The 72,089-nt window shown below is 42.4% G+C and overlaps 2 protein-coding genes across 2 annotated transcripts; one reads left to right on the forward strand and one right to left on the reverse strand.

The window, feature by feature from the left end:
* Positions 1-24,745: 24,745 nt before the first annotated feature.
* On the reverse strand, positions 24,746-27,188 carry LOC147849454 (ferric reduction oxidase 6-like). Its single transcript, XM_087337521.1, has 4 exons — positions 27,173-27,188; positions 26,786-27,047; positions 25,804-26,633; positions 24,746-25,245 (listed from the first exon to the last, which is right to left on the reverse strand). Exons 1-4 carry the CDS (start codon positions 27,186-27,188, stop codon positions 25,037-25,039), a joined length of 1,317 nt encoding a protein of 438 aa, XP_087193647.1. The 3' UTR covers positions 24,746-25,036.
* A 16,652-nt stretch (positions 27,189-43,840) lies between these two features.
* LOC147849455 (ferric reduction oxidase 7, chloroplastic-like) lies at positions 43,841-48,330 on the forward strand. Its single transcript, XM_087337523.1, has 8 exons — positions 43,841-43,954; positions 44,088-44,324; positions 44,502-44,838; positions 45,063-45,297; positions 45,503-45,845; positions 45,996-46,257; positions 46,410-47,239; positions 47,798-48,330. Exons 1-8 carry the CDS (start codon positions 43,951-43,953, stop codon positions 48,004-48,006), a joined length of 2,457 nt encoding a protein of 818 aa, XP_087193649.1. The 5' UTR covers positions 43,841-43,950; the 3' UTR covers positions 48,007-48,330.
* Positions 48,331-72,089: the final 23,759 nt, after the last annotated feature.

The raw sequence follows: 72,089 nt of genomic DNA on the forward strand, positions 1-72,089 counted from the left end.
CCCCAAGCACAAACTGGGCAACCCCTTCACAAAGGGCGCTCCCTTCCTTTTATAGAACAAGGAGAGGAATGCGTAACAATGTGGGATAAATCCCATATTACATAGGATCGTCTGTCCCAAATTAACTATTGTCCGGCACCATGATGGCACCCCTGACATTTACACGATTTGTGGAAGGGTGAGTGCACATGCTCCACCCCGCCGATTCTTCCGATTTCTCAATGTGGCCCGAAATCTTCACGACACTGGGAGGAGCTGTTAGCGGTGCGGATCCGACAGCTCGAGCGAAGACCGGAGGATGTGGAACAAGCCACGGAAAAGTTGCGGGTCGCGAGGGTAAAGAACAAGGGACGATTCGATCGGACTCACCGACTAAGGCCGAAGAAAATCGAGGAAGGAGATTGGGTTCTGGTATATGACAGCAGCCTCGACAACTAGCACAAGGCGATGCGGAAGTTCGCAAGGAGGTGATTTGGGCCTTACGTGGTGACAAGTGCCAACGACAACAAGACCTACCATCTCACGGAGCTTGACGGGACGAGGATGGCAGTACCGATGGCCGGAAAAAGGATCAAAGCGTTCAAAAACCAGCAAGAGGATGAACCGGACCCAGACGACTTGGATAGCGAGGACGACCGGTTCGGAGCGAATGGCGATCCGGATGACGAAGGGTAAGCGCGGGCCGGTCTTCTCCGGCACGAGTCTATTTTGGCGCCTACCGGTGGATGCGCAGTTAGGTGGGGGCGGATGTCGTGGAGAAAACCGTCCCTAGGCGGAATCGGAGAATGATGTGCGCGAACCGGCCCTTACACACGGGCACAAGTTTTGTTGTAATGTACATATTTAGGTACAAGTCGGCCGATGTGAATACCTTAGGTCGCACGGATTTGATAGGTAGGAAATCGAGGCATATCTCGTTCCGAAAGGACAGAGAATAAAGATGATGTAACAAGTTGTAACGGCCTCCCTCCTTGGGCTATAAAAGAGAGGGAGAGGAATCGTAAAAGGGATCGCTTTTGTGGAGGATGAAGTGTTGTCAGACTGGGACCGAGCTCTTCTCCTTTTTCATCAGAATATATATATACATATACGCATTTGTCTCGTTTCCGTTGTTTCATTCAGTTGCAGTTTCTGTGTATCTGTGTGTGTGTGTGGAAGCATGGCCATTGTCTTTCTTGCTCCTACTCCTGATCGGTTATTCCTCGGTCCAAGACCCCGTGGTCCCACCTCGTTCTATACGCACGCGCATAACAACGCGACAATGAGACACGGGATCTCGTCCCCCACTCACCGCACAAGAAGGCAATCGGCTGTCAAGGTGAATTATAATGTCGATGGATCCATAAACCGCTACAAAGCTTGACTCGTAGCGAAAGGATACGCGTAGACACATGGAGTCGACTACGAAAAGACATTTGCCCCGGTAGCAAAGATGACAACTGTGCGGACCGTGATCGCACTCGCAACAACGAAAAGGTGGCATCTCCACCAAATGGACGTAAAGAACAACTTTCTTCAAGGAGAATTAGAAGAGGTGTATATGGTATGGCCTTCAACAAGAATTGTGTGCTTGGTATTCAAAGATAACACAATATCTTCATGAAATCGGCTTTCGAATGTTGAAATCCGACAACTCCCTCTACATACGAAACGAATCTAGAACCCCGATTTCATCATCCTTATAAGGGGACGATCTGGTTATTGAAGTTGAGCATTTAGTCAACATCAACAAGATAAAGTCCCTCCTCTCCAACAAATTCGAAATGACGGACATGAAGGAGCTCCATTACTTCCTTCGCATCGAGGAAATTCGAACTCCATCCGATATTATGATCTCTCAACAGCACTACATCCTCAACTTGTTATACAATTTCGGGATGGCTGAGTGTAAATATGTTGCAACCACTCTCGATCGAAGACTCAAACTGGATGCCGACTCCGGCACAGAAGAGTGCGAGCCGACTCAATATCAACAACTAATCGGGATTCTCATCTATCTCACAATCACGCCACCCAACCTCAACTATCCGGTCGGATTCCTTAGCTAATTCATGCAAACTCCACGAGATATCCATTTTGATTACGCTAAGCAGGTATTACGATACGTGAGTGGCACAATGGATTGTGACATTCTCTACAAATCGGCCACACCAATTCGATTTGAAGGGTTCACGAATGCCGACTGGGCTAGCTACAAAGTTGATCGACTATCAACCTCTGCTTTTTTCTTCTCCCTCAGCAATAGAGCGATTTCGTGGAGTAGCAAGAAGCAACCGACCATCGCTCTTTCGAGTACGAAGGCCGAATATAGGGGCGCAACCATGGCTACATGTGGAGCCGTATGGCTCAAAAGGATTTTGAAGGATCTGGGTGTTCCTAACAATCGGCAACGGTTCGATTCGGTTTGAGAGGGTCCAAACCGAACCATAAAAAAATGTTGAAACCTGAACCAAACGAAACCGAACCGCGAAACCTTTAAAGCGAACCGTTAAACCATTTTCAAACCATTAAACCTTTAAACCGTAAAAACCGCGGTTTCGTGGTTCGGTTTCGATTTTCAACATAGGTCAAATTTATTTTATTTTATTTTTAAATGTATAATATTTCATTATTTAGATTTTTTTTAATTTTTAAGATGTTCCTAAAATGTGAGAATAAGAGTAAAAATGATAAGATTGTTTAAAAACAATTTTAAAAAATTTTTAGATTTTTTTTCAAAATTTAAAAATTTTAAAAAAAAAAAATTAAAAATCGTTAAACCGTTTAAACTGCGGTTTTTGACTGCTAAAACCAAACCGGAACCGAACCGAACCGTTTAAAAAAACCTAAACCTGAACCGAAATGTTGAAACTGTTAAGTCGTTAAACCGCAGTTTCACGGTTCGGTTCGGTTCAAACCGAACCGTTGCCGATTGTTAGGTGTTCCCATCAAGGATCCGACTCCCCTTTACTGCAAAAACATGAGCAATATTTATCTGCCTTGGAACCCGGGGTTCCACGCACGCGCGAAGCATATTGAAGTGCACTATCACTTCATTCGAGAGCGCGTTCAGGCCGGAGATGTCGACCTTCAACACATCAACACTTTTTAAATCTTCAGACAGCCGACATCTTCACCAAGGCCCTAGGAGACAACAAGCTTCTGCAATTCATGTCGGACCTTAGATTGACGATCCCTGACTTGCCAAGCTTGAGGGGAAGTACAAGACCGTCCGAACGAGTACCAACCGAAGCGGACATCAAACAAGAGAGAACTAGATTCTGTTTGAATCGGGTACAAGCTGAAGCGGACATCAACTGAATGGAACCGACCCGAGTTGAGCTTGAGGGGGTGTGTTGAGAATCAAGCTCAACCTAGTCTAGTGTGTGAACACACATTTGAGAATCTATGACCACTCAAAGGTCAAGAGTCACACCACTCTTTACATATTAACTATGTGTCATAGAATCATATTCTAACTGACGAGTTCCATATTCCCCATGACTATAAGTATTCACATTCCTCAAGGTTCTAGAGACAGAGTGGACGTTGTAGTGAGTTAATGAAGAGAGAGGGTGACCTTATATAAAGCACCCTCCTCCTACTTCATACTAAGTCGGTTGTGACTCCTTGTAATGCTACATTTTGCAATTCATATTCTCCTTGTGAATATACATCTTCTTCTTCTTCTCCTCAAGGTATTGTTGAACTGCATTCCTCCTTGTTTTGTGTTTTGATCTTTCTCTATCCACGGCTTCGACCTTTGTCCTCTTTGGGTGAACCTTTTGTTCTTGTATGCTACCATTGCCACACTTGGAGTTGAATTTGAAGACCTTTGTGAACGCATTGTTTCCTCCTATCTAATGTTTGCAAGAAGATCAATTAACGTTGGACAATTTATAGAGTTTTGGGTGGTTCTAAAAGTAGACCACAAGTGAGGAAGGGCACCAAGAAGGAGAATCCTTTGTGATTTATCATGGATTTCTAATCCAGAATTTAACACATCATCTAATTTCTTTTGCCATATTAATAGAAATTCACCAACTGGTTGTTCGTCATTCATTTTGTAATTAACAAGCACTTGAAGTGTATGCATCGTTTTTCGGCTCGTAGATAGTTTGTAAGTGCTTCCACATTTCATGGGTCATCTCCATTTTTCGCAATGTTTCTCCGGTGCCATCACTTACGTGCATTAGAATTTCCATTCTTGCACACAAGTATTTTTCTTCATATTCTTCAAGTTCTTCGCCTTTTTCAGGTTTTGTCGACGATCCTGAAATTATGTCCCATACTTTATTATATTTAAAAAGTAATTCTAATCTTGCCTTCCATATTCGATAATTTGTGTCCGATAATTTCTCGATCGTGAATTTTCGCATGTTGGGTTGCGACGGTGACATGGATTGTGCCATTATTGCAGAGGGTTGTCCGGATCAACGCACGGCAAACACAAAATTGTCTTTCATTACTTGACGATCTTAGACACTATGAATATGATTATTTTTCGTATAGGCATGAAAGTTAAATTATGATGGGGGCATGTGTTTTGTGATTTAAGAAAGGCATAGACTATAGGTTATAGATAATTTGGCTCTGATACCATGTTGGGATGTTGGGAAAGAAGAGAAAGAGAGATATAAAGAAGAGAGAGAGAGAGAGAGAGAGAGAGAGAGAGAGATGAGGGAAATTGTAAATCGTTTATTATATTAAAACGCCCTAATAGTTACAACGTTGGTGGTGCCTTTATATAGACCACCACCAATACACTTACGGTTTCCTTCTCATGAAGGAAACCGTATTCATAAGAAGTACTAACTATTAATATATATTAATATATTAATTTTTGCTTAATATTTTCCGCATCCACAACTCAATATGTTACAACATTCCACTACTTTCCACCATAGCTCCCTTCACTTTACATGTCAATTCCACAACCATACCCTAACCTAATGTTCTTCTGCATAGACATACGAGAAAATATGCTTGAGTTCATCTCCTATTCTGCACCTAATGACCACACAAGCACCTGATTACCATACAATTGAACATCTATTACACTACAAGGGATTGTAATAAGGCTAATCAATAGTTACTATAGTTGCCCTATAGTTGGTCCTTGTGTTAAGAACTATAGATATACGTATACGGTATACCCTGTAGAATGTTTACAACTAAAGTACATTAGTATATACTTATTTTACAAAACTCTAAGGTGTAGGGAGCTTCCATGTCCTAATCATGTAAGAATTTATGGTTAATGCATAACCACAATTGATTGGACAAAGAGGATAAAAGCATAATCATTGTAAGATTACATTATCATCTCTGTTTTTTGTGAAAACACAAAAAGGAAACTACAAAGAACTCAAGACCAAGAGACCGTGAGGATCCATATGCGCTCATTTATTATTGACTAAGAGACCATGAGGATTTACATGGACTCATTTGATTGTGCCACAAAGTAGTCTTCGAAGAGACCCTGTACCAGAGCATGGTTATTTGACATTGTGGTCCCTTTTGCCCTAATGTATGGTGTAACCATATGGTCCTAAAGCCTCCCCATGCACACTAGCTATCCAAGTTGAATTGGTAGCACAACCTCCCATGGTGGAGTGTCTATGACTGGTCATATTTGTAAATAGTCCATAGTATGTGATGGAGAGATATAGAAAAAGATAGAGAAAAGAAGAGGAAGAGAAAGGAATACTTTAATACACTATTAGGAAAACAATACCATCTTCTTAGACTCCAAAAGTAACAACCCCAAAGAACTACCTTAATCTCAATGACACTAATTCATAATACTCTTCATTCTTCTCTCTTTCTTCAACTAAGACTCCTATCACTTCTTCTAGGCTTCGTATACTTCCTCCCCCTTATAGATATTCAATTCCCCCTCCTCCCAAATTACTAAGAATAGTTTCGTATTTATAAGTTTTTAGGTGCTTTTTTCTTTTCTTCTCTTTTTACATATCCTCGAGTTTATGTGAGGTGTTTTATTATATCACTATGTTTGCTTTGTCATCCCAAATTTTAATACAAGAAAGCTCTCTTTGTCAGCTTTCTTACGAATCACACTTTGATACAATGCTCTGCTATGATCATATTCGACCATCCTTTCCAGACATTTTCGACCAAGCCCAATCCTTGCACGAATTTCTCTCACAACCACAATGTGCACTCTTGATTGTAACATTCATTGGTAGAGTTCTTGAACATCAAGAGTTGCTACTCACTTTCACACGTATAACGTGAAATGTAATATTTTTGGTCTCATAGGTCATACTTGACCTCCAAAGACGATAATAAAAACTCTCTCTCTCTACCTTGAGAGAGCCTTAGTACGAAACTCACTCACATCCTTCATCCGCAACAGTTAACAGTTTCCCATATACGAAACACTCCAATCAAGGTAGATTAGGATCTATGCCACAAAATAGATGGTATGATGAGGATTGTAGGAACTTACATAGACAACTTACAATATTGCAACTAAGTGGTAGTAGTACTGCAATACAAGCTCGCAAAGAAATGCACAAGATGACACATCGTAGAATGGGAGGCATCCCAATATTGGGAACTCTACCATATGCTCATGAGTAGTGATTGCAGCACTGCATGGAAGAGATTACGAGAACCAAGACCACAAACACCCATCGAAGATCCTGAAACCTGGCACACATACAAAGAGACTTTACCAAATCCCAAACCAACCATCCATTCCAATGCCTTCTACACCCTGACCTACCGTGGGGACACTTTTCACGACCTCTAGGGTCGCGAAGGTCATAAAGAAATTACAACATAGGAAGTCCATGGACCACACAGGATTACGAGCAGAACACATCATATATGTGAGAGAGTGCCTAGCTCCCTTGCTAACTCTAATTTTCAATCATGCCCTCGCAGAGGATTTTCCACCACAATGGGCTATGAACACAATGGCCCCCATACATAAAGGGGGTGATGCCATGGACCCAAATACATGTAGGAGCATTATGATAGGTCATACCCTTGTTAAATTATATGGTGCAGTAATGGAGGCAGAGCTTAGTCATTATATGGACACCCTAAATCTTCGCGCACCTGAACAGGTTGGCTTTAGACGAGCCTTCTCCACTATTGATCATATCTTCACACTTAGATGCTTAATTGACCAAACTAAGGCTCGCAAGAAGAAATTATATTGCTGTTTTGTGGACTTCCGCAAAGCCTTTGACACGGTCACTACAGAGCGTTTATTTGATAGGCATAAAAGCTTGAGGATACCAGATGACATGGCTTGGGCCATCTACGCACTATATGAACAAGTGTCCGGTTGTGTTTGATGCCCAAGTGGCTTATCCAATTGTTTCACTAGTACTATTGGTGTAAAACAAGGTTGCCCCCTATCTCTGACTCTTTTTGGGATCTACATTGATGAGTATACAGATTTTATTGCTCGTAAGGGAGGCAATGGAGTAGTCCTTGGCGATACGCAAGTTCGTATCTTGCTCTATGTAGACGACATAGTTTTGCTCTCTGAATCCGAATACGACCTACAAAGGCACCTTAATGCGTTAGATGACTTTTGTGCACAACGAGGATTGGCAATGAATCTAGGGAAAACTAAAGTCTTTATCTTCCACATATCGGCCCAAGTTAGAGCTAAGTGTCACCTAACTATCTCCCATAGCCCAATGGAGGTGGTTGGATCATATGTCTATCTCAGGTAAATTTTCGATGACACAAGCAGCGGAGGATAGACTTACGAGAGGACATGCATCCCTCTCACTCCTCAAGAGACAATGCCTTCAAGCCTACTTTCAAGAGCCATGGACTAAAGGGTGGCTCTTTGACTCATTAGTGACTCCCTCCCACATGTATGCATCAGTGGTTTGGGCTCCAGGACTACCATCCTTCATGTGGACGCAATTAGAGGGACCATTGGTGATAATGTTATCACGCCAACTCCGAAACAAATCGACAGTACCACATGATATTATTAGGGCTGAGTTCACTTTACCCCCAATGCTAGTACATGCACTTTTTCAACTTGTAGTCTTTATCCATAGGATACATAGCCAACCACATGATAGAATATCCCATGAAGTCTTTAAGGCCTCTCGATGACTGTATGAGTTCGGTTATACTAGCTCATGGTATGACATAATGGTGAGTTTGCTTCTTGCGAATGGTCTAGACATTAATAACCTCCCTCCCCTTACCTACAACCACGCGATTGATAACACTTTAATCTATCATGAGGACCACAATAAAGTAATACACTAAGAAATATGGAAAATTTACACTCAGTATAAATGGATCACCCCACTAGAGCAACTCCCATCTAAAATGTTGTACTATAAGGAACACTTCATGCACTTCTCTAAATTAGGTTTTATTACCCGGCCAAAATATCTAGATGTATTCTTACCACATGCACTAAGGGTTGCCATTGGACAACTAAGAATATTATCTCACCAACTTGAGATTGAGAATGGTCATACTAATGAAGTCCCTAAGGAGGAAACGATATGTAGGTTATGCCAAATCGAGATAGAGGATGAGTACCATTTTACATGCAAGTGTCCCACCTACGCTGAGATAAGGGGAAAATACCAAGACATACTTGGTTCCACTCCCACCCTCCCCAAACTATTAGATACTCTAGATATAAAGAAATTAGGCATATACATCCTAGAGCTAAAATAACACAGAGAGAATAACTTACAAAATGCTGACAATAATGTTGCTAATGCTCATCAACATGTAAGAAATGAAGTTTTTCAGGAACAGGGGGAGACAACGAATGTTGATACACCTCCACCACTCGGCATTTTCCTCGATGGAGCAAAAAACCAAAGAAGAACCAAACGCCCTTGGATGTCGGGTTTCAAAGCATCTCGACGTGGTGTAGAAGCAGTAAAGAAAATAAGGGAACGTGAGCTACACAGCCTACAAGCCATGGCTGGGGCACTCTATACACTGAGACCATGGGTCACACCCACACCAAAACCCTTTGACCTCCCACTTCTTTTCGAGAGGTTTGGGTGGAAATGAAATTAGGCTTAGTGCAAAGTCGCTTCCTTTTATCGAGTATACCATGTTCTGTACACTACTAGAACTCTTTTAGTTTAAGTTCAATTAATTTTTTACTTTATTTTATTTTAGTTCTGATGATTGGGATAAATACCCATTTTGTTGTAAACCAACTGTCTCATGGGCCAATTTTGGCCTTTAGAAGACTTTAATATATCTTTCTTTCTTCCTTTTCTCTCTCTCTCTCTCTCTCCCCGTGACTTTGTTGCAGGCCCTGCCCCAACATCTTCATTGCATCTGCTACAACTTGCCCAAATATTCTAGCTCGTTGCATTTGCATTGTATGTAAATCAATGTTGCTACAGTCTACATTGATAAGTCGTCAATTCTTTGTAGCTTTGGCTCTACAATTCTTGTCGAATTTAGGTAATCAATAGCACCCTAAAGGTATGCATGCGATGCAATGCAAATATTGCAACCATACTTATGTTGGTGGCCCATAAAGGATTAGAGTCCACTTATTGGGATTGAGAGGACAAGGTGCAGAGAAATGTAAATATGCAAGTAATGATGTAAAACAACAAATCAAGAGATTAATGGGATTTGCAAGTGAGGAAGTTGTTTCAAATGTTGATGCACCTATTCCAAATGAAAATCAAAGTATTACTTCTACATCTATTTCTAAAAATGAAATGCATAATGTATCTCAGCCTCAAGCATATAGTGAAACAAGGAAAAAAGTAAAATTGGATGCAAGTGGTTCCTTATAGATGTCATGGAATATGCAATTAAGGAAAAATGTGGAAGAGGCTCTTGCAAGGTTCTTTTATGCTGAAGATATTCCACATGGAAAAGTAGAAATTTCATTTTCCCACGATGTGCTTAAGGCTGTTGTACAAGTTGACCCTTCTTTTAAACCACCTTTTGCATATCAATTACGCAATAAGTATTTGAATGCAGAAATTGAAAATGTCAAATTTGATTTATCACAAAGTTTTCTTTTTGGAAAAAAAGAAATAAACCAATTATTAACGTTATGGCATCATCTATGTATGGCTCAATATTTTTGAAATCAGTGGACACAAGTGGTCATGTTAAGATAGGAGAATACATTTTTAACATTTTAAATGATGCTATTCTCGAAGTTGGACCATTGAACGTAGTGCAAGTTTGTATGGATAACGCTACTAATTGTGTGGTGGCAGGGGAGATGATAAAAAAAGAATGGCTATCAATTTTCTATATTGGATGCACATGACATTGTGTAGATTTTTTTTTGAAGATATAGCCAAATTGGCTTGGATTGATAACATTTTGTAATCAGCTATGAAGTTTACTATTTTCATAACTAGAAAACAAAATGTTTTGGCAATCTTTTGAAGGTTTAGTGAGAAAGAATTGCTTAAACCTTCTAATACAAGGTTTGCATATAGTTTTATTATTCTTTCGAATTTGATAGATGAGAGAGTATATGGTGGTTTGAGAAGAATGATATTCAGTGAATAATGGGCAAATGGAAGGGATCTAAAACAAAGAAGGTTGAGGAGATAGTTACAATTATTTTGATGCTAGATTTTGCTTAGATGGGAAGATGATGGTCACATTATGCAGACCAAATTTGAAATTACTTCGTTTAGCAGATAGGGAGGGTGATACAATTGGATTGATTTATGATCTTACGTAACAAATGATGGAGCTGCTTGTGAACCCAAGAAGTTTGGACAAGGAGCTTAAGAATCTTGGCTCGGTACGGGGTTGATGTTCATGTATCAAGCACACAAACTATTTGGTTGGCTAGTGTTAGAGTTAGATCCTAATGTAAGCATGAGGTAAGGAAAAAATATATAGAAAAATAAGAGAGGAGAGAGAAAGATGGGTGCCAATCCACCCGACCACCCCCGAGCGAAGGGATTGAGACGGACTTGAGCCTTGATCAACGTCCCATACCACTGTTGTGGCGTCGAGACAAGTATGTCGACGTTATCAAGTGCTAGAGTAGACATGCTTTGTAGATTCTCTCTTCTCCGCTTTCTACTTGTGCCTTCGACATCCTTAACCATCTATAAAGAGTACTTCCTAGTAAATGCATCGTTGGAAATGATACCAATGAATCAGAATAGACTTTACTTGATTGCCTTCATCATCCTTAATAATTTTAGTGATTTTGGCAATCCGGAAGGGATGGCCCAACTTATCACCCCCAGCTAATGTTGCAACCAACATACCAACTTATAGCTCATGTAGATTGCCTTGCCACCTTGCCTATGCAACATGCGATAGTCTTGGTCCTGCGTAAATATCTCTTTGTCGTGGGCAAACTATATTATTCAATTCAAGACTATCTAGTGGTTGTAAAGGAGTTGTGCTCGCCATTTATGGGCCACCAACCACCCATTCGAATTGATTTTGTTGTGGCCAGTACCCTGCAAAGTGGTTATCTAAAATTGTATGTTGATGATTAAAGAAGACATCCCACCAATCCACATCATCATCACTAGCGTACTTTTTGGTTCGCTCAATATTTTTCTGTTTTTCCTCAAGGCACTGCATCCAATATATCTTTTGCTCTTCAATTGAACTACCAACAGCCAATCTTTTATGGTCTTCATAGGGCATTTTCTCAACACCATAGATTATTGCATCTGGGAAATGCAATAAGAGCCTGCATCCGTCTTGTGGCTCCCATTGTAAACTAGATGAGTATTGTTTGGCATACCACATGGTTTGGTTGTGACTGACCACACTTTTTTGGATGAGGAAGACGCGGTTAAAACTTAAATTATTAAGCGGAGCAAGAACCCTACATCCAGTCCCATCACCATCCAAACAAAAGCATTTGAAAAATCATATACTTCATCTAAATGTTGCACATCTGGGTTGGGGGTATAAGCTTCAACGATCAACCTTGATAGCATAGGAAGTGTGAAAGCATCACACCTCGCTAATTTCTTGGAGAACCTACTAAACAGTTGATCTATGTGATCATGTGTATGACCAACTAGCAAGAAGTTGACCTTAATTTTTTTGAAAATATCATTGTCAACTAACACGCTCAAATAACCAAACACAGTTGGCTTCTTGTTTTCTCTCGTCCTGTTGTCAAGTTGCACGTATAGTACTGGTGGGAGTAAACCTTGCCAAGTCTGGAGAACTCTTTGCATGACTGCCACTATAAGATTAGGGTCATTGTGGATATTTGGATAAGTTAGGAACACTTGAGGCCTCATTGTTTGACAATACAGAAGACATCCTACTAAGTGCATCTACACTAGGCATTCATTCATCTCCAACATCCTTGGGCAACCTTCGAAAATGTGGCAAACAAGTTTTCTTCTGATCTATCCCATCTATAATCAAGCACATATATCTTTCTGGCGATTGATGCGCTTTTTGACAATAGTGCATAGCTTTAGATCTTTCCAACGCCAGGCTTTCTTGATGTTCTCTCAATAAATTCTTATATTTTGTTATTTCTTCATCTATTATCCCACTCTTTGCCATACTTTTTAAACTCGTGCATATAGAACAAACACCCATCCGCACCTTGCTAGGTATGACCACATTGTTAAACTTCGATCTCCATAAACGATTAAAATGTCGATATTGTACGTAAGGTACACTTTCCAATAACATGTCATCCTTATACCTCACGACGAGTGAAGTTATCTAACAAAGGTAACCTTCCAGTGGTGGGCATAACATCACATTGTTTCGAAAAATATATCTCCATCCATCTAACGGCATGCCGCCCAATTAGACCCTTACATGTAGATTTTGTATTGTTGAAAGATACCCACCACGCCTTAAATAATCGATGTTGAATTCTTTGTAGCCTCACCCGATGCTATAGACAAATTTAAAAGCAACTCGACAACTCTTCATAGTAAATGAAAGGTAATATTCCACCTGCTAAGAACATGGGACTGCCAGATGGTCCTTAACAAGTTCCATATTGGCAATCAAGAATGTATCTTGTTCATCGCCATTGAGAGACAAATACTTTTGTCACAACCCCTGCAAGTTTGCCTTTCCAAATTTTGATAGACAAGCTCCCACAACATACCTTGCATATATCAATTGCAATTTGGCGATCCGAACATAGAAAATTATATCGTTTAACACTCACTTGTCGAGGAACTCTTCGAAAATTTAGAGGCTTGTTGACATAGTCGTCGTCAACATTCGATAAACTAGACTCGTCATGATTTGTATCTACTTTAATATTTCTTATTTTACCTAAGTTAAAAGGCTCTACCGAAAAAAGTGACGTCGAACTTTGCTCTCGATCGTCGTTCGACTTTACATAGCACCGTTTATTATTAACATGTTTATATTACTCAATTGAGAATAACGAGTTATGAGACAATTTAAAAGGCTCAATAGAAAACAGAGAATTTTTACTCGAGTTTGAGGACATTTTGAGTAAGGCTAACTAAGATCATGGGATTCCAAAATAGGCTCAAGTTTAGTTCTATAATAAGCACCATGTCTAAAGACATTTTTTTAAAAAACAAATGTAAATTTTATTTAGAAATAAATAAAAAATAAAAAATAAAAAATAAAATTATATAAGGGAAAGTCATCTTCATTGTCATTATCGCGTTCAAGCAACAGAAGAGCACAAGAGCAAAGAGCAACCAAGACTTCCAGTTTTCGCCTCCCTGGTCAAGTCGACACCAATGTCAGTAACATGAACAAGGGAAAGACGATTGCTAGGTATGTTTTCCGAACTCTATTTTTAGATTCTTCAAAGATTCCCAAAAGATTCCTTTTTGTGTTTGTTGATTTCTGCGTCTTGAATTCAATGCTTTCAATCAAGTTCTCATAATTTCAACAAGAACTCGATGCAATACATCGAGTTCTCGTTGAAAGGGGGGAGAACTCGATGCACTGCATCGAGTTTATATTGCAAAGGGGGACTTTCAACGAGAACGTGATGCACTTGTTGAAAGGGAGGAGAACTCGATGATGTGCATTGAGTTCCCGTCGAAAGGGTTTTGCTTTCCACGGGAACTCGATGCAATGTAGCAAGTTCCTGTTGAAAGAGTGTTTCTTTCAATGGGAACTCGATGCACTACATTGACTTCTTGTTGAAAGGGGCGACTTTCATGATCAATATACTAGAAGTGGTCACTTTCTTGCTATTTTTTTGCATTTTTCTCAATGTTTTTTTATGTAACATTACATTTAAAAATGGGTGATTTTCGCCTACTTTTGCGGAAGTTTACCTTAGTTTTCAAGTTTACGTTGTTTATTTTTAAGATTATTGACATATCATTGTGTTATTACTTGTTGTTTTTAGTGAATCACGACAGAAGGTCCCATCCGTTAAATTGAAGATTCCTCCCCAACAAAAAAAACTTCTGACACCATGCCCAAGCCTGACTCACAAAAAACGTTGTCGTGCCTTTCGGCTCCGAATTGTTGCATGAGTCGGGTGGGAACCGTCGGGGTTTTGGACTAGGAGGAGGAAGAATTTGAGACGAATCTAGTTATGAATAGATTTTAAGAAAGAGATCTAAAAACCTCGTGAATCCCACGAGTAGAATGTATTTTATTAGATTAATCAATATTAAGATAAGATATGAATTTGGATTGAAAGAGAAGAATATAGAAACCTCGTGAATCCCACGAATGTAATTTTTTAATTGGTGTTTTTAGAGATATATCCAATTTCCAAAAGATTTCACACTTACTACATTGTGCTCCCATCCTTATATAGTGATGAGAGAGTCTTGGAAATCCATGGTTTTTTCTCTAATTATGCCCTCCATGTTTTCTCTATCAATAGACTATATGCTTTCTCTAACATGCTTTCTCTAAAGTCATGTGTTTTTTATCGACTATAGTGTTCATGCATGCTAGATGTGCATGTGTAGCTTTTTCTTTTATCATGGGTTTTCCTAAATTTTATCCTAGCGTGAACTTACCTTTCTATGTGGGACATCTACTTTTTGACACTAATGATATGTTAGTGTAATGGTAAGGCTTCATATTATTAACATGGAGGTGCAAGCTTCAAATCTTGCCCTATGCATGTAATATATATTTTCGTCGTTTTCTTCATATTTATTAAATCGGGTACTTTATATGTTTTTTCATGTAGTGTACGAAATACACTACGACACTTGCCCCCTCCCAACCCGCACATCCTCCGGTATGTGCCGAAATTACCGGTGCTCGTAATTCTTCTTTACCCGTAGTACCCTCTATTTCTCTCGCTATGTCGACTTTGTCTCTCCATTTTGAACACATCCATTCTTTCCACCCGAACCATTGTCTCCATCCGATCCACAATATTCTTCGTTCACTCTTTGCATGGACATGACCGGTTGTCATGACTCCTTGTGCTCTTCTTCAGCTTAACCCTTCATGTCTCGTGCATCTGCCACCGTCGTTCTGACCATCTCCTTGGTCAAGACACTCGGCACTTCGTCCATCTTTGTTGTATACTCTAACGTTCGAGTTGACAATCTTCATGTTAGAACCCTCCTTCTTTGTTGAGATCTCATCCTCGGTAACACCCTTCAAATCCACTTGGCCCTTGTCATCTGTGGTAGTGTGCCTGCTTGGCCTCTTCCTTGTCTTCATCAATCTCGACTTCTTTCCTGATCGGTCTCATCCGATCGGCTTTCGGTTGGATTGGCTTCCGATCGGATTCGTATCCCGTTGAATCGGACTCAGTTGATTGGTTTCAACTGAGTTGGCCCCCTTCCAGGTCAAGTTCGATCTATCGGTTTCGATTTTGGTTCACTTTCTTTTCCTCGTGTTCACCAGCCTCGACCGGTTCAACCTCCGGTTGAGTCGGATTAACTTTTGTTGTGCCTTTCGGCACCGGATCATTACGTGAGTCGGGTGGTTTTGGACTAGGAGGAGGAAGAATTTGAGACGAGTTTAATTATGAATATGAATCGATTATAAGAAAGAGAGATTGAAACTTGTGAATCCCACAAGTATATTGTATTAGATTGCATTAATCAATATAAAGATAAGAATATGAATTTAGATTGAAAGAGAGAGATATAGAAACCTAGTCTCAAATTCTTCTTCCTCCTAGTCCAAAACCCCGGTGGTTCCCACCCGACTCACACAACGATCCAGCGCCGACACAGTTGGTGAACCCGACGTAAAGACGGGTGGAAAGGAGATGGAGAATCAACAAGAGGCGATGAAAACGATGATGATGATGTTCGAGTGGATGTTACAAGAACAACGGGCGATGTCGAAGATCACGACGGCAGTAAAACGGCTCGTACAACGAAACAGACAGTTCAACGGAAAGGATGCATCACACTATCTACGTGACTACAAAATGGAGATGATGCAATGTGGGATACCAGAAGGATTGCAAGTGATATCCTTTAGTCGGGTGGCCGCGAATGAGCTACTAGAGAGAATCCACAAGATACAACAACAAAACCCGACATGAGAGGCATATGATTACGAGAGATTGAAGGGACGAGATCGGCGAGAGTTTGACGAATGGGTGGCATCAGAGAAGACCCACCGAACTACAACACAAGCATTCCTAGGGTTCGAGCATCGTTTTGCTCGACTCTCGGAGCGGGAACAAAGATTGGAGGGGGAGGATAAAGTCCTAATGTTCGTAAGATCGATCGATCATAAAGAAAGGATGGACATCAGGATTGAACTCGAAGATAATGACGGTGCAAATGGTCTTACCAAGGATTGTGTTGAAGTCAAAAAAAGTATGCTAAAGACATGATAAAAGGAAGATGAGAATATTGTTGGCAACAACATGGCCTATAAGGGATGATCTATTAAGGATGAACAATGTGGTTGATACGAAGGCCGAAGTACGATACATCAGTACTACAGGAGAGGGTATAGAGCAAGACATCCTCTTGTCTTGCGAAAGAACGATGGCTAAGGATAAGACCAATGACTTGAGAGTGGCGAACACCACTTCAAGGGTGGAAGAAGGTTTTGGGATACGAGTGTCCGAAACATCGAGAGACAAAGGGGTAAGCATAATCGATGCTTGCAAGATCGAGGGAGATAAAGAGTGTGAGGCGTACATGACTGAGGAGGAAGTCACGAAAGATGACATCGAGTCGGAGGTGGCTATGGATGAGTCAATGGGGGATGCCTGAGGCAAGACTCTCCCAACACAAATACCAAATATTTCGGTAGTTGCGTTCGAAAAGCAACGTGAGACCGAAGAGACGGAAGGTGGCGGAGAGAAAACGAAGGTCGAACGAAGGTCGATGTCGATGCATACGATGGAGAGATAGCCGAGAAGGTGGCTATGGGTGAAACGACGGAGGACGATAACACCGAGGATTCTTGCCCACTAATTCTAGAGACTTCGGTGGTTGTGTTCAAGAACCAACCTGAGACTGGAGAGACAGGAGGTGGCGGCAAGAAAGGTAAAGTCGAAAGCCGGTTCAGATGGAAAATGATCCGGGCGGAATTCCGATCAGAAAGAAAGCCGACCTGAAAGGGGGTCGACTCGGTCAAAACCGATCGACCGAGTCCGATTCGGCCGAACGCAAATACAGATGGAAGTTGACCTAGCCGAAAGCCGATCGAACGAGAACGATCCTAAAAGAAGCTAATCCGACTCACGCAACAATCCGGCACCGAAAGGCACGACAACGTTTATTGAGTCGGGAGGTGACAGGACTACCCACACTTTAGGCGAAAAAAGTAGTGGGGAGCCTCACCTGAAGAGCTACCCTCATGTCGAGTGGACATTAATCTATACCCAGGACGAAGGAGATTTGCTCCTTATTTTTGTAAAATCTAAAGGTGAGGGCAAGTTGCAGGTGGGGAAGACTTTCACCTACGGCCATGTAAAGAACATCGAATACGAAGACAATGACTCATCGAACCTCTTGTTCGATGTTGATAGCTCGATGGGGACGTGCAGACTCAGGATAGATGAACAAAATTTCGTAACTGACTCGTGCACCCGAAAGCTTTGAAAAAAGATGTTCAAACCAAAAATAATTTGATTGTTGCTTTCCGCCCTTATATTAAGGGAGAGTTGATGGTCGCACAAGCAACCACACCACCAAAGTCTGCCAATAAATCAAAACCGGAGCGTAAGAAGTACAAGAAAAGGCAGCATCCCGAGGACGAGCCCGAGGTACTCAAGTTCGTGGTAGATGAGGAGGAAGAAATCGTGTTTGATGTTATTCCTCCAGGGGGGGCACATTGCATCAAGAATACTCACCTCAAACCAAAATCAGATCAGAGAAAACATTGTAAAGATGAAGCTTGTCTATAAAGGAAAACTATTTCACTTGCCCATCTCCTCTATTTAGAGGCCACCCATTGATCCTGAAATAGCAAGACGAGCTCTAGAAATAAGAGAGAGACATTTAGTGCATGTGAAAAACTTAAAAAGCAAAATGAAGATAAATTCACATGCCACTGTAGTGCCATTCTTAGTAATGGTAGACCCTAATCAGTGCCCAACTATTGTTGACTTTAAGTACAATTTGGTTGACAACTACACATACTACGTGATTGGAGGATCCCACTCTGCTGAATCTCGACGTCAACTTGTGAAGGAGTATCCTCTTACCCCATTCTTCAAATATGCATAATGTAAAGTGTACGTTGGCCTTAGACATGAAGAAGCCAAGTTGTTAGTTTGGGGTCATAAAAATGATAATGACTACATATATTAGAAGATGTCATGTATGTATCGAGTGCATCAAGTTCTTCCATCACGAGTACCTTGATGCATTGCAAAAATTTGGTCCTAGGTTGCATCCTGGATTGCAACGACAATGTCTGCTTGAAGTGGGGATAACAGTTGACGAAAGCACTAGGTCTGAAGGCCTAAGGAAATATGACTCGTGGTTTCAACTTGTGTTGAGAACAAGGGAGGTGTGGGACCTCCAAGATCAAATTTTTAGTATGTGGGAGCGGAAAGAAATAAAGGGTCAAAGATCAAAGAAGGCTAAGCTCAACCCACAAGTGGAGATGAAGTCTAAGTCACATAAAAGTGACTTAGTAATTGAAAACTTAGCTGAGGATATGAAGCTGCTTCCTTGGCGGACATTGCAAGGAATCAAAGATGACAGATTATTAATATTTGTATTATCAAGAGTGGTCGTCAAGGAGTTCAGCCTTGATGAAATGGTCACAGAGTTTCAAAAGTGAGTATTCTATGTGATGACTTATTTTCATTGTATTGTGGGAATAATTTGCTCTTTATAATAACCTTACTTTCTTTTCATTTTTAGCCATAAGGTTTATATGAAGATACAAGAGTTGATGATGAAAACATTGTCCTTGCCTACATGGGAAGAGGTGGAGCAATCGTGCCCCAAAACATCATCATACAAGGCTCTTGAAGAATTCTTCATTGTGTTTAGAGAATGGGTATGTATGTTGTACAAATATAAAACACCACCTAGACCAATATGCCCCATCTCCTCCTCCTTGGCCATGATTCACATTGCTTGAGGCGAGTCAATCATACAAGAACTTGATTTTGATGGTATAGTCATTGACAAACATATGTTTTTGTTGTATGGACTTCACTTCTGGTTAGAGTTGAAGTTTTTGTGTGATTGTGTCGATGGATAAAATGTTTCGTGAGGTTCTTCCATGCCCCCTTTTGTTATCTTCACATCTGTGACATAGCCAATCATATGGTCATAGTATACTTTACATGGCTCACTAGACCATATGATGTAGCATATGGTCTAGTATACATTATGTGGCTCCCAAGCATATGGTCTAACAAGGCAAAGCATTAGATGGATCACTCCTTGCTTCCATTCACAATTATATGTATTGATAATGGCAAACATGTTTTGACAATCACCTTCAATGTATCCCCAATATGCTTGCCCCAAAAGGTATCGATGGATCTTGTATATCCATGATGCAAAAGTGTTGTGGTATGGAAACTTCTATCCTTGAGGAAAGCTACCCATTTGTTGATTCGTGCAATTCTTCTTTGTGTGGTAGTGGTTTCTTCTTCTCTTCTTGTTGGCTTCTTCCTTGTTTCACAACACGTGAACAATAGAGCAGTAGCTCTTCCACGCACAAGCTACAATGTCATGCTATGATTGCAATAGTCAATTGTAGGAGTGCATGTGAGCCAAATTCTTTCCATGAAAACCACAAAAGACCGAGCGGTGTTGTGTCTCCCATGACACACATCGTGAATTCCATGTAAACCAAGGATAGATTTCAAACGCAAATGAGTCGCCAAGTCATGTAAGCGTTCAAGCAATAGTCGATTGTAGGTTAATTACCTAATTTTTAACAAATGGCTTCATGAAAACCACAAAAGACCGAGTGGTGTTGTCTTGCCCATGACACACATTGTGAATTGCATGTAAACCAAGGATAGATTTCAAGTGCAAATGAGTGGCCAAGTCATGTCAATGTTGGCATGTGTTGAAGACTTATTTCAATGCTTTGAGGCTAGTGTTCATGCTAAGACAACTGGACCAAGGGAATTTGAACATATTACGGTTGTCGAGGATGAATGTGTGACCAGGTATACAAAGGAACGACTCCTCGCAAACTCAAGATTGGAATAATTTTTGCCTTGGTTAGTAACTATTTTTTTTGCATGTTCAAGGCATTGATAGTGAAGAGTTTGGAGGTTGGGAGGTCATTGGTTTGACACAACATCAATGTGACATATTGTTCTACAGAAGTGACATATTATGATTCCGAGAAAGTTGTAATGTGAGATTAAAATTTGAAACTGTGACCATGGGTATGATGTGGAGTATATAACTAACCGAGAGTACGAGGGCAAAGAAAGACTTACCACAAAGCCAATATAGGTAGCTCTAGTACGAGAGAGATTTTAGATATAGATGGTCATTAGGTTTCACATGAGTTTCATGTGAGTGTGGTGTCCCTAAAGAGTCCCAACCAGACCATGGTTCCGAAGTGAGTCAAGACGGACTCAAGAAGCCCCAAAACGTATTGGGACTTAGAAAATGCCCAGTCCTAGACATTGCCGCAAAAACAACAACGTCCCAGTCACCAACCACACAGTAGCCTAAAAGCCATCTCTTGGCCTAACACTAAGGAAGTCCACCAGCCAACCCTTGCAATTAATTTTAGACTCCTCTCCCGAGTATCTCACTCCGTAATCCTCATTAGCTCTAATGATTTTGTAATAATCTACTTTAGTTTGAGTGTTTTTATTAGTGATCATAACAATGGAGCAGAACATTAGGGTTAGAGTATGGTTGTGGAATTGACATGTAAAGTGAAGGGAGCTATGCTGGAAAGTAGTGGAATGCTGTAACATATTGAGTTGTGGAATGAGTATACAGATTTGGTTGCTGGATCGCGAATATCGGATTAGAATGCTCTGTCGTTGTAATTCTATACTCTGTGCATTATGTGCTTTTCGTTAAGCATAGCCCGTGCCACTTCGAGGATGTGCCGATTCTTGCGTTCGGCCACTCCGTTATGTTTTGGCATATGTCGACACGAAAACTCTCGTCGTATTCCTTCTTTCCGTAGAAACGCCGAAAATTCGTCGAAGAAGTACTCCTTGCCTCCATCTGACCGAAGACATCGTACATGTCGGGCCGTGGCTTTCTTGACTTCATTCTTGAATTTTTGGAAGTGTCCGAACACTTCGCTCTTTTGCCGCATCGGGTAGATCAAGGTGTGTCTAGAGAAGTCGTCGATGAAGGTCACGTAGTATCGGCTTCCGCCGAATGTCCCCGTCTGAGCCGGACCCCATACATTAGAATGAATTACGTCGAGTACGCCTTTGCTCACGTTCCGCTCCTTCGGAAATGGGTGTCGATGTTGCTTGCCGAATTGGCAAGTGGCACACACACACGCCTTCAATCTCTTTCTCCGTGAATGTTGGGAGCCCAATGACGACTCCTTTCTATTGCATTGCCTTGAGCTTTTGGAGGTTGATATGGCCAATCCTCTTGTGCCATAACTCTATGTCGGAATCGGCTTTCACGCCCTTTGCGAACATGGCCGATTTCATCTCGTGTGAGTCGAGAATGAACATTCGGCCCTCTCTTCGTCCGCGTGCGATGAGTCGGCCCTCTTTTTCGATGAAGCAACCGCCTTGATTAAATCGTACTTGCATTCCTTGCTCTACAATTTGCCCAACGGAGACCAAATTCTTCGTGATACTTGGTACATGCAAGGCATTTTTAATATAAGTTTGCTTACCTTCTTCTCCGAACAGAACATTGCCAATGTGCCGAATCGGGTGCGTAGTATTGTCTCCGGTTTCGACATAGCCGGGTTGGTCCGGCTCTCGAAGCTCTCGGAACCATTTTTTATGCGACGTCATATGGTTCGATGCATCGGAATCGACGAACCATACGTCTTCCGGATCAAAGGCATTAGTAGAGGTAGAGGCCGACATAGAATTCGCTCTATGTCTCATCCCTAACATTCCGCCGCGATCGTCATAATCGGAGTTGATGGCGTAGTTGGTGAGTTGTCGGCTAGTGGAAGCCGACTTGCGTATCTTCTTACGGCATTCTTCTTCGTGGTGGCCAATTTTTCCGCAATATCCGCATTCGACCAAGCTTTGTCGGTTCGGACCGGAATGGAAGCTCCCCCTTCTTCCGAAGGTTCCTCGATGGCTTCCATCTTGATGCCGAAATTGCGAGTTGTTTTCGTAAATCGGGCCTTATCCGCCTCGTCCGCCACGTCCTTGGCTGAATCGGCCTCTTCTTGCATAGCCGCGTCCTCTTCCTCCATCCGAATGCGTGTAGAGCACTTGGCCTTCCGAGGCATTGTTCCTTGTTTGAACATGATTCTCTTCTACCAACAACATGGATTGAAGGTCGAAGAAGGAGGGCGGATTCTCCCATGCTAGTACGGCGGTCTGCATTGCGCCAAATCGTGGTGCAAGGCCGCAGAGACATATTTGCACCATCACTTCATCCTCCACGTTTACGCTTATGGAGCTGAGTGAATCACAAAGCTCTTTGATCTTCAAGGTGTAGCTCGTGACGGACATATCCCTTTGTTGGATATTATTCAACTCTTGGCGGAGTTGAAGCTTTCTCGCGGTAATGTTGGCGGTGAAAATCTTTCGGAGATTCTCCCACGCTTCCTTCGGCGTCTTGGCTTCTCCAATGTACCCAAGCATGTGGTCGTGAACACATGTCGCCAAGCAATACATCACTAGACTTGCCGCTTGCTCCCACGTTGCATAGTCAACGTTTTCCGGGTTGGGTCGATTTTCTTGTGCTCCTTTGATGTAGCTCCAATAGCCTTGGCCGACAACGTATTAGTGCATCTTGTACTCCCAAGATGCAAAGTTGTTGCGATGCAAAGTTGTTGCGATCCAACTTCTCGCTAGGGAGAGCGCTCCCCATTTGAGTATTCATTGTCGATGTAGATTTCTTCCTTCTTTCCTTTTCCTTCTCTCTCGAACACGAGCTATGTAGTCGCACTACGATAGCGATGAGCCGGTTCTTCTTGAACGTCGGCGTAGAGCATAACACACGATCACGATGAGGCGAGTGGGCTAGATCGAGTTACCAAATCGCTCTGATACCATGTAAAGAATCGGGTATAATTCTTGTGTAGCGGAAGAGATGTGTGTTATGTGTATGTGTCAGAGGAATTAGAGGAGAGATGAGAGAACACTACATAGATAGACAAGAGAAATAAAATACTCAAGAAGAAGGTGTATATTTCACAAGTAGAATAAGAATTACAAAATGTAGCATAATAAGGAGTCACAACCGACCTAATATGAAGTATGAGAAGGGTGCTTTATATAGTGTCACCCTCTCTCTTCATTAACTTTACAACAACCACTCTCTCTTGGGGAATGTGAAGACTCATAGTCATGGGGAATATGTAACTCATTAGTTAGGTGTCATAGAATATGATTCTATTACACATAGTTAATGTGTAGAGAGTAGTGGTGTGACTATTGACTTCTGAGTAATCATCGATTCTCAAAAGGTGTGTTCACACGTGGCGCTATGTTGAGCTTGATTCTCAACAGCACCAAACCCTAACTCGTAGGTATCTATCTCTTTCGAAGCCTACACAACTTCTAGATTTGTCTTTTCTTTTCTTTCTACTACACTCTTCTTCCTTTGTTTCTTCTCACGCTCGGCTTCTGAGCTATGGCACTCGCATAACCACTACTATGTTAGCTCTCTGTCGTTCTCTATATCGCTCTACTCTTGCAACACCTTCTATTATACCTTCCCGCGTTCACTTAGACACATAACTTCACTTTCACGATTTTACTCACTGTTTTTATTCTCAATGAGTTATCCAACATACAAATGCAACTAGTTCGACTCACTATATATACTAACTCATCTCACATACATATATATGAATACATATATATATGTGTATATGTTCGTTCGAACTTCTATTTGACCGAATCCCATTTCATTTCGGCTTTCTTACCGAATTTGGCCAACCAACTCTCGTTTCGGCTTTTCGGACAATTTTGGTCAGCCAACTCATTTCGACTTCTCAACCGATTTCGACCGGCCGACTCTCGAGTCGACTTTTCGGCTGACTCACCCACAAGCAGGGACAACCTTTCATAACACTCTTATTTCGCAAATCTTGTTTCTTTTATAATTTTGCTACATAGCACTGCAGCCCATTTCTGTAGGCTTTACATGGTTCCAGCACAAAAAGAAAAAAGAAAAAAGAAAACTGACACAACTTAATAGCTCACGACACAGGCTTAAAATGTACACAACGCGAGAGTTTTCTTAATTAGTAATGATGGTATGTATAAAATACAGTGGGAAAACCATTGTTCCGATACTTTTAATGATCTGTGGGAAGGGGTAAATCAAGGCTATTATTAATGCAATATGGACAGTGCAACTTATTGATCCTGACCATATACATACATACATACATGTATTATGTATTATTACTACTACTACTACTACTACTACTACTACTACTACTACTACTACTACTCAATCCATCATTATTCTTCATTCATAACAGCCAACGAAATGGCGGCTCAACAGTATATAGTGCAAGAAACACAGACAATATTCATAATAATGGTGATGGTGGAGAGGACTAAATCTGACTACAGGCTGAAGCTCACAGAGTGGAAGTGCAGGAGGGCCCCCCTGCTGCCTTCCGAAGATTTGGATGTGTCCGGGGCAGCATAGAAGGGGCGGAAAGGCGAGCATCTCTTGCATTCCCTGGCAATGTCCTCTTGCATGCTCTCCGATCCCGACACCAGAACTCCCACACATTCCCCACGGTGTTGCTCCACCAAGCCCTCGAAGACATCTGCCAATATTTTGGACCATCAAATTTAGAAGAACTACACATTCATTGCTTGACATGCTTCATTCTCAGGGGCAATTCATTCATGCATCAATTCAGTGCCATATATAATCCCAAGTCCACTACAGTATAGCATACATAGCACATTCCTGAGTAGATGGTTTCAAATAGCTATTGCATGATATTTGAATTAACTAGTGCTTTATTCAGCCAGAGGATGAGATCATTGAGCTAGAAAATTCTGCACAAATAGTACTATATATTCGTATATAGTGACTGCAGCTTGAATAGAAGGGATTAAAATTTCAGAATTGGGGTAATCTACCTGTACTCATATATTCACAAACTTGTATATGTAGTAGTACTACTCTTACCAGGTTAAAGAAGATACCACATATATTCACAAATGCTTATGTTATGAAAACATACTTAACTTTCTTGGCGTAACGAATGCTTATGTTTTTTCTTTAACGTTTTTAACCTTTAAAACTTTTTTGCCCTAATAAAAAGTTTAGGGTTTAGGGTTTAGGGTTAGATGTGGACCCTATGATGCCAACCTACCTTTCCAGTTTGGCCGTGACAAAATGTGCACATCCCCATCCCACTGAGATGCGCCATCTTCGATTCCGTTGTAAGTTGCTCCCAAATCTTCGTTACTTCCGGATGGAGAAGAAGTCGGACTCTGTGTCCTCGGCTGCACCGATGCCGAGCTTATACTCGATTGTCGTCGCAACATATGGAACCATAGCAGAACCACGAGGCCGCCACAAATGAGAATCCCCAAGATCATGCACGCCACCACGACATGCGCGCGATTGTAATTGGTGAAGGTGTGATGGGCATAGGACCTCACAATAAAAGTGTTTGCCAAGCCTGAAAGCACAAAGTATCCTGCAAAGGATGCAATGGTGGTTAATGCTACCCATGAGGTGCTCCCTGTGCTGCCAATGCTCGAGATTCTTCCATCGGATTGTGGGTGTTGTGCCGCCGGATAAGAGGAATCAAATATCAATGGTTGTGATGTAGGGTGTTCACGGTTAAACTTGGATAGGTCCAAGGATTGGCCTATTCTATATGAATTATGGGCCGTGTTGCCACCGGATAATGGCACTCCCTCATAATCTTGTATGTTCTTCGAGGTTATGTATACATGTACTCGGATGCGCAGTCCTAATGTCTCATAGCCAGGGAGAATTTGGTTAGGATATAGGGTGTTTAGCACACATAACTCCTCTGGCTTTCTTATGCAGTGGTAGAGTGTGATGGAGGTCGGAAGAGTAGTCGATGCCGGTGAGGATCTAACGTCTTTGTATCGATACAAGATATCACGGATTATAGCGAGGGCAGGGGTGAGGCCTATGCCCCCGGCCACGATGACTAGGGCTTTATACCTGCGAAATATTAATCATGTACATTACATTAATTAATGGAAGCAACTCGTTAATGTGAAGGCTAATTATATCAATGAGGAACGACAGACATGAGCTTTGGGAACTGAATCGAGACCAGGAATTACGACAAATAATTAGAGAGATCCCCATACTTTAGGTAGAAATCGGACTCATCGCCGTAAGGACCTTCGACTCTAGCCTTAAACGAGAAAGGGCAGGAACCCCCAGTTTTCTTGGCACTTGAGAATTGATCGCGCAAACTATTCGTCCATTCGCCGAGAGGCTTGATTACGATGGAGAGCTCCTGCGTGTTATCGAGAGGGGACGATGCGCCACTGAAGAAGTGCCACTGTAGTTTGGAGATACCAGGAATCTGGATGCACCATGTGGAGAGTGCATTATAGAGTGGGGTCCCTGACATAAGTAATGATCACATTATTGCCTGTTATTAGTAAAGGTTAGAAGAGCTCACTGACTGAATTTAGTCAGAGAGATTCTGGAATATTAATTAATATGTGAATCCGAACAAGCACACATACATGAAAGAGAATCCATTTATGTTACCTTTGGTGGCATTGGTGTTAAGAGGCAGCAAGAGCTCGACTGCGCCATTCTGGAGGAGCTTGGCCGAGGATACGCAGACAACACTGGACGATTGGATCATGCGAAGGAAGCGATCGATGAAGAAGAGCATGAGAGGGACGATGAAGAAATGATAATTCCAGACCGCGTGATACAGCCAAAAGAGGGAGAAGAGGAGATACAGGTGGTGGACCGAGAAGAATATGTCGTAGAAGCGGCGACGGACGAAGGACAGGGAAGTGGCCCACATGACTAGACCGAACACCCATGCCACCAGCCCGGCCACTACCGCACATTTTTCTTGCTTCGTGACCCACCCAAAGATCTAACAACAAGAAGCAAAAAACTAATTATGTCCCTATCATGATATGATCAAACACACTCAAGTACAATGAATGCATCATGATGGAGAAACCACATGAGCCCTAGCATAGGTTGGCCGTTGGGACATCATCCGCGTTAAGCCTTGTAACATTACGGTAATATTGGGCGAGACAGTGAGCGCGGAATACTGCATGATTTGAACCTACCAAATCCGTACGGTTGGTGTTGGCATAGAGAATGATGTAGCCGAGGCTATGGAGGCTGACGAGAACAAGCATGGAGACGGCGAGCCAGATGTGGTAGCGCACGGCGCGCTCGAATGGGATGCCTACCAGCCGAAGCAACGGCGAGCCGCGCGACACGGGGATCCAGAGCAACGAGAATGGCACGACGGCCACGCGTCCGAAGTAGAAGGATACATTATTCAATTTCTGCCATGGCCTGCAATATCAATGGAAAACATGAGTGCTTATTATGTACACTCTTGTCACATCTGTTCGAGCTCACGAAGGCCTCCTCGTATATGTGACTGGGAATTTAACAAACAATGTGAGCTTGGAGATGGTGTTCAAAGCATGAATGTGTGTCTGTCTGTCTGTCTGTCTGTCTGTTTGAGAGAGAGAGAGAGAGATATGGTTATGTCATGATCGTAGTAGGACGTACTTGGCGGGGGGCGGGCCGGAGCCGTGGTGGTGCTGGGTGTTGTTGTCGATGCGGGTGAAAGCAATGTTGACGATTCTGCTGAAGTGGTAGATCATCAACAAAGTTATGGCCAGAATTCCGACAAGCTCCGAGGCCGTGAGGATGCCGAAGGGGCTCTTGTCCACCCACACCGGGTACGTACTCATCTGCCATTGGTTTTTCCAGCCCTTTGCACCCGCGGGCACCACAACACGGAGCTGTCCAGTCTTTGCTTTGATGAATGCGCGGAGCCGGATCACAACGAAGCTCAGAATGGTGACGACGAAGAAAGGCATGGTTTGGTATATGAATGTCGAACCTAATGGATGGATGCCATAAATATATCAGTTTTAAGTAGGAGGGAGCTGATCAGTTGACAAACCATATATATGCATACACATATGCATTATGCGATCACTAATTATATTATATTACTTGTAGGAGGTGTACTGTAGAGATTTGTCTGGCAGAGATTGATAATGAGGGGCTTAGTTACCTTCACGACCATCGGTCCGAAAGAAGCGAGAGTGGGATTTGTCGCCGATCCACGACTCCACGTATTTCTTGTCTCCTTCTGGATCGGGCGCGACAAACCACCATAATACCCAAAACACACACGCGGCCACGATTACCGCTTCCGTGACCGCTTTTGCCACCTTCGCCCGCCGAATTGCCCCCATCAATCTCTCATCATCCTCATCTCGGCCATGGACGACCGCCGCAGCCTCCTTACCTGCATCAATCCTCGCGTTAATGCCACAGGATATAAAACTCTGCAGCCACACGGCAAGGAGGCCAAAATCCATCCATAGGAGGCACAAACAACAACAACAACAACAACTGCTACTTCTCCAACATACTCATCGCGAATTAATCGAGAAGTTAACTGCCGAAAGATGCGCGAAACTCAGTTGATTCTATGTACGGCAATGTTGTTGATCATTAGGGAGAAGAATGAGGAGGGTAATGATGCTCGAGCAGACAAGCCTTAAACCACACAGATCCTGTTAAGGACAAAAGTGGAGTGTGTTATATATATACATATACTTGCATGATACGGTTGGGTTGACTCTGGAGAACAGCTACCCACTAGGTAGTAGTACAACACTGGTACTGCATGGGTTGTACTAATGTGTTAAGTCAACTGGTATTTGCAAAGGGCCTCTCATGTCCCCATAAAGACAATGCTAAGGACGAAAAATAGATTCAACAAAATATGTATATAAATTCGTTCGTGTGCTGGGCGCTGCCCGGGTCTACCCTTGCACACTTCCCGTCCCTTCGTGTAAATTACATAATCACAAGAATTGCACCATATTTGTTGGGTATGGAAAATCTCATGGCTACAAGGGTTATCAATTTTACATTGACCTAAATGTCAAACGATATTTATTTAGTCAATCACCGATGTGCGATGAAGATAGCCTAATATCTCATACATGAAAAGACACAAGCTACAACTACCATACCAAACCCCTCAAACATCAAATCCAACAAACAATATCATCAACTAGTACTTTTAAATAGGCTCCGCTAGCTTCCTAAAAAATCAAAGTCATAATTGACAACATGCTCATCGAACATCTTCAATGAATATTCACATCACTAGACGCTCAACCACATATTTCCCCTTTAAGTAATGACTCATCTCTAATAAACAAATAATCATTACAAGGAGAGCCATATGCTCCAATTACAAATAATAGTAATCTTACCCAAACTAGAAAGATATCTAATCATGATCTAAATATTCATTACGACAAGGGAAAGGAAGTTCTTAGGAGATCATCAATAAGCCTGGATTGCACTTGAAAAACATGTTGTATTGTACTTAGCCATGCTTTGGTAGATATGTATGCAAAATGTGGTGCAATAATGAATGTCTATGGCAACCTAAGAGCAGTTGAGAAAAAGTAAAAATCCATGATCAAGTTAAGAATATTTGGAAGTGTCCATCATTGTATCATTTAAATCACTTTAGACATAATATACACCATTGTTGGAATAAAAAACATTCATAATATACACCTAACTCACCTTGATTATTCATGTTTCCATTCTCGCAAAAGCTCCTTTATCCCATTAAGAAGATCGTCACGAGTCTATGGAATAGACCATGACATCAGTAACAAAGGATACCAAAATAATCAAATTACTAGGGTGTACAAATGCCTCTTATCCCGTCTAATGGAGAATGCATGGAACATACCAATAATTTTCACATTTTAGCACTAAGAAATTAGATGATCTTTAGTTCACTTTCTTTGCAATTAGCTCCCGCTCACTTATATCAAACATTCTTGACGATTCAGTCATTATCAATGAGGCAAAACAATGTAGAAAGGAAAGCCATTACGGAAAAAGAACTTGAAACTCTCTCTTTGTCAACAAAAATGGATTCTAGTACCACTCCTTATAGGCCACTTGCCTATCTCATGCAAAGAAAAAATTATGTAACTCTAATGGTACAATAGTATGCCATCAAGCTCGGCTAATGGCTTTAGATTATTAAACACCCTTAATACTTAAATGTTCTTATGTCACTTTAAGATCTTAAGGGTTTTAGATTAATTAAACCAATTGGATAGATTAAAGAACTTATACTCAAACGAAAAGTTTTTATACTTCAAAACAATATGTCACTTACAAATACAAACAATTATACAAATCACTCTATTAGGAGGTCTGGAACAAGTTGTTGTCGAAGATCAGCTGGTTGTTGTGTCATATCCGCTTGTTCTGTTTGCTGAGCTCAATCTTGTATTAGTTCAGACTATGGTACATCCACGAGGTCGACAAGGTCCCCTCCATCTTCATCTATAGGTTCCATCGGTTCTCTAGAGGTCAACTAAAACATCTCAATTTCATTGATATGCCCATATACCTTGGATCCTCATTTTAATAAAATTAACTTGTGAGGGGTCTTTCTCCAAGGTGACATAGTTCCGGAACAATTTCAGAAAACATGCGGTCGTTGTTCCTGAATAAACAATCGTAAATGCGTAAGTAAGAAAACAAAGTCGAGAAAATCAATTTTATATGAAGATAAATTGATCATACTTATAAGAATAGCTGTTCTAGAGAATAAGTTGAGCACCCAATCATCAGAGTTGGAGAGCAACTCGATCAATTGCTTTATCAAACATTGGGGCTTTTGGTACGGGTTAACTAGACACTTGTCACCAGAAACATGGCGTAACTTCTTCGTCATAGCTAGGCGCATGATATAATTTACGATGTTTCGTATTGAACACCAACGGGCATGAGCGACCATGTGCAGTCCTCGCCTAGGACTGGATCACGAATACCAACGGGCATGAGTGACCATGTGTGGTCCTCACCGGGAATTGGAACATGAATAGCAGCAGGCATGAGCGACCATATCAATCCTCGCCTCGATCTCGAACACAAACAATAGTTGGAGTGAGCGACAATGTACGATCCTCATCGGAGATTGGAACACAAATACCAATGGGTGTAAGTGAGCATATGCGGTCCTCACAAGGAACACGAAAACCAATGGGAATGAGAGACCATGTCGGTCCTCACGGAGAGATGGAACACGAACACCAACGGGTGTGAGCGACCACGCGCCCCTCACCGAGAACTAGAACACAAACGGATGTGAGAGACCATGTGGCCCTCACCGAGAACTAAACACGAACAGGCGTAAGCAACCATGCGGCCCTCACCAAGAGTTGGATCACGAACGGATGTGAGCGACCATGTGTGGCCCTCATCGGGAACTGGAACGTGAGCGACCATGTGCGGTCCTCATCGAAAACATGAACGAGCGTGAGCGACCATGCGGCCCTCATTGAGAACTGGAACATGAATGGACGTGGGCGACCATGCGGCCCTCACTGAGAACTGAACACGAACGAACGTGAGCGACCACTAAACCCCTCCAACTGGTGCACACAGATATATGTGGTCCTTTGTCTACCCCATCCCTATCTGGAAATGTATATTTCCTAACATTTATCGATGACTTTACTCGTTTCACGATGGTCACATTTCTCAAGACAAAATGTAGTGATCAAGTCCTTGAGAAATTCAAAGCCTATCATAAACTTGCAACAAATCAACAAGATTTACCCCTTAAAGTACTCCAATCAGATAATGGTGGAGAATTCAAGTCCCAAAACTTCCAAACTTATTGCCAAAACCATGGGATTCAACAATGGTTTACCATCCCATATACACCCCAACACAATTCAAGGGCTGAACGACGAAACCAGTTGTATATGGCTGCCACTCGTTGCATGCTCGCCGTTGCAAACCTTCCCCGAACATATTGGGAAGAGGTTGTTTCAACCGCTTGTTACATATTCAATAGAACATATAGTCAATCCACTAGGACAACTCCATTTTCCTTATGGTTTGGAAAAAATCCTAATTATGAAAATCTAATAATCTTTGCATGTCCATCATATGCACTCGTACCCTTAGAAACTTGATCAAAATTAGATAATCACGCCGCTAAAACCATCTAAAATTTTGCTTAGGGGGGAGTGAAGAAAATAATAAGCAAAATAAAGTAAAATAAATTATTATGTAGTTCTTATTTAGTTCCTATGAAATCGGTTTCCTTCATGAGAAGGAAACCGTATGTCTATTTGTGGTGGCCTTATAAAGCCACCACCACCAACGTTTGTATGAATGGCATTATACTAATAATAAAGTTTCTTTCTGTTTTCTCTCTCTCTCTCTCTCTCTCTCTCTCTCTCTCTCTCTCTCTTCTTTCTATCTCTCTTTCTCTTTCATTTCTACATGGTATCAGAGCCTATGCCTATGCCTTTCTAAATTACAAAATACATGCCCTTATCATAAGTTAAGTTTCATGCCCATACAAAAAAAAAAAAAACTATATATTCATAGTGTCCAAGATCGTCAAATAACGAACGACAATTTGTGTTTGCCGTGCGCTGATCCGGACAGCCCTCTGCAATAATGGCACAATCTATGTCGTCGTCGCAACTCAACATGCGAAAGTTCACGATCGAGAAATTGTCGGACACAAATTACCGAATTTGGAAGGCAAGATTAGAATTACTTTTTAAATATAATAAAGTATGGGACATAATTTCAGGATCGTCGACAAAACCCGAAAAAGGCGAAGAGCTTGAAGAATTTGAAGAAAAAGACTTGTGTGCAAGAATGGAAATTCTAATGCACGTAAGTGATGGCACCGGAGAAACATTACGAAAAATGGAGACCGCTCAAGAAATGTGGAAGCACTTACAAACTATCTACGAACCAAAGAATGACGCCCAACAAGCACATACACTCCAAGCTCTTGTTAATTACAAGATGATTGACGAACAACCGGTTGGTGATTTTCTATTAATGTGGCAAAAGAAATTAGATGATGTGTTAACTTCTGGATTGGAAATCCATGATAAATTACAAAAGATTCTCCTTCTTGGTGCTCTTCCTCACTCGTGGTCCACTTTCCGAACCACCCAAAACTCTATAAATTGCCCAACGCTAATTGATCTTCTTGCAAACATTAGACAGGACGAAACAATGCGTTCACAAAGGTCTTCAAATTCAACTCCAAGTATGGCAATGGTAGCATATAAGAACAAAAGGTTCACCCAAAGAGGAGAAAGCTCGAAGCCGTGGATAAAGAAAGATCAAAACACTAAACAAGGAGAAATGCGGTTCAACAATACCTATTGTAAAATATGCAAACGTACAAATCATGCAACCAAAGATTGTCGCGCAAAGTCAAATTTCAAGAGTTATCAACCATGGAAGCGTGTACAAGCCCATCTTGTTGAAGAAGAGATGGATGATGAAAAAGCCATGGGAGGTGGACATCGAAATGGTGACACGTATGACGATGTTCTACAAGCGTTCATTGCCGAATCACTTTCCGCCACGATTCCAAATCCAAGTAATGCAAATGACATGTGGTATCTAGACACTGGTGCTACTAACCACTTAACTAATAGAAAAGATTGGTTAAGTAATTATAAGGAAGTTGAACCTCCTATCATTGTAAGATTTGGAAATAATGGGACTAAACAAGCTATTGGCAAGGGTAATATTACTTTTGAAGTCACAGGAGGAAGACATTTCACAATCAATGAAGTTCTCTATGTCCCGGGCATCACCAAACATTTGCTATCGGTTAGCCAAGCAACGGCAAATGGTACAATAATTGAATTTCATCCTAACCATGCTATTATTAAACATAAAGCCTCAAATGGAGAACTTATTAGAACATGTTGTAAACGAGAAGGAGGCTTATATCCCATAAAATGTATTCCTACATCTCTTATTTTAGAAGCACATCATACTACCCCAATACAATCCTCCATATCTTTAACCAATCTTCATTCTCCTTCTTCTCTTTGGCATTTTCGTCTAGGTCATATGCATTTCAATGCTCTAAAAACACTACAATGTAATAATCTAGTCCATGGTTTGCCAAAAGAACCTTTCAAGCCTATCTCTTTGTGTGAAAGTTGTATCTTTGGGAAAATGCCCCAACAACCCTTCCCAAAGCATAGATCTAGAGCCACTAACCCTCTTGCATTAGTACATAGTGATCTATGTGGTCCTTTTCCAACCCCTTCTCTTAGTGGAGCCAAATATTTCATTAGCTTTATCGATGACTTTAGTCGATTTACAATCTTGCATTTTCTCAAGTACAAGAGTCAAGCTTATCAAGCATTCAAAGAATACAAGGCTCGAGTCGAAGTGCAAACATCATCAAAGATTAAAAGTCTTCAAACCGATGGTGGTGGTGAGTATGTGTCTCATGAGTTTCAAAGTTTATATCAAAATGAAGGCATACATCATAGAATATCAACACCACACACACCACAACAAAATTGTGTATCCGAAAGGAAGAATAGATCACTTCTCAATATGGCTCGAAGTATGTTACAATTTGCTCACTTATCGCCTCAATTTTGGGAGGAAGCGGTTGGCACCGCTTGCTATATTCAAAATCGAGGATTTCATAGGTCTTTGGGGCTCCAAACCCCTTATGAATTATGGCATGGTCACAAACCTAACCTAAGTAATCTTCGTATTTTTGGTTGTGATGCTTATGCTTTTGTGCCAAATGTTCAAAGAAATAAGCTAGATCCAAGGGCTACAAAATCAATCTTCATCGGATATGGAGAAGCTTCGGGATACAAGGCGTACAAGCTCTTCGATCCACAAAAACAAAGAATATTCTTTAGTCGTAGTGTGATATTCCAAGAAAATGGGCCTTCTACAAAGGTTTCTTCTTCACTATCTTTTAATCTACCTCCCTTATTACCTACCCCTAATTACTTACAACCATATTCCTCAACCATCTCTAATACTAATAGCTCTCATATTGAAGGAGCCAACATTGGCTCATCCTCTACTTCCACAATTTGTGTTGCTCTTCCATCTATTCACAAGGCCAAGAACAATCCTACTCAACCAACTAATTCTTCTTCTCATCCTCCCTCATTCCAAACTCTAGATGATTCTCTTCCTCATACTCCTTTAAATACACACTATTTAACCCCCACTAATAATACAAATAATGTTATCTTCTCCACTCCCTCTCCTAATCCTTCATTCCAAGTGTCATCACCAACTTCTCCACCAAACTCTCCACCTCCAAAGTATAGATCTCTAAGTAGTATTTATGAACAACTTGATCAAATGGAAGCACATTTCGTCGACTTGGACCATGAAGCTTATATTCAAGAAGAAGATATTCCAACCCTTGGTGATGACACAAATCTATCGGCCAAAGATGCACTTTCCGGACCGGATTCTATCAAATGGAGAAAGGCTATGGAAGAAGAAATGAAGGCTTTACTTAAAAATGGTACGTGGACCCTCGTTGAGCCTCCAAAGGATCGACAAATAATTGGTTCTAAATGGGTCTTACGCATAAAGCGAGATAGTAATGGCAATCCAATTCGCTTCAAGGCTCGTGTAGTTGCTCGAGGATTCTCTCAAGTACGAGGTATTGATTTTCAAGATACATTTAGTCCAACGCTAAAAATATGTGGTTTTCGAATGCTCGTTTCTCTTGCCGCACAACATGATCTCGAATTGCATCATTTGGATGTACAAACGGCTTTTCTTCATGGAGATTTAGATGAAGAACTTTATCTACAACAACCACAATTTTTTGAAGATCCAAGTCATCCAACACATGTTTGTCGACTTCGTAAATCTATTTACGGTCTTAAACAATCTCCACGCATATGGTATCACAAACTACACTCTTTTCTCATAAAAGTTGGATATCATCGTCTAAACAATGAGCCAAATATCTATGTTAGAAAAGCCAAATCCAATTTTGTTATCATAGGTGTCTATGTTGATGATTTGCCTTTGATCTCTAACTCTAAATCTTATCTAGCTATTGCAAAGAAGGAACTTGCATATGTTTTTCCTATTACCGATTTAGGCCCTATGACCCATTTTCTAGGCATCAAAATAACTCAAGATAGAACAAATCATACTATCTCATTATCACAATCAAATTATGTTAATTCTATCCTCCAAAGATTTGATATGCTCCATAGTAAACCTATTAGTACTCCTCTTACCTCTCCATGTAAACTTTCAAATGATGATTCTCCTAAAAATGAACGAGAAATTTCCGAAATGAAGGATGTACCCTATAAGCAAATCCTTGGATGTATAAGATATCTAGTAAGTTGCACACGTCCCGATATTTGCTTTGCCGCCAGTTTTCTTTCTCGTTTCATGGCTAATCCAGGACCAAAGCATTGGATCGCGCTCAAAAGATTACTTCGATACTTGAAGCATAGTCAACATTATGCGTTGACTTACTCCGCTACACAATCCGAGTCAACCACACTTGTGCAAGGATGGACAAACCCATATTCGCCATGATAAATTGATGGTTGGACGTCCATGCTACTAGAAAATATTTGATAGAAGATTAACTAGTGATCATTATATGTATGGGAATGAGAAATTAGAAATGAGATGCAACTGAATATGAAACATAACGAATCTATTTTTTGACAATTATAAATAGTGCTTTAAAAAAAGTTTAGTTATTCCTTGGAATCAATGTCTATTAAACGTGCCCGTTGCATTTCGACTTATAGGTTGCATATGGTTAACACACACTTAGCACATGGGCATTAATTTAATAATGAGAACTTCCAACTCTACATTGAATTATATGTTCACAAAAAATATCATTTTGAAAGGTACTAGACCTCATCCTATAATTTTTAAATGGTTTATTAGCGTCTATTTTAAAATTCAAATATTTGTATGAATAATGAAACTTTTAGCATCTCTCACTTTTACATCATGAAATAATGCCAATGTCACAAACTCAACAATATTTGTGTTCTCTACATCATATTATTGATTGCTCGAGGACCATGTATGGAACATTCAAATGGAAATATGTCTTTTTCTAACTACATCTTATATTATTTGCTTACTAAGGGGTGAGATTGAAAGCCCATAGCTAGTCAACACATGTATGTTTTGTATGTAGGCACACTTTTGTGCGCCCATAACTATCTTCATGAGTATCGACTCCCAACTTTTATCAAGGTTGAGCATGATATGTGTGATCCAAGCACACACAATACAAAGATTCATATTATTAATATATATGGCCATATTAATGTTGAGATCTATAATCTCCAACTTAAAACATGTGACTAGTATATGTCATGTACCTTGATCTTACACTTGAACTGTGAAGAACTTTAATTAAATTGCAAAACCATGATCTTAAACAAAACAAAAAGGGAAAATCATTTTTATGGCGTGGCCTCTTGATAAATTTATCTTTTCCTTAGCAATAGAAAGCAAAAAGAGTCAGAGTTTAACTCAAATGAAGTGAAAAAATTCATTTGTAGGTAGAGGAGATGGGGAATGTAATGCCCTTACATGGGGTGGGGCATGATAATAATGAGAAAAATAGCATAGATCAGCAATATATTGATGCTCACTTATAAGTTATAAGTTATGAGATGGTGAAGTATGCCTACACCCTTGGATCTACATCTTCTCTCCTCTTTTCCATCTAGTAGTGCTTCTCATCATTCTCTTTCTAATTTCTTCTCTTAGCAATGTGGAACTATTTAAATACTATCCAAATACATCCCCTTTTTCATGGTTAAGGAGAAGACCCATTGATCTTGAAGGCTACACTTAGGTTTTTCTTTTTTCTTATATGATAATAATGTTGCAATACAAATAAAATTCTTTACAATTCTAGTTTGCAGATTTCATGGTGTGTAACATTATATACTAAGTCTAACTCACTTATATAAGTTGGGAATATACCCTTATATGCCAATAAAATGAATCTTTATATTGTGTGTGTGTGTGTGTGTGTTTGTTTCGATGACATACAGTCTTGACAATTAGAAATCAATACTAATTAAGATAGTGGTAGGGTCAAAAACATGTGTATACACAAAGACATACACACGCCACCGAGCCCATTATCTCAAATAGCCTTAGTTATTCTGATGTGGAGCCATATGCACTCCTTGTGCAATCAATATGATGGACCAACATGAATGTAATAAGAAGCCCTAGATAGACTTACTAGCATGTGGGCCATAATTGTTGTTTCTGCAAGTATTATTCAATGGGTCCATTGCCCGATATCCAATAGGAAACACAAATATATTGTTTGAGTTTGTAGTGGTGTATAGAAAAGATTATTACGATTGTTTAATAATCTAAAACCCTTAAGATGTTAATAACATTATTTTAAGAACATTGAATGAGCTTTTTATTTTGAAACGTGGATGTTGCTTTTCTAACATACATGCTAACTAGCTTTTGTTGAGTGTAGAGTTTGAAGTTTTCATTATTAAATTGATGCTTCTACGCTAAGTGGTGTCTGAAGCAGTTGGGCCTACAACGGTACCTGTAGATTTCATATACGTACCATACGTGCATTTTGCATTCGAGAATGGTAAACACCCTCGAAGTATGGTAAATACTAAATACCATACTTTTGTATTCATTATTATTATAATTTATAAGGTAAAAAATGTAATAAAAAAAACATAAGAATGTTTTGATAACATGCGCATTCGTTTGCTTTTGTATGAAAAAGAATGTTTGCCAATGCATTCGAGTATATTACGTACTATGGATTTATGAGAAAGAATAACTTTAATTACTGTTGTCTAGCACCACTAACCATTGTTATACAAATAGATTCCTTTGATTTGATACATTTGCGTCTCATTCTAAATCTATGATATCTCTAATTAATTCATGCATCAAATAGTTTCTAGCAAACATGAACATTGAACCATCATGCCATTATGTCAACACATGATAGTGTTGAATTGTTGAAAAAATTGCTGCATTGAAAATAACCGTGAGAAAATTTAAATAATATTTATATACATACATATATGTATATATAATATATATATATATATATATATATAATTTGAAGATACTTTAATCGTAATTGTAATAATGAGTAAACACTTAACATGATAGCGTTTCTTAAAGATGGTTACAAAGTTACAACACACCATGTATTATTATTCTTTACACCTCTCCTTGAGAATAAATATACGCATAACCTCCATTACTGTGTCCAAACACCTCAAGTGTGTGTACTACGAAAAGCGTTATGCATTGAATAACAAACTATTGTTGATGTGGAGCAGCAAGGGGAATGGTTGTACAACCTCGGGCAATCCTTGAAGACCAAATTAATGGAATGTTGAAATGAGGAGAGCCAACTCATTGGCGAACTCTCACAATTCTTGGAATTCTCGAGATGCTCAAGAGATGACAACCACTCCATGTGAAGGTGGTTTCTCTATGAAGGTGAAAAGTTTCACAATTAGGGATGAACACCATCTAGACCATGGTGGACGAATCATCTAACGTGTGATGCACATTGAATGGTTTCTTTGAGTGAATAGTCAAAGTTCGTAGACTATGATTACGAGTAATTTGCATCACTAGAAAATAAGCTAGAGGGCCTAAATTTATAATTGATAATGTTTTAGGAAGCTCTATCTTTGATTCCGTAATTTGTGATGGTGTTCTAACAGGATTTTGTCGTCCACATATAATGTTACCAATAATAGGCTATTATATGTACGATTATGTCTACTGTATATATTTGGTTCAAATAACAATCTAGAGTAATCTTGTGAGAGGAATTCAAGGAAATTGTTTAAGTCTAGAGGCATTGATGGAGCCAACAAACATAGTTTGGTTGAGAACTTGAATCAAATCTAAGAGAGTGTGACATGTAGATTTCTTCTAATAGAAATGTTGTTTGTACATCCAAATAATGTACCTCAAGTCGAAGAATGGTGTCTAGAACCATAAAAAATTCAGAATGATGCTATACTGAGAATGGGTGAAAATGTCTCATAATAGTCAAGTCCTCCGACTTGAGAAACACCACAAGCCATTAGCCGAGCATTATACCATACTATTGTACCATTAGGGTTACATAGTTTTCTCTTCAACACCCATTTGCATGAGATAGGGAAGCAACTTATAAGGAGTAGTACTATAATCCATTTTTGTTGACAAAGGGAGAGTTTCAAGTTCTTTTTCCTTAATGGCTTTCCTTTCCACATTGTATTGCCACATTGATAGTTAATGAATCATCAAGAATGTTTTATGTGAGTGAGGGGGAGCTAATTGCAAAGAAAGTGAACTATAAGAGCCTCTAATTCCTTAGTGCTAAAATGTGAAAATTATTGGTATGTTCCATGCATTGTCCATTAGTGGGGAAAAGATGCATTTGTACACCCTAGTAATTTGATTATTTTGGTATCCTTTGTTACTGATGTCATTATCTATTCCATAAACTCGTGAGGATCTTCTTAATGATATAAAGGAGCTTTTGCGAGAATGGAAACATGAATAATCATGGTGAGTTAGGTGTATTGTGCCCAACGGTTTGTCATTATGAATGTTTTTTATTCCAACAAAATGGTGTATATTATGTCTAAAGTGATTTAAATGATACAACGATGGATACTTCCAAATATTCTTAACAACTTCATCACAGATTTTTACTTTTTTCAACTGCGCTTAGGTTTCCAAAGACATTCATTAGTGCACCACATTTTGCATACATATCTACCAAAGCATTGGTAAGTACAATACAACATGTTTTTATAGCAATCCAGGCTTGTCAATGATCTCCTCATGAACTTCCTTTCACTTGTCATTATGAATGTTTAGATGATGATTAGATATCTTTCTAGTTTGGCTAAGATTAAAATTATTTGTAAGTGGAGCATATGGCTCTCCTGGTTATGATTGTTTGTTTATTAGAGATGAGTCATTAGTTAAAGGGGAAATATGTCGCTTGGGCAACTTCACTTCTTCTAGTGATGTGAATATTGACATGAGATGATTAATGAGCGTTTTGTCAATTATGACTTGGATTTTTTAGAAAGTTAGGGGAGACTATTAAAAAGTACTAGTTGATGATATTGTTTCATTTTATTCAATATTGTTGGATTTGATGTTTGAGGGGTTTGGTATGGTAGTTGTAGCTTGGGCCTTTTCATGTATGAGATATTAGGCTATCTTCATTGCACATCGATGATTGACTAATTAGAAATCGTTTCACATTTGGGTCAATGTAAAACTGATAACCCTTGTAGCCATGAGGTTTTCCATACCCAACAAATATGGTGCAATTCAAGTGATTATCTAATTTAGATAGTGTATCTAAGGGTATGAGTGCATAGCTAGACTACGGTAACCAAACACTTTTTTATTTTCATAATATGGACTTTGTCTAAACCATAAATGAAATGGAATTGTCCGAATGGATATGCTATATGTCCTATTCAAAATATTCCCAATATGTTTTGGGAAGATTTGCAATGGATAACAAACAACAGGTAGCATCCATATACGTAAATCAGTTTCATCATTCAACCCTTGAGTTTTGTTGAGGGGTTTAAGGGATTACAAATCTTTATTGAATCCTTATGCAACAAGCAATTGATACAACCTCTTTCCAATATGTTCAGGAAAACTTTGCAATTGATAGCATACAACAAGTGGCATCCATATACATCAATTGGTTTCATTGATCATCCCTTGAGTTTTGTGGAGGGGTATAAGGATTGCAAATCTTTGTTGAGTCCCATAACTTTAACAAGTCTTAGAGTTTTGGAAATTAAATTCTTCCCCATTATTTGATTGAAGTGTTTCAAGGGACAATTCTTGTTGGGTTATTACAAGTTTATGATAGGCCTTGAGTTTTTCAGGATCACTTGATGACAAGATTCTATATTTAGGAAAGTGGACATTGTGAAAGAGTAAATTCATCGATAAATGCTAAGAAATATACATTTCTAGATAAGGACGAAGTTAATAAGGGGCCACATACATTGTTTGGCCATGTGAACCATTGTTTGATGGTCCAAGAGACCTAATTGATGGTGCCATAATAGGGTGTCATAGTTGGATATGTCTAATAGTCTATGTCGTATGCTTCTTGAGCAAGTGCCACAAAGCAACCTAATAAGTAAAGACATCCTTGGCTTGGACAGTTAACCACATAACTTCAACTAGAGAGTGTCTTATAGCGGATCGCGCAAGTATAAAAAAACATAGGGCCACCCTTATTTTAAGCTCTTGGAACTATGTCCACAACTTTCTTGTTCATGCATATAGTTATAGTACCACACAATTATGTTTTTACAATATAATGATTATGCATTGCAATTCAAATTATTCCACTCATTAAATGGGTTAAGCAAGTCGTACATTTATGAATATCTTATAGTACCACACAACTATAGTTATGCATGAAATGGGTTCACACATACAGTTATAGTACCACACAACTATGTTTTTACAATATAATGATTATGCATTGCAATTCAAATTATTCCACTCATGAAATGGGTTAAGCAAGTCGTACATTTATGAATATCTTATGGGATTGATGTCATGTGGGCCGTGATAAGAATATAATAACACTTCGAGTCGAGTCTATAATTACTACGGCATAAGCTATGCCGAACATCATGTCATATAACATTATCATGACTCAATGTTGCAGTTACTAGTGGGATGAATGTGAAGGATCATGATAAATGACGCTCAACTTACATGGGCAGATCTTTATAACTAACCACTCTCATTCATTACACATGCACTACCCACACTCTAAGTTCGATCGTTCGTAGCTAGAGAATGGCGAGCCAAAACTAATTATTAATGTGTGATAAGTTTGGGGGCAAGAAACTACTCGTGAAATAACAACTTCTTGGTTGGAAGAAGCAAAATTAACACGAAGGGAAGGGAAGCGTGCAAGGGTCGACCCGACTAGCGCGCGGCACACGGACGAATTTATATATTTTGTTGAATCTATTTTTCGCCCTTAGCATTGTCTTTATGCGGACATGAGAGGCCCTTTGCAAATCACTAAGTATCGTCCAAGATAAAAGCAGCCCATGCGGTACGCAGTTGACTTAACACATAAGTACAACCCATGCAGTACCAGTGTTGTACTACTACCTAGTGGGTAGCTGTTCTCTAGAGTCAACCCAACCGTATCATGCAAGTATATGTATATATATAACACACTCCACTTTTGTCCTTAACAGGATCTGTGTGGTTTAAGGCTTGTCTGCTCGAGCATCATTACCCTCCTCATTCTTCTCCCTAATGATCAACAACATTGTCGTACATAGAATCAACTGAGTTTCGCGCATCTTTCGGCAGTTAACTTCTCGATTAATTCGCGATGAGTATGTTGGAGAAGTAGCAGTTGTTGTTGTTGTTGTTGTTGTTGTTTGTGCTTCCTATGGATGGATTTTGGCCTCCTTGCCGTGTGGCTGCAGAGTTTTATATCCTGTGGCATTAACGCAAGGATTGATGCAGGTAAGGAGGCTGCGGCGGTCGTCCATGGCCGAGATGAGGATGATGAGAGATTGATGGGGGCAATTCGGCGGGCGAAGGTGGCAAAAGCGGTCACGGAAGCGGTAATCATGGCCGCGTGCGTGTTTTGGGTATTATGGTGGTTTGTCGCGCCCGATCCAGAAGGAGACAAGAAATACGTGGAGTCGTGGATCGGCGACAAATCCCACTCTCGCTTCTTTCGGACAGATGGTCGTGAAGGTAACTAAGCCCCTCATTATCAATCTCTGCCAGACAAATCTCTACAGTACACCTCCTACAAGTAATATAATATAATTAGTGATCGCATAATGCATATGTGTATGCATATATATGGTTTGTCAACTGATCAGCTCCCTCCTACTTAAAACTGATATATTTATGGCATCCATCCATTAGGTTCGACATTCATATACCAAACCATGCCTTTCTTCGTCGTCACCATTCTGAGCTTCGTCGTGATCCGGCTCCGCGCATTCATCAAAGCAAAGACTGCACAGCTCCGTGTTGTGGTGCCCGCGGGTGCAAAGGGCTGGAAAAACCAATGGCAGATGAGTACGTACCCGGTGTGGGTGGACAAGAGCCCCTTCGGCATCCTCACGGCCTCGGAGCTTGTCGGAATTCTGGCCATAACTTTGTTGATGATCTACCACTTCAGCAGAATCGTCAACATTGCTTTCACCCGCATCGACAACAACACCCAGCACCACCACGGCTCCGGCCCGCCCCCCGCCAAGTACGTCCTACTACAATCATGACATAACCATATCTCTCTCTCTCTCTCTCTCAAACAGACAGACAGACAGACACACACACACACATTCATGCTTTGAACACCATCTCCAAGCTCACATTGTTTGTTAAATTCCCAGTCACATATACGAGGAGGCCTTCGTGAGCTCGAACAGATGTGACAAGAGTGTACATAATAAGCACTCATGTTTTCCATTGATATTGCAGGCCATGGCAGAAATTGAATAATGTATCCTTCTACTTCGGACGCGTGGCCGTCGTGCCATTCTCGTTGCTCTGGATCCCTGTGTCGCGCGGCTCGCCGTTGCTTCGGCTGGTAGGCATCCCATTCGAGCGCGCCGTGCGCTACCACATCTGGCTCGCCGTCTCCATGCTTGTTCTCGTCAGCCTCCATAGCCTCGGCTACATCATTCTCTATGCCAACACCAACCGTACGGATTTGGTAGGTTCAAATCATGCAGTATTCCGCGCTCACTGTCTCGCCCAATATTACCGTAATGTTACAAGGCTTAACGCCGATGATGTCGCAAGGGCCAACCTATGCTAGGGCTCATGTGGTTTCTCCATCATGATGCATTCATTGTACTTGAGTGTGTTTGATCATATCATGATAGGGACATAATTAGTTTTTTGCTTCTTGTTGTTAGATCTTTGGGTGGGTCACGAAGCAAGAAAAATGTGCGGTAGTGGCCGGGCTGGTGGCATGGGTGTTCGGTCTAGTCATGTGGGCCACTTCCCTGTCCTTCGTCCGTCGCCGCTTCTACGACATATTCTTCTCGGTCCACCACCTGTATCTCCTCTTCTCCCTCTTTTGGCTGTATCACGCGGTCTGGAATTATCATTTCTTCATCGTCCCTCTCATGCTCTTCTTCATCGATCGCTTCCTTCGCATGATCCAATCGTCCAGTGTTGTCCGCGTATCCTCGGCCAAGCTCCTCCAGAATGGCGCAGTCGAGCTCTTGCTGCCTCTTAACACCAATGCCACCAAAGGTAACATAAATGGATTCTCTTTCATGTATGTGTGCTTGTTCGGATCCACATATTAATTAATATTCCAGAATCTCTCTGACTAAATTCAGTCAGTGAGCTCTTCTAACCTTTACTAATAACAGGCAATAATGTGATCATTACTTATGTCAGGGAGCCCACTCTATAATGCACTCTCCACATGGTGCATCCAGATTCCTGGTATCTCCAAACTACAGTGGCACTTCTTCAGTGGCGCATCGTCCCCTCTCGATAACACGCAGGAGCTCTCCATCGTAATCAAGCCTCTCGGCGAATGGACGAATAGTTTGCGCGATCAATTCTCAAGTGCCAAGAAAACTGGGGGTTCCTGCCCTTTCTCGTTTAAGGCTAGAGTCGAAGGTCCTTACGGCGATGAGTCCGATTTCTACCTAAAGTATGGGGATCTCTCTAATTATTTGTCGTAATTCCTGGTCTCGATTCAGTTCCCAAAGCTCATGTCTGTCGTTCCTCATTGATATAATTAGCCTTCACATTAACGAGTTGCTTCCATTAATTAATGTAATGTACATGATTAATATTTCGCAGGTATAAAGCCCTAGTCATCGTGGCCGGGGGCATAGGCCTCACCCCTGCCCTCGCTATAATCCGTGATATCTTGTATCGATACAAAGACGTTAGATCCTCACCGGCATCGACTACTCTTCCGACCTCCATCACACTCTACCACTGCATAAGAAAGCCAGAGGAGTTATGTGTGCTAAACACCCTATATCCTAACCAAATTCTCCCTGGCTATGAGACATTAGGACTGCGCATCCGAGTACATGTATACATAACCTCGAAGAACATACAAGATTATGAGGGAGTGCCATTATCCGGTGGCAACACGGCCCATAATTCATATAGAATAGGCCAATCCTTGGACCTATCCAAGTTTAACCGTGAACACCCTACATCACAACCATTGATATTTGATTCCTCTTATCCGGCGGCACAACACCCACAATCCGATGGAAGAATCTCGAGCATTGGCAGCACAGGGAGCACCTCATGGGTAGCATTAACCACCATTGCATCCTTTGCAGGATACTTTGTGCTTTCAGGCTTGGCAAACACTTTTATTGTGAGGTCCTATGCCCATCACACCTTCACCAATTACAATCGCGCGCATGTCGTGGTGGCGTGCATGATCTTGGGGATTCTCATTTGTGGCGGCCTCGTGGTTCTGCTATGGTTCCATATGTTGCGACGACAATCGAGTATAAGCTCGGCATCGGTGCAGCCGAGGACACAGAGTCCGACTTCTTCTCCATCCGGAAGTAACGAAGATTTGGGAGCAACTTACAACGGAATCGAAGATGGCGCATCTCAGTGGGATGGGGATGTGCACATTTTGTCACGGCCAAACTGGAAAGGTAGGTTGGCATCATAGGGTCCACATCTAACCCTAAACCCTAAACCCTAAACTTTTTATTAGGGCAAAAAAGTTTTAAAGGTTAAAAACGTTAAAGAAAAAACATAAGCATTCGTTACGCCAAGAAAGTTAAGTATGTTTTCATAACATAAGCATTTGTGAATATATGTGGTATCTTCTTTAACCTGGTAAGAGTAGTACTACTACATATACAAGTTTGTGAATATATGAGTACAGGTAGATTACCCCAATTCTGAAATTTTAATCCCTTCTATTCAAGCTGCAGTCACTATATACGAATATATAGTACTATTTGTGCAGAATTTTCTAGCTCAATGATCTCATCCTCTGGCTGAATAAAGCACTAGTTAATTCAAATATCATGCAATAGCTATTTGAAACCATCTACTCAGGAATGTGCTATGTATGCTATACTTTAGTGGACTTGGGATTATATATGGCACTGAATTGATGCATGAATGAATTGCCCCTGAGAATGAAGCATGTCAAGCAATGAATGTGTAGTTCTTCTAAATTTGATGGTCCAAAATATTGGCAGATGTCTTCGAGGGCTTGGTGGAGCAACACCGTGGGGAATGTGTGGGAGTTCTGGTGTCGGGATCGGAGAGCATGCAAGAGGACATTGCCAGGGAATGCAAGAGATGCTCGCCTTTCCGCCCCTTCTATGCTGCCCCGGACACATCCAAATCTTCGGAAGGCAGCAGGGGGGCCCTCCTGCACTTCCACTCTGTGAGCTTCAGCCTGTAGTCAGATTTAGTCCTCTCCACCATCACCATTATTATGAATATTGTCTGTGTTTCTTGCACTATATACTGTTGAGCCGCCATTTCGTTGGCTGTTATGAATGAAGAATAATGATGGATTGAGTAGTAGTAGTAGTAGTAGTAGTAGTAGTAGTAGTAGTAATAATACATAATACATGTATGTATGTATGTATATGGTCAGGATCAATAAGTTGCACTGTCCATATTGCATTAATAATAGCCTTGATTTACCCCTTCCCACAGATCATTAAAAGTATCGGAACAATGGTTTTCCCACTGTATTTTATACATACCATCATTACTAATTAAGAAAACTCTCGCGTTGTGTACATTTTAAGCCTGTGTCGTGAGCTATTAAGTTGTGTCAGTTTTCTTTTTTCTTTTTTCTTTTTGTGTTGGAACCATGTAAAGCCTACAGAAATGGGCTGCAGTGCTATGTAGCAAAATTATAAAAGAAACAAGATTTGCGAAATAAGAGTGTTATGAAAGGTTGTCCCTGCTTGTGGGTGAGTCAGCCGAAAAGTCGACTCGAGAGTCGGCCGGTCGAAATCGGTTGAGAAGTCGAAATGAGTTGGCTGACCAAAATTGTCCGAAAAGCCGAAACGAGAGTTGGTTGGCCAAATTCGGTAAGAAAGCCGAAATGAAATGGGATTCGGTCAAATAGAAGTTCGAACGAACATATACACATATATATATGTATTCATATATATGTATGTGAGATGAGTTAGTATATATAGTGAGTCGAACTAGTTGCATTTGTATGTTGGATAACTCATTGAGAATAAAAACAGTGAGTAAAATCGTGAAAGTGAAGTTATGTGTCTAAGTGAACGCGGGAAGGTATAATAGAAGGTGTTGCAAGAGTAGAGCGATATAGAGAACGACAGAGAGCTAACATAGTAGTGGTTATGCGAGTGCCATAGCTCAGAAGCCGAGCGTGAGAAGAAACAAAGGAAGAAGAGTGTAGTAGAAAGAAAAGAAAAGACAAATCTAGAAGTTGTGTAGGCTTCGAAAGAGATAGATACCTACGAGTTAGGGTTTGGTGCTGTTGAGAATCAAGCTCAACATAGCGCCACGTGTGAACACACCTTTTGAGAATCGATGATTACTCAGAAGTCAATAGTCACACCACTACTCTCTACACATTAACTATGTGTAATAGAATCATATTCTATGACACCTAACTAATGAGTTACATATTCCCCATGACTATGAGTCTTCACATTCCCCAAGAGAGAGTGGTTGTTGTAAAGTTAATGAAGAGAGAGGGTGACACTATATAAAGCACCCTTCTCATACTTCATATTAGGTCGGTTGTGACTCCTTATTATGCTACATTTTGTAATTCTTATTCTACTTGTGAAATATACACCTTCTTCTTGAGTATTTTATTTCTCTTGTCTATCTATGTAGTGTTCTCTCATCTCTCCTCTAATTCCTCTGACACATACACATAACACACATCTCTTCCGCTACACAAGAATTATACCCGATTCTTTACATGGTATCAGAGCGATTTGGTAACTCGATCTAGCCCACTCGCCTCATCGTGATCGTGTGTTATGCTCTACGCCGACGTTCAAGAAGAACCGGCTCATCGCTATCGTAGTGCGACTACATAGCTCGTGTTCGAGAGAGAAGGAAAAGGAAAGAAGGAAGAAATCTACATCGACAATGAATACTCAAATGGGGAGCGCTCTCCCTAGCGAGAAGTTGGATCGCAACAACTTTGCATCGCAACAACTTTGCATCTTGGGAGTACAAGATGCACTAATACGTTGTCGGCCAAGGCTATTGGAGCTACATCAAAGGAGCACAAGAAAATCGACCCAACCCGGAAAACGTTGACTATGCAACGTGGGAGCAAGCGGCAAGTCTAGTGATGTATTGCTTGGCGACATGTGTTCACGACCACATGCTTGGGTACATTGGAGAAGCCAAGACGCCGAAGGAAGCGTGGGAGAATCTCCGAAAGATTTTCACCGCCAACATTACCGCGAGAAAGCTTCAACTCCGCCAAGAGTTGAATAATATCCAACAAAGGGATATGTCCGTCACGAGCTACACCTTGAAGATCAAAGAGCTTTGTGATTCACTCAGCTCCATAAGCGTAAACGTGGAGGATGAAGTGATGGTGCAAATATGTCTCTGCGGCCTTGCACCACGATTTGGCGCAATGCAGACCGCCGTACTAGCATGGGAGAATCCGCCCTCCTTCTTCGACCTTCAATCCATGTTGTTGGTAGAAGAGAATCATGTTCAAACAAGGAACAATGCCTCGGAAGGCCAAGTGCTCTACACGCATTCGGATGGAGGAAGAGGACGCGGCTATGCAAGAAGAGGCCGATTCAGCCAAGGACGTGGCGGACGAGGCGGATAAGGCCCGATTTACGAAAACAACTCGCAATTTCGGCATCAAGATGGAAGCCATCGAGGAACCTTCGGAAGAAGGGGGAGCTTCCATTCCGGTCCGAACCGACAAAGCTTGGTCGAATGCGGATATTGCGGAAAAATTGGCCACCACGAAGAAGAATGCCGTAAGAAGATACGCAAGTCGGCTTCCACTAGCCGACAACTCACCAACTACGCCATCAACTCCGATTATGACGATCGCGGCGGAATGTTAGGGATGAGACATAGAGCGAATTCTATGTCGGCCTCTACCTCTACTAATGCCTTTGATCCGGAAGACGTATGGTTCGTCGATTCCGATGCATCGAACCATATGACGTCGCATAAAAAATGGTTCCGAGAGCTTCGAGAGCCGGACCAACCCGGCTATGTCGAAACCGGAGACAATACTACGCACCCGATTCGGCACATTGGCAATGTTCTGTTCGGAGAAGAAGGTAAGCAAACTTATATTAAAAATGCCTTGCATGTACCAAGTATCACGAAGAATTTGGTCTCCGTTGGGCAAATTGTAGAGCAAGGAATGCAAGTACGATTTAATCAAGGCGGTTGCTTCATCGAAAAAGAGGGCCGACTCATCGCACGCGGACGAAGAGAGGGCCGAATGTTCATTCTCGACTCACACGAGATGAAATCGGCCATGTTCGCAAAGGGCGTGAAAGCCGATTCCGACATAGAGTTATGGCACAAGAGGATTGGCCATATCAACCTCCAAAAGCTCAAGGCAATGCAATAGAAAGGAGTCGTCATTGGGCTCCCAACATTCACGGAGAAAGAGATTGAAGGCGTGTGTGTGTGCCACTTGCCAATTCGGCAAGCAACATCGACACCCATTTCCGAAGGAGCGGAACGTGAGCAAAGGCGTACTCGACGTAATTCATTCTAATGTATGGGGTCCGGCTCAGACGGGGACATTCGGCGGAAGCCGATACTACGTGACCTTCATCGACGACTTCTCTAGACACACCTTGATCTACCCGATGCGGCAAAAGAGCGAAGTGTTCGGACACTTCCAAAAATTCAAGAATGAAGTCAAGAAAGCCACGGCCCGACATGTACGATGTCTTCGGTCAGATGGAGGCAAGGAGTACTTCTCCGACGAATTTTCGGCGTTTCTACGGAAAGAAGGAATACGACGAGAGTTTTCGTGTCGACATATGCCAAAACATAACGGAGTGGCCGAACGCAAGAATCGGCACATCCTCGAAGTGGCACGGGCTATGCTTAACGAAAAGCACATGCCAAAATCGTATTGGGTGGAAGCAGCTAACACAACTGTCTATCTCATGAATCGGTGTACGACATCGAGTGTGCTCGAACTAACTCCGCATGAGAAGTTCTTCGGAAAGAAGCCGAACATATCGCATGTTTGGATATTTGGATCCATTGCATACGTGCACATCCCTGACGAGAAGCATCAAAAGCTTGACCCGAAGTCAGAAAAATGTATCCTTGTAGGATACTCACTTGAGCAAAAGGGGTACAAGTGCTACAACCCCTCAACTCGAAAATCTCGCATAAGTCAAGACGTCGTTTTCGACGAGTCTGTATCCTGGTATGCACCAGAGACAACTTTGACTTCGATTTCGCGCGACCCGGATTCCGCCGAAATAGAGATAGAAGCCGAAGATCGACTCACACACATGTTCGAAGAAAGCCCAATTACGACAAGGCTTAGTGGGCCACAAGAGACTCCAAGCGGTCAAAGCACATCTCGGCCGAGTCCAAAGATGGACAAAGGGAATGCGAAAATGCCGGAGTATGAAGACGATCACTTCGACGACAACGAATCAACTCACTCCCTCGATAGTGAGTTCGAAGGCCTTGAGATCTGGACAAATGGAGCGGAGAACGCCGTAGTATCCGCAAACGAGAAGCTCCGCCGATCCACCTATGAAAAGAACCCTGTAAACTGCTTCGGCTACAATGAGTACATGGCGTACCATTACGCCTTTATGATGAAGGTTGCAACAGTACGGGAGCCGGAAACCTTTTCCGAAGCCAGGAAGGACCCCCGATGGATCGAAGCAATGAACGAGGAGATGCGTGCACTACGCAAGAATGACATATGGGATATCGTTCCCCACTCACCGCACAAGAAGGCAATAGTCTACAGATGGATCTACAAGGTGAAGTATAATGCTGATGGCTCTGTCAATCGCTACAAAGCTCGACTCGTAGCAAAAGGATACGCGCAAACACATGGCGTCAACTACGAAGAGACCTTTGACCCGATGGCAAAGATGACGACGGTGCGGACCGTGATCGCACTTGCACCTGCAAAAGGGTGGCACCTCCACCAAATGGACGTCAAGAACGCCTTTCTTCAAGGCGAATTAGACGAGGAGGTGTACATGGTACAACCACCTGGCTTCGAATTGTGCTTTCATCCAAAAGCCGTATGCCAACTCAAGAAGCCTCTCTACAGCCTCAAGCAAGCACCGCGTGCTTGGCATTCGAAGATTACGCAATATCTTCATCAAATCGGCTTTCCAATGTCGAAATCCGACAACTTCCTCTACGTACAACACGACTCTAGAAGCTTAATTGTCATCATCCTATATTGCTAGGAACTACATGCTCCCGATGAACAACGCTCGGCCACAACCGAGCTTAGAATCAAAACACAGAAAAAAACGGGGAAAGAATGCACGACACAATGGAGAGAAGAGAACACAGGATGTTAACGTGGAAAAACCCAAACTAGGGAAAAAACCACGGCAGCCCACAGATTGCAAACTATCATTATGTCAGAATGTACAAATGGTAAAGCACCGAAGCAACGACCTCGAGCTTTCTATCTTCGCCACAAGCGGCGGTTACAACAGAGGCAACGACCTCTTCCTCTCTCTCACTCTCTCTGTACACAGTTGCGCGCTCTAATCTTGCGCCAACAAGAATGACAACACTATATTCTCTGTTTGCCCTAAGTCATATTTATACTAATATGACTTTTTGGCTATTTACAAATATAGCCCCGATGGACTCTCAAAAACATATTTACGAATATGTCCCTTCATCCGGTGAGCACTCCTCACTGGGCCTGCATCATCCGGCTCTTGCCGGGTACTCGTCATCCGGTTCTCACCGGGTTTTCCGTAGTCGGGTACTCTTCATCCGGTTCTCACCGGGTCTTCCGTAGTCGGGTACTCTTCATCCGGTTCTCATCGGGTCTTCACCATCCGGCTCTTGCTGGGTACTTCTCATCCGGTTCTCACCGAGTCCTCCATAGCCGGGTACTTGTCATCCGGTTTCAGTACTGTTCTTCTCACTTCCCATCTGGAGGGAGCTGTTTCCTAACATATATGTGGATGATCTGGTCATTGGAGGTGAAAGTCTAGTCGACATCAACAAGGTCAAGTCCCTCCTCTTCGGAAAATTCGAGATGATGGACATGAAGGAGCTCCATTACTTCCTTGGCATCGAAGTAATTCGGATTCCGGCTGGCATTATGATCTCTCAACGGCACTACATTCTCAACTTGTTATACAAGTTCCAGATGACTGAGTGCAAATCGGTCGCTACGCCTCTCGATCGAAACCTCAAACTAGATGTTGACTCTGGCATAGATGATTGCGAGCCGACCCAATATCGTCAACTGATCGGGAGCCTCATCTATCTCACGATCACTCAACTCGACCTTAGCTATCCAGTCGGGCTCCTCAGCCAATTCATGCAAAAACCACGTGACATTCACTTGGATTGCGCTAAGAGAGTATTACGATACGATACGTGAGCGACACAATGGATTACGACGTTCTCTACGCATCGGCCACACCAATACGACTCGAAGGGTACACAGACGCGGACTGGGCAGGCTACAAAGCCGATCGACGATTGACCTCCAGATTTGTCTTCTTGCTCGGTAGCGGAGCAATATCTTGGAGTAGTAAGAAGCAGCCTACCGTCGCCCTTTCGAGTATGGAGGCCGCATGTGAAGCCGTATGGCTCAAGAGGGTACACAGACGCGGACTGGGCAGGCTACAAAGCCGATCGACGATTGACCTCCAGATTTGTCTTCTTGCTCGGTAGCGGAGCAATATCTTGGAGTAGTAAGAAGCAATACGACTCGAAGGGTACACAGACGCGGACTGGGCAGGCTACAAAGCCGATCGACGATTGACCTCCAGATTTGTCTTCTTGCTCGGTAGCGGAGCAATATCTTGGAGTAGTAAGAAGCAGCCTACCGTCGCCCTTTCGAGTATGGAGGCCGCATGTGAAGCCGTATGGCTCAAGAGGATTATAAAGGATCTGGGTGTTCCCATCAAGGATCCAACTCCCATTTACTGCGACAATATGAGTAGTATATATCTGGCTCGGAACCCGGTGTTCCACGTGTGCACAAAACACATCGAACTGCACTATCACTTCATTCGAGAGCACGTACAGGCCGGAGATGTCGACCTTCAACACCAACACTGTTACCCTTCCGGCAAAGGAGTTGAAGACCAAAATGTGAAAGGGATTGTATATTCAGAATCTATTATAATTAAGTAGTTTATGAGACGTGAACGGACGGACCGGAATTGGTATGCCGAACCGGTTCCGAACAAGTGCCGGTTGGCACCGTTTTGTACTCAACACCGCTGACCTATATAAAGGCCCGGTTACAATGTAAAACTTTGAAGGATAATTAATAGAGCTTCTTGTTTTATCTTTAAGTGTTGATTATCGTTCTGTGCTAATTGTTCTATCATACGCGTGTATCAAGTCTAATGCCATATTGCTAAGTAACCAATTAAAGTTTGATTAATCTCACCGTAGCACCCCTTTGGTGAAGTGTCTTCCATAGACAGCTTGTGTTAGGCCATTGTCCGGCCCTAAGGAATAACACAGTTTTTGGCGACCACGATTCATGCACAATCGCAACGAACAACGACGGGAATGGATGACTAGAACAACGAATGACCCGGTTATGGAGCGAGCAAGGAGACTTGTTGAATGGTTGAGGAAGCGAGAGGCTTTCCAGCAAGAGATAGAAGAAAGCAGAGCGGATCGCTCATTTTCCAAGGTGATCTAGAGAGTGACCAAGGAGTCACTTCGTTTACAACAAAACGACTACCCAGACGAAGGAAGCAACCTAAGCAGCCTCCGGGAAGCGGAATCCCTTCTCCAGGCATTGGCAGCAGGCGAAGGCGAATTCGAAGCATTTTCGACTTTTGAATCGGGTTCGGAAGAGGAATACAACGCGCATACAAACTACCGCAGCAGTAACGATACCCCAGACGGACCGGAGGACGAGGTATCAGATACCTTGCCGACACCGGAACCAGAATTGACAAGGCTGGAACCTCCAGCACCGAAAGTTGAGCACACTCCGAAACCAAAAGTCGAGGAAGAGAGACCTCCGACACTGGAACTCGAGGAGGAGAGGCCTCCAACACCGAAAGAGGAGCAGGAAAGACCTCTGATGCTGACAAAGGAGGAGGAAAGACCACCAACACCACCAGCCTGCGTACCGACACCAGATGACGATATGTCGTTCCAATATCCCAGATACCGGGATGATCTGGACGCGGAAGCCCACGTTCATGCGTTTCAGCAGACCTGGGAGGCAAACCATGTGTCCCAACGCTTAAATGCGGCCGAAGAGGAACGCTAAAAAATGGCAGAGTTCGGCATGACCCTGGAGGGACCGGCCGCCAGATGGCACCGAACACAAGATCCCCGCACCATCCCCACGTTTGAAGCATTAAAGACCAAATTCTTGCATTTCTTTCACAAGGAGATGGACCAACGGGAAATGGTAGGCCTATTTTACATTATCCCACAGGAACCAACGGAGAACATTCAAAAGTTTGTCATCCGGTTCCAGCGGATCCATAGTCAGCTCAGCCGGGCACCACCAGAGGAAGAAACAAAGGCCATATTCTTAGCAGCACTCTGGGAACCCTTACGAACGGTGTGCACCGTCATTGATTTCTGCACCAGCGGCATAGATCAAGTGATCGACCGAGTTTAGGAAATGGAAAAATCAAGTTCATGGCTAACCATGGGCACACTTCAGCGTGCACTACCGAGAGATGAGGACCTCCGCTTTCGGCAAGCAATTCAATGTACGACATGCCTGAATGCCGGACATTCAGCGTTGGAATGCACCATGCGTTCCCAATGCTTGCTCTGCCACTCCAGAAGTCACACAATGGAACAATGTGAGTATAACTTGTTAAATCGGCAAGCACCACCGGTCCGACAAATTGAACCACGAAGCAACCGGGAGGAAGAGGAAGAACACTGGCAGTGAGAGGAGCGCTACTGGCCGACACAAGATGTCCGGTACAATGATCGAAGAGACACTTATGACCGGTATGACAGACAGGATAGATACCGGGACTATAATGGACGGTACGAGAGATACAACCGGGATCACTCCCCTGGTTACAACCAACGACCGTACGACTATGGCAAGTATGACGACCAACCCCGTTAAAGTTACCGAAACAAAAAGAATTTCAACAAGAAACGTCATTTCAACAAAAAGGGTGGTCATCCACGGGAACCGGAAAAGGGCGCTCCAAGCAACCAACCGGACCAAAACCAAGCACTTACCACAGGACCTCAATCGGGTGCGGGCACAAACACCAAATCTAGCAACACTCGGAAGGCATACTGCTATTATTGATGGCAAGAAGGCCACTATAGTAACCAATGTCCGGTGAAGAGCTACAACAAGTGACCAGTGGTGAACATGGTAGTCGCAGAAGTCACAGACTTACAACAAGTCACTACAAGATCAAAAGGCAAAACCACGGAGTGGGAAACTCAAGAAGTCATCCAGAAGCAGGCAATCGAATGGGTGAAGAAGGCAAATGAGCGGAATGTGGCAGAGCAGTCCGACAATCACAGCCATCGTGAAAGGAAAAGAGCTACCCGACACGATTATCGATGGAGGATTCGGCGTGAACGTGATCAACCTCCGAACGTGTAACACTCTAGGAATCCATGATTGGGAACCATGCTCATTTTGGCTTCGGATGGCGGACATAAGCTTACTATGGCCGACCGGATTAATACGTGATCTGGAAGTGACCATCGGGGGTCACACATTTCGCATTTCGGCAGTAGTTCTCCAGCTACAGGCTCAAGGAGTTTACCCACTATTGTTGGGACGCCCTTGGTTAAAAACAACACACATGAAGCAAAACTGGAGGAAGAATATAATTAGGTTCCGGCGTGGAAAAGCGAAAGTGCGAGTACCGACTCAACCACGGTCGGGTACCGGCAAGGAATTGATGCCGCTATATGCGGAATGTGTCAACATGCTAGAAGGATTGGCGGACGAAGAGGTCGATCAATACTTACAGGAAAATCTGAAGATCGTACCTCTGTTCGAAATTGATGCAGTCGAAGCAGTATCACCGTACATATTGCAACCGGATGGGACCGATGAGGAACCGGATAAAGAAGCGATCCGGGAGTTATGGCAAGCACATGAGGCATAGGAAAGAGAAATGGCAGTGTCGCAGTGCGTAAAAGCACCCCAACTAGAAGAGGTAAGCCTAGGTACCATAGAGGACGCAAGACCGGTTCACATCGCCAAGGAAATGACCCCGGAGAACAAAACGGCAATGATCACACTCCTAAAAGAATTTCGCGATGTTTTCGCCTGGTCCTATGAGGACATGCGGGGACTCAATCCTCAGTTGTATTAACACTAGATACATTTGAGTAAAGACGCCAAACCGGTAGCGCAACGGCGTTACCGGATGAACCCGAATTACGCAGCAAAAGTCAAAGAAGAAATCGACAAGTTGCTAAGGGTTGGCTTCATCCGGCCGGTAAAGAAAGCCACATGGCTCAGTCCAATAGTCGTAGTACCGAAAAAGAACGGTAAGATAAGAGTTTGCGTTGACTACCGGAAATTGAATGCGGCTACATTAACGGACACCTTCCCACTTCCATTCACGGATGGAGTCTTGGATGCGGTCTCCGGTCATGAGGTGTACAGTTTTCTGGATAGTTTCAACGGCTATAATCAGATCCGGATGCACCCCAACGACCAGGAGAAAAGCGCTGTTGTCACCAAATGGGGAGTCTTTGTTGCCGTAGTTATGATGTTCGGATTGAAAACGGAGCCGACAACCTTCCAGCGGATCATCATGGAGATTTTCGGAGAATTCATTCCGACATTCATGCAAGTGTTCTTGGACTACTTTGCTATTTATAGCCGGGAAGGGGATCACCTTCAGCACCTCCGACTATGTTTGGAGAAATGTAGGGTTTACCGGCTAAGCCTTAACCCGACAAAATGCTTGTTCGGAGTGTCCAACGGAGTGTTACTTGACCACATCGTGAGCAAGGACGGTATTGCAATGGATCCGGACAAGGTCAAAGCTATTTTGGAGGCACCGGCACCAACCACTGCAAAGGCATAAACCCAGTTCTTAGGACAAATTCGGTGGCATAGCTGAATGCTCCGGTATCTGGCAGACCTGGCTACACCATTGCATGCCACGGTACATCGGAAACCCTTCCAATGGATGGACAAAGAAGACAAGGCTTACAGGCCACTAAAAGTACTATTGTCACAAGTGCCGGTGGTGCAACCTCCGGATTGGTCTAAAGAGTTCCATGTGTTCGTTGACGCGTCCGACATCGCAATTGAGAGTGCGCTTATGCAACTTACAGAACCGAAGTGGTACCGACCAGTGTATTATGCCAGCCGGAAGCTGTCCCAAGCAGAACGTAATTATTCCACAACGGAAAGAGAGGCCTTGGGCATGATCTACAATATCACCAAGTTTAGACACTATCTGTTGGGAAGGAAATTTTCCTTTCACATAGATCATTCGGCGCTCCTCTATTTGGTGTCCAAAGCATCACTCACTAGTAAGCTGGCCTGGTGGCCGTTACTATTACATGAATTTGAGTTCGAGATATTCCACCTACCCGGCATACAACATGCGGTAGTAGACTATTTGAGTCGGTTAGATTCCGGCGAAACCGGTCACGGCATCCCAGACGAGTTCCCAGATGTAGAGTTGTTTAGAGTCACAGCAGAAATGACAACGGATGGTACGGTCACAGAGGAAGACAAGTGGCTCACCAACATGCACCAATTTCTGAGCACCGGCTTACCTCCGGAGGAGATGAACAGAGACGAGAGGAAACGCTTAGCGGTTCAAAGCTGGCACTTCTATCTATTATAGGATACACTATACCACAAAGGCGCAGATGGCATATGGCGGTGTGTAGTGCGCAACGACGAAAAGGACATAATATTGCGCGAAGCACACTACGAGATGACTGGAGGACATTATGCCGGAGACGCTACGACAAGGAAAATATGGCAGAGTGGACTATGGTGGCCAACAACATTGAAGGATGCAGTTCGGTACGCTAAAGAATACGACCTATCTCAGCGAATGGGCCAACCAACCGAACAAGCCAGGATGCCTGACCAGCCCGTGCTACCGTTAGAACCATTTCAGAAATGGGGGCTGGACTTTGTTGGTCCATTCAAACCACCAACAATGAGAACTGACAACCAGTATGTGATTGTCGCTATGGATTATTGCACAAAATGGGTGGAAGCCAAAGCACTACGCGACAACACCACGACATCCACGACAAATGTTTTATATGAATACATCTGGTGCTGGTATGGATGTCCGATAGAGCTAATAAGTGACCAAGGTGGTCACTTCTTCAAGAAAGTGGTGGAAAGGTTGACAACATTCTATGCGGTGGTGCATAAACGGAGCACTCCCTATTATCCGCAAGGCAACGGATTAGCCGAGTCAACAAATAAAACACTACAGAACATGCTTCGAAAAATCTTCAATGAGAACTGGACAGATTGGGATACAAAGCTACACATTGCACTTTGAGCCTATCGAACGGCATATAAGACAAGTATCCGCACAACACCGTTTCGCCTAGCATTCGGATTGGAAGCAGTGATGCCGGTCGAGTTCCAGGTACCGAGTTTACGAATACAGATTCGGGAACGCCTAAATGAGAAGGAATCGGAAGCGATCCGGTTAGCCGCGCTATGCGAATTGGAAGAACACCGGGTAGCCAGCATCATGCACCTAGAACTAGAGCAACGGCGAAGGAAAGCGTTCGTGGATCGTCACCGAAAAGGGAACGAAACGATGTTCGAAATCGATAAGCCGGTACTAGTATTCCAGACCCGGATGGTTAAGATGCTGGGGAAGCTACGGTTTCGGTGGACCGGTCCATACTGGATCACGCGTGAGTTCAACGGTTCCTACCAGTTAGGGACACTCGCCGGCGAGGTTCTAGGTAAATGGGTCAATGGGTTCCGACTCAAACCATACAATGGACCCACGCCAAGAAACCCATTTGAACAAGTAAAGGCCGACACAGAACCGGACACCGGCAAGTCCGAACAGACGGCAACACATTTAGCAATCGGCAAGCGCGAAGCTGGTAAGAGGGAGCATGAACCGGCAAACGGCAAGAACGACGTGACAGCAAGTAGTCCAGTAGCCGACAAGTCCCACAATTCGGATAGGGGTCCGATGGGACCAGATGCGAATTAACCAAACAGTTTTATAAAGAAAAAAAAAAATAAAAAAAAAAAATAAAAAAAATAAAAATAAATAAATAAATAAATAAATAAATAAATAAATCAAATCAAAGTAATTCATGCAAGGGCAAGGTGTGAACGGACACAGGCAACAACGTGGAGTGAACAGGCACCTTGAAAAGGTACGTAGTGGGCTATTAATAGGGTATTAAATTGTCGCCACATGGCACGTCATTCTATTCTAGTACACGACGTGCACACGCGTGGGTAAGAAAAAAAAAGGGGCTAACATGCAGCAAGAAAACCCCCATCGCATGGAGGTCTTCACATTTCGTGAATAGGGAGCACAAACACACACAAGCGATTGAAGATCATCAAACGTGAGCCCACGCACACAGAGCCTCCTCACACACATCCCTCACCGACCTCGAAGAAGCCATGGACTGCCAAGCACTCTCTGAAGCAGCCAAGAAGTGGCTAAGGCAACTCGAGTTAGAAGGTTTCCTCATGATCATGGAGGCGCCACCGCATCGGGAGGCGGAGAAGATAGTAAAGGAAATCGACACAGAGCTGATCACGAAGGAGGCCATCCATGCTTTGATTGGCCTTCCGGAGGGGGGCATCTTCACTATCGACAACCCTATCCTGGAGCAACTCTGAAAATATTTTGGCGAATATTTTCTGGCCAAGACACAGGGCGGTGAAGATACATTATTTCGAGAGATTGCCCGTGTGCTCCATGAATTTGGACATGTATACCCTCGACCCCCGTGCATGCCTCCGAACCGAGCCGGCTTAGTCATAGCAATGTATGAAGGCGTGAAGGTGGACTGGCCGGTACTGATTGCGAACGGCCTCTGTGCGGCCATCGACTCTGTAAGAGGCAAGGAGGGTCGGAAAATATGGACTGCACTGGCGCAATGGCACACCCTATTGGCGCCACCTATCAAGCTTGACAAGACCACGAAGTGGGGGAGAACGACCGAAGGCACCCCGGAAACGGCTTCGAAACGGCAGCAGCTTTTGGCCTCTAAGGCACCCAAAGGGAAGGCGGCTGACAAGGACAAGGCGGCAAAAGAGTGCGCCAATAGGAAGCGACAGGTGGAAATGCAGGAGGAGACATCGGCACGGCCAATCAAGATCATATTTTACCGACCGGTTCAACAAGAGCCGGACCCTTTGGCAACAAAATTCAACATCGGGACTCAAGAGGAGGAAGCGAAGGAGGAACCGTTAGAGCACCTCCAACAGCACCAGAAGGCAAGCACCGCAGAATAGGCCGGGGAGTGTTCAAACCCAAAGAAGGATGGAACGCTTCTACCCCGTACTGAGCATCCCGCACCAAGGGTGGAATTGGAACCGGTTTGGACAGAACCGGTCACAGAGCTCCCTGCACAACAAGCTATACCGGCGGGTTAGGATACGGCAAGACCCGGAATTCAAGTGCCAGTAGTACAATTGCGTGCCTCACTGGCAGGTTAAGAGCAATCAGAGGCGGAGCGGCTAACTGAGGTGCAACCGGAACCAGAACGGCAAAGTGGTCACCAACCAGAGACAGAGTTGCAGCTCGACGCAACCAGACAAGACCGACCACTGGCTAGCGGAACCAATAGCCAACCCTCCGTGCAGACGGAACAACAGGGCACCGACAGCCAATGGCTCCGGAGTGGTGCACTACATAGAGGCGAAAGAGAAAGCGCAGATGGACCGGTTGCTAGTCACAACCGGAGAACTAGAGACGGTCCGGTCGAGGATCCAGAGCCTAGAACAAGACTTGGACCTAGCCACAGAAAAATTGGCCAAAATGGCCTTAACCGGACCACAGATCCAAGCACCGGTGACTCTGGTAGATGTACAGAATAAAGACACACCAGCACCTGTACATTGTAATAAGACCCCAGAGACGGAAATAGCCCCGGAGACAGTGGCGGCGCAAGCGAAAGAGCTTGCCGAATTGAAAGAGGAACTGGCCGCACAAGAAGCATTACGCACCCGAGAAAAGGACTTGAAGAAACCGACAGAAGAAGAACAAAGAAAGATTGCTAAGAACCTCTGCCGGGCAGAAGAGAATCTGCGGAAAGGATATCATGCATATGAACGACTTAAGGAGGAGAAAGAGAAAGTGTTGCAAGAAAAGGATAAGCTGCGACGGATGGCGGAAACGAAGATTGAAAGACTTAAAGAAGAACTCCATCAACAGAAAGATCGGGAAGACCGCGCTCGCCGGCAACTCAACCAGAAGTTGAAGCAGAAGACCGATGATTTTGAGCACCTACACCGGGACTATAAGCACTTGGATACGGAGCATAAGAAGAAGTAGGAGAAGATGGCAGAGCTCCGGCAGGAAGTTCATCGAGCTGAGACAACGCTAGCTGAAGAACGGGCTGAAAGAACATCGCTACTGGAGGAAGCCGCGCAAGAACGTATGGAGCTCTAGAAGCAGCATTATGAAGAAAAGGAAAGAGCGACAATGGTATTGCAGAGGTTGCAGAACACCTACCAAAACCAATTGTCACATTACCGGGAGCAGGAGGCGGACACAGTGAAGCTGATCAAGCAATTGAAGGAAGAACGACAAGCCGTGGAGGACAAATCGAAGATGGGACTTGAGCGGATCCAGTTCATTGTCCAGGCATGGAGGAACAAGACAAAATTCTTGATTGACGAAAGTTCCGTGCAATGGTGGGACAAATGGGCAAAGCACACAGCCGAGCTCCAATTGCTAAGGGCGGACGCAGAAAACCGGCAGAAGGATGGCGACGACTGCTACATGCTAACAAAGGAGGACTTCACCGTCGTAAGAGATGAGTTAGTAGAAGACTTTGTAACTCTGGCGAAGGAACAGTCAGCAGTGGTCCAACAACTAGTAGCACAGCTGGACGATGATCGACTGGATACTCAAATCCAGTTTGAAAGCTATGAGCGGACCAGGCTACGACAAGAAGAAGCAAAGCAGGCGGTGACCGTCAACCTCAGCGATAAGGAGCCATCGTCGGGGCAAGGACAGGATGGATACAAGTCCAGGGCAAGTGAACCGGAGTCAAATACGGCAGAGCAGCTGACAGAGAAATCACCGCCACAATTGTCGGTACTAGGAGCCGGACAGACGCCATCCAAGGAGCAACAGTCGGGGGAGCCAGAGTTGATTACCGTTCTATGCTAATTGTTCTATCATATGCGTGTATCAAGTCTAATGCCATATTGCTAAGTAACCAATTAAAGTCTGATTAATCGTTGAGTCTTAAGCCGTAGCACCCCTTTGGTGAAGTGTCTTCCGTAGACACCCTATGTTAGGCCATTGTCCGACCCTAAGGAATAACAAACACGAATCTTTAGATGACCGACATCTTCACCAAAGCCTTAGGAGCTGACAAACTTCGGCAATTCATGTCAGGCCTTGGATTGATGATCCCTGACTTGCCAAGCTTGAGAGGGAGTACAAGCGGACACCAAAGATCGTCCAAAGCGGATACCAGTTGAAGCAGACACCAATCAAAAGGAACCAACCTGAGTTGAGCTTGAGGGGGCGTGTTGAGAATCCAGCTCAACATAGCACCACGTGTGAACACACCTTTTGAGAATCCATGATTACTCAAAAGTCAAGAGTCACACCACTACTCTCTACACATTAACTATGTGTCATAGAATCATATTCTATGACACATAACTAATCAGTTACATATTCCCCATGACTATGAGTCTTCACATTCCCTAAGAGAGAGAGTGGTTGTTGAAAAGTTAATGAAGAGAGAGGGTGACTCTATATAAAGCACCCTCCTCATACTTCATATTAGGTCGGTTGTGACTCCTTATTATGCTACATTTTATAATTCTTATTCTACTTGTGTAATATACACCTTCTTCTTGAGTATTTTATTTCTCTTGTCTATCTATCTAGTGTTCTCTCATCTCTCCTCTAATTCCTCTCACACATACACATAACACACATCTCTTCCGCTACACAAGAATTATACCCGATTCTTTACAGGTGCAGTCGGTTGAAATTGTGGTTTCAAAGTACAACCATACCAAATCAGGTTCTATCATTCTGTGACTGTATTTCGTCTTATCTCATAGTGGAAATTTTTGTTCTCGTGGTTTTTCCTTGAAATCAGGGGTTTCCATGTAAATCGTGTGCTACTTCTTTTATTTCTGTTTGTGTCTAAGTTATTTGTAACTTCCATCTGAGTGGAAATCATAACAAATTGGTATTAGAGCGAGGTTCTAGATGGAAGGGAATGTGAATGGCTTTCCGGGGATGATGTTCCTAAACTCACAAAAGTACTCAGACTGGAAGATCAAAAGGGAAGATCTTCTGATAGTCAAAGATCTATATGAGCCTATAGAAAAGGAAGACATACCTAGAGGGGTAATAGAATTTGAGTGGAAAACTCTAATTAGAAAGGCAGTTGCAACCATACGACAGTGTGTAGACATTAGTGTTCTACAACATGTAGCAAGTGATACAAATGCCTATGAGTTATGGCAAAAACTCTCAGCTCTCTACGAAAAGAAAAGTGCCTTGAATAAAACTTCTCTAATGAGAAAAATAGTGAGACTAAAGTACGTAAATGGGGAGAGTATCGTAGAGTTTCATGGGGCTGGTAAACCAGTTAGCATTAGCGAAGTTTCCTTTAGATGATGCTATGCATGCCACACTACTATTATGTACTTTGCCTGACAATTGGGAAAACCTAATAGTGACACTCAATACCTCATGTAAAGAACACAACCTATCTTTACAAGTATTAAAAACAAGTATTCTAAATGAAGAGACAAGAAGAAAGGATAAAAGTGCCTTGTCTCAATCATAAGCTAATGTGACCCAAGAACTCAATAGAGGAAGAAGAGAACATAGAAGTTCAGAAAATGGAGATAAGTTTTATGGAAGGTCGAAATCAAGAGGAAGACCTACATGCTCCTATTGTGGGAAGCATAGTCATTTCCAAAAGAATTGTCGACGCCGTAGAAAGGACAAAGGCATGGCTAATGAGGTTGAACCCAGAAAAATTGCTGATGATAAAAACACCTCAACCATTGCAACTAGTGAGGAAAAGATGTTAGTTATCTGTGAGCAAGTTAGTGTGAATCTTGCAAATGTTGAGTGCTCATGGGTAGTGGACTCCGGTGCATCATTCCACCTAACTCCCAAAAGAGAATGTTTCTCATCTTACATAACCGGTGACTATGGCTACGTAAGGATGGGAAATGATGGTGAATGCAAGATTGTGGCCATAGGTAATGTGTGTTTGCTAACATCTACTGGCTACAGCTTAACATTGAAGGATGTATGCCATGTTTCGGATGTCAGATTGAATCTGATATTGGTTGGCCGGCTAGATGATGAAAGCTGCAATGGCGACCGTTTTCGAAATGGTACATGAAAGTTCTGTTAAGGGAGCCTGATTACAGCAGGCCCAAGAGCGTGTTACAGAGATCGAACACAGCGTCACTAGGGCACCACAAAATCTTGAACCAGCAGCGGGGGAGGACCCCTCAATAACCTTACAAGAGGAGATTGCCGCACAACATGCAATCGCTGCTAAAGCAAAAAGGGCTACGTAGCTTGTAGAGTCTGAGATTAACCGCCTCCGCTCCGAACTCCGCCAATCCTCCGATAGAGAAAAGGACATCCGGGCCAAAGGCCGAAAGGCAGTGAAGGCCCTCGAAGAGAAACTCAAAGCGGAGGCAGCAAGGCACGCCCGCACGAAGGAGGAAAACACCAAACTACGGGAGGAAGCCCAAAAGTTGCAAGTGGCGATCGCAGGACTCCGGGCGTTATTGGAAAACAAAAAAGCGTGGTATGACGAGTAGCTCGTACGAGAAAATGAGGTGAGGCATTAGGTCGAAGTCCGCCTGAACTATGAAATGGGCCGGTTGGAGGAATTACACTCGAAAGAATCTCAAATATGGGCAGGAATGAAGAAGCATTATGAGGAATCGGCTGCGGTTAATAAGCAAGAAATTGGAAACCTCAAAAAAACCCTGGAAGAAGCACAGAACCGCTGCCAAGTAATAACCGACAATGTGCGCATACTTCTTCAAACAAATCGGGAGAGGTTTACGACGCAATTACAAGTAGTGCTAGACAAAGGTTGGATGGCATGGGCATCACAAGCGGCGGAGTTGCATACCTACTGGGTGGACTGGGAGAACCGTAGGACAGAAGGCTGAGGTTTCTACAAACTCAATGAGGAAGGCATTGTAGTAGTACGCGAGGATCTAGCACAGGATTATCGCACACTAGCGGACCAGCACTCCGAGGAACTCGCGCAACTACTGGACGATTTCGGCGAAAGTCAAGAGGATATGTTTCACCAAATCATGGAAGCAGGTAGCACGCTGCCAAGAGCAGAGCCCATTGTGATACCAGAAAGTGATACTGCCGAACAGGAGGAACCTCAACCCAATTCTTCGGAGATGACAACTACGGAAGGCAGCACGCGGCAAAGAGCGAAGCCCATCACGATACCGGAAAATGATACTGCCGAATAGGAGGAACCTTAGCCCAATTCACCGGAGAGGACAATTACGGCCTTCAACACTGAGGAAGTTACAGAGAGGACAGAGCCTCAGACTACCAAGAGCCCGCAGACAGAAGAGCCAGCCACAGTAGAACGGAATGAGGCAGCAGAGCCGGGTCCGCCCACGTTGGGAGATGTTGACGCCATGGAAAACCCCACCGAGCAAGTACAAGACATGCAACCACGCAACCACGCGCCTACGGGCACTACGCCGTCCACGGATCAGTACCTAGGAGAGGAACCAAACATCCGGAATATTTTGGAGAAAGAATAAAGGGATGGGTCCGACATGCCATGTCCTCTATAAGAGGTGCGTGTAATTTTGGGAATATAGAGCGTTTTTATAATAGAATACTATCTTCTCTTATCTCTATGCATATCTGTAGTTTTCTCTGTTGTGTTCTTTGTTTCTTTGTTGCATACGGTTAATCGTAAGGGTGTTGGTGTAAGTGCGGATACTAGTGCACTTTCTAAGGAGTTCGGTTGTAGCTGTCCCCCCTTATACGTTACTAGGATACAAGGGAGTATCCCATTACGATTTACGGTACGATGGTTCTATTCCTTGTAAAACGGTCACCTTGAGGTCTACGCCGAAGGACTGAGCGTAGACAGTGTTCCTAATCGGTAACACACCTGCTCACATATTCATCCTCGACTACTGTAATATTTTTAAATTCCCTTGGTCCAATTGTCTTAGCACAAGAGCAAAGAGCAACCAAGATATCCAGTTTTCGCCTCCCTGGTCAAGTCGACACCAATATCATCAACATGAACAAGGGAAAGAAGATTGCTAGGTATGTTTTCGGAACTATATTTTTAGATTCTTCAAAGATTCCCAAAATATTCCTTTTTGTGTTTGTTAATTTTTTGTGTCTTGAATACGATGCTTTCAATCGAGTTCTCATAATTTCAACGATGGAGTGCATGGAGTTCTCGTTGAAAGGGGGGAGAACTCGATGCACTGCATCGAGTTTCTGTTGAAAAGGGGGACTTTCAACGAGAACGTGATGCACTCATTGAAAGGGAGGAGAACTTGATGCAGTGCATTGAGTTCCCATTGAAAGGGTTTTGCTTTCCACGGGAACTCGATGCAGTGTAGCAAGTAGTGTTTCTTTCAATGGAAACTCGATGCACTGCATCGACTTCTCGTTGAAAGAGGGGACTTTCATGATCAATATACTAGAATTGGTCACTTTCTTGCTATTTTTTTGCATTTTTCTCAATGTTTTTTTATGTAACATTACATTTGAAAATGGGTGATTTTCGCCTACTTTTGCGGAAGTTTACCTTAGTTTTCAGGTTTACGTTGTTTATTTTTAAGATTATTGACATATCATTGTGTTATTACTTGTTGTTTTTAGTGAATCACGATAGAAGGTCCCATCTGTTAAATTGAAGATTCCTTCCCCAACAAAAAAACCTTCCGACACCATGCCCAAGAATGACTCACAGAAAATGTTTATTGAGTTGGGAGGTGATGGGACTTCCCTCACTTTAGGCGAAAAGAGTAGTGGGGAGCCTCGCTTCAAGATCTACCCTCATGTCGAGTGGACATTAATCTATACCCAAGACAAAGGAGATTTGCTCCTTATTTTTGCGAAATTTGAAGGTGAGGGCAAGTTGCAAGTGGGGAAGACTTTCACCTACAGCCATGTAAAGAATATCGAATTCGAAAACAATGACTCATCGAACCTCTTGTTCGATGTTGATAGCTTGGTGGGGATGCGCAGAGTCAGGATAGATGAACAAAATTTCATAAATTAGTCGTGCCACCTGAAAGCTTTGAAAAAGATGTTCAAACCAAAAATAATTTGAGTGTTGCTTTGCGCCCTTATATTAAGGGAGAACTGATGTTCGCACAAGCAACCACACCACCAAAGTTTGCCAATAAATCAAAATCGGAGCATAAGAAGTACAAGAAAAGGCAGCAGCCCGAGGAGGACGAGCCCGAGGTACTCGAGTTCGTGGAAGATGAGGAGGAAGATATTGAGTTCAAAGTTATTCCTCCAGGGGGCCACATTGCATCGGGAATACTCACCTCAGAGCAAAATCGGATAAGAGAAAACGACAACTATTTCACTTGCCAATCTCCTCTATTCTGAGGCCACCCATTGATCTTGAAACAACAAGACGGACTCTAGAAATAAGAGAGCCACATTTAGTGCATGTGCAAAACTTAAAAAGAAAAATGAAGATAAATTCACATGCCACTGTAGTGTCATTCCTAGTAATGGTAGACCTTGATCAGTGCCCAACTGTTGTTGACTTTAAGTATAGTTCAGCTGACAACTACACATACTACATGATTGGAGCATCCCACTCTACTGAAGCTCGACATCAACTTGTGAAGGAGTATCCACCTACCCCATTCTTCAAATATGCAAAATGTAAAGTGTACGATGGCCTTAGACATGAAGAAGCCAAGTTGCTAGTTTGGGGTCATAACAATGATTATGACTACAAATAAAAGATGTCATGTATCGAGCGCCTCAAGTTCTTCCATCACGAGTACCTTGATGCATTGCAAAAATTTGGTCCTAGGTTGCATCCTGGATTGCAATGACAATGTCTGCTTGAAGTGGGGATAGCAGTTGACGAAAGCACTAGGTCTAAAGGCCTAAGGAAATATGACTCGTGGTTTCAACTTGTGTTGAGAACAACGGAGGTGTGGGACCTCCAAGATCAAATTTTTAGTATGTGGGAGCGAAAAGAAATAAAGGGTCAAAGATCAAAGAAGGCTAAGCTTGACCCACAATTGGAGATGAAGTCTAAGTCACGTAAAAGTGACTTAGTAATTGAAGAACTAGCCGAGGATATGAAGTTGCTTCCTTGGCGGTCATTGCAAGGAATAAAAGATGACAGATTATTAATATATGTATTATCAAGAGTGGTTGCCAAGGAGTTTAGCCTTGATGAAATGGTCACAGAGTTTCAAAAGTGAGTATTCTATGTGATGACTTATTTTGATTGTATTGTGGGAATGATTTGCTCTTTATAATAACCTTACTTTCTTTTAATTTTTAGCCATAAGGTTTATGTGAAGATAGGTACCACTAAGGAACGACCGTGCACTTTGGAATTTGCAACAGACTTTGTACATAGTATCGCAAGGCTTGGTTTGTCAATTACCCTCCCTGGTGTGCTCTTGCTAGAAACTACAACATTCATATTATACGCATACATATTATAAGAGTACATATTATAACATGAGCTCAAAATTACAAATATAGTATTGATCCACCTGGACATGCATATTTCATATGGTAATGAACAATGTTAGTACTAAAAAGCCAAGACATTCATGTCTATTTGTTCGGTCATGGAAAGCCTAATTCAAGTGGACACAAAAAGTACAATGCAATAAGCAATGCTAGTACTAATACAAGTTGTACAACTAAACATTTAGGACCCTCCCTACCAAATAATCAATACTGAATGAATTGATTATGGAGGAATGCAATGTATTAAGTAATGTTAGTACTTAAACAACATCTTAGGAACTTGAAGGATTAGTACTAAGACACCTGGAGATGCATATTTCATCGAGTAATGAACAATGTTAGTACTTAAAAGCCAAGACCTTCATGCCTATTTGTTCGGTTATGCAATGCCTAAGTCAAGTGGACTCAAAAACTACAATGCAATTAACCAATGTTAGTACTAATACGAGTTATACAACTACACATTTAAGACCCTCCGCACTAAATAATCAATACTGAATCAATTGATCACGAAAGAATACAATGGAATAAGTACTGTTAGTACTTAATCAACATCTTAGGATCTTAAAAGAATAGTATTGAACGACCTTGACATGCATATTTCTGATGGTAATGAACAATGTTAGTACTAAACAACCAAGACCGACATGCCTATTTGTTCGGTTATGAAAAGCCTAAGTCAAGTGGACTCAAAAAGTACAATGCAATTAACCAATGTTAGTACTAATACGAGTTATACAACTAAACATTTAAGACCCTCCGTAAGAAATAATCAATACCGAATCAATTGATCACGAAGGAATACAACGGAATAAGTACTGTTAGTACTTAATCAACATCTTAGGATCTTAAAGGAATAGTATTGAACCACCTGGACATGCATATTTCGGATGGTAATGAACAATGTTAGTACTAAACAGCCAAGACCGACATGCCTATTTGTTCGATCATGCAAAGCCTTAGTCAAATGGATAAAAAAAGTACAATGCAATAAACAATGTTAGTACTAATACAAGTTATACAACTAAACATTTAAGACCTTTAGTACTAAATAATCTGCACTAAATCGACTGATCATCCTGGATCCAACTGTAAGAATAGAACCAAAAGTAAAATTATAAAATCATAGTATAAAAATTGCATAATGCTAAATCACATACCATAGGAGTGTACTTTCAAACCCCAAGCTAGGTACCATTCGGCTCCAACTATACTTTTACAGTCCAAACATATATTTTCTTGCTCGACATGGTACTTAGCACATAACAAATGATATGTGTGCAAGCATGGTGTAATGATAGCATGCATAGACTCAAGCTTGAATCCAAGGCCACAAAATAAACACCTTTAGTAACGAGACACAACATACACTATATTAGCACCAATGATATTTTATACCATAGAAGGTCAAAAA

The sequence above is a fragment of the Azolla caroliniana genome, unplaced genomic scaffold (assembly GCF_043228905.1).
Source record: "Azolla caroliniana isolate FFs.n. ecotype wild unplaced genomic scaffold, voAzoCaro1.0.p SCAF_62, whole genome shotgun sequence".
Taxonomy (NCBI): domain Eukaryota; kingdom Viridiplantae; phylum Streptophyta; class Polypodiopsida; order Salviniales; family Salviniaceae; genus Azolla; species Azolla caroliniana.

Bases quoted from the DNA above. Each gene is read 5' to 3' on its own strand.
- LOC147849455 (XM_087337523.1), top strand. The intron at 44,325-44,501 runs GTAACTAAGCCC...TCCATCCATTAG, and splicing joins TCGGACAGATGGTCGTGAAG to GTTCGACATTCATATACCAA. The intron at 45,298-45,502 runs GTAGGTTCAAAT...TCTTGTTGTTAG, and splicing joins ACACCAACCGTACGGATTTG to ATCTTTGGGTGGGTCACGAA.
- LOC147849454 (XM_087337521.1), bottom strand. The intron at 26,634-26,785 runs GTATGGGGATCT...AATATTTCGCAG, and splicing joins GAGTCCGATTTCTACCTAAA to GTATAAAGCCCTAGTCATCG. The intron at 25,246-25,803 runs GTAGGTTGGCAT...AAATATTGGCAG, and splicing joins GTCACGGCCAAACTGGAAAG to ATGTCTTCGAGGGCTTGGTG.